The sequence below is a fragment of the Xyrauchen texanus genome, chromosome 27 (assembly GCF_025860055.1).
Source record: "Xyrauchen texanus isolate HMW12.3.18 chromosome 27, RBS_HiC_50CHRs, whole genome shotgun sequence".
In the NCBI taxonomy this organism is placed as follows: domain Eukaryota; kingdom Metazoa; phylum Chordata; class Actinopteri; order Cypriniformes; family Catostomidae; genus Xyrauchen; species Xyrauchen texanus.
Genome location: NC_068302.1, coordinates 40472397 through 40544485, shown reverse-complemented (window position 1 = coordinate 40544485; position 72089 = coordinate 40472397). Strand labels below are relative to the sequence as shown.

Genomic DNA, 72089 nt, shown 5'->3' with positions numbered 1-72089 from the left:
TGCTCGTGGGGAATATTCCCATCGTAAACAAAACTCAGCCACTGCGTCTTCAGCGGTTCAGATTTAGGAACATCAAAATGACTGCTGTGTTCGTTATTACACCGAAGAACAGAACACCACAATCGCTCAGGCGCCATTCTGCTCCAGTGTATCAACAATGATGACGGAATATGATTGACAGCTCGCTCACGAGCGAGGGCGGGTCTGTGTTGAAACACTGCTGTCAATCAACAATCCTGGGAGGGGCGTCCGACCGTGTGACGCCACACGGTCGAACGGCTCGATTTGAGGCAGGGGAAAATATATAAGGAGATTAAAACAAAAACACTGGATGGATTTTTATCATAATAAGATGGTTGTGTACAGGCACAGCCAACACACATTTCAGTACAATCAACTTGAAAAAGTGCATGTACCATTATATGACCCCTTTAATAAAAACGAGGTCAAACACAATATAATAATATCTGTGACTGACTGTCATTGACACGCTCTAATTCAAGCTGATTGACTGTTAATGCGTTTATTATAATGTCATTATGAGCAGCTCATTTAAACTCTTTCTGTTATCAAGCGTCACAGATTTAAGCTGCTTTCATCTTCTGACAAACTCTTGCATTAATATTAGCACGTTAATAAGATTTGTGCTCTTCGCTTGATTATGAAACACTTCAGAATTATTTAACCGGTCAGTGAATGAGACGGCTTCATATGTGTGTCCTGACACCAGACAACAACACGAGACTCAATCGCATTTAATGTTCATGTGAAACGGCCGAAACAGCATTTTGTGATTATTACAATTCATTTACATTTCTAAAAACATGTTCATTTGACTTTAAAGTGATCATGTGATCGTTGTGGGCCACATCATTACAAGAGTGGTGGCAGCGTAGTGGGCTAAAGCACATAACTGATACTCAGGAGGTTGCTGGTTCGATCCCCACAGAGCACTTATTACAGGGACAATCCCCCAGGAGCAACCTGGAGTTAAGTGTCTTACTCAAGGACACAATGGTGGTGACTGTGGGGATCAAACCAGCAACCTTCTGATTACCAATGTATTATATAGAGCACTTATTACAGGGACAATCCCCCCGGAGCAACCTGGAGTTAAGTGTCTTACTCAAGGACACAATGGTGGTGACTGTGGGGATCAAACCAGCAACCTTCTGAGTACCAATGTATTATACAGAGCACTTATTACAGGGACAATCCCCCCGGAGCAACCTGGAGTTAAGTGCCTTACTCAAGGACACAATGGTGGTGACTGTGGGGCTCAAACCAGCAACCTTCTGAGTACCAATGTATTATACAGAGCACTTATTACAGGGACAATCCCCCCGGAGCAACCTGGAGTTAAGTGTCTTACTCAAGGACACAATGGTGGTGACTGTGGGGATCAAACCAGCAACCTTCTGATTACCAGATTACCAGTTATGTGCTTTAGACCACTACACCACCACCACTCCAGTGGTGAAAAATATTCACCCCTTGCTATATTTAAAGCTTTACAACTTCACATTATATGATGTTTTACCTTGTGAATTTCATTGTTTTTTAATGTACAGTCATTTAAAATATGACTGTAACACACTCCATAAAAGTTGGGAGAGTCGAGTGTTTACCCTGTGAAACATCATCATTTCTTCTAATAACACTTAAGCATTTAGGCACTAAAGACACACACGTTTGTTAAGTTGAGAAAGTGGAATTGTCCCGTTCATCCATTACGCAGGTCTTTATTGCCATCTAATGCACCACACATTCTCAACTGGAGATGGGCAGGACTGGATGCCAATCTAGCGCCCGCACTCTCCGCTCACACAGCCATGCACTTGTAATCCGGGAAGTATGTGCTTTGAAGATGTCCTGCTGGAAATTCCGAAATCAATTTATGGTGCTGTTGTGCTTGAGATGAACAGTTTAATTCTGCAGAGGCAATGTGCTGCATGTGTGTAACACTGACATGTCATGAACTGATCTTCATCACATCTGGACCCGCTGAAGACCAAACCTGAGTTAAAGGTCAAATTAAGCGTTTAATAAAGTAAAACCCCCAGAGATCTGCATGAACACAAACTAACAGCCTTTATGTTCTGGAATACAAGTTGTGCCAAATACCAAAGTGAACATTAAACCACATAAAACATTCTTTATACCCCTCATAAACTACAGACATGTCACAGACTTGGCAAGAGGAAAATATTTTATACTTTATTTTTTGTTGCAAAAAGGAAAATACATGCACCAATTTAAAACCAAAGCAAAACTATTTGCATACGAAAAGAGAAATAATATATAAAATACTCTGAAAACATACAGTAAAAGATCAGCAATATAATTTAATCATATACAGCGTCATTGAGATATTTCCCTACTGGAATGTTTGATAAAGCACTATAAACACATGACCTCAGAATACTGTAGAGACACACACACGCGTGTGCGCACACGCACGCGCACACACACACACACACACACACACACACACACACACACAATGGAATAGATTCTTCATTTACAGTCGTCACACAGTACCTTCATTATCTATATTGGTTTGTATTAAACACAGTTGGATTGTGTGCAGCGTTCACTATTTGAATGACGGCAGGTTTGGCACTTTGATGCTGATGTCTCCGATGTTGATGTTCTTGGGCATCTCCGGGAGGTTCATGTTTTTTACGGCCGATACGGCGCGTGCCGGAGCTCCCGCGATACCAGCCTGTACGTGCAACAAACACACAGTTAAACACGGAGAAAGCGTCGCACACAGCACACACTGACTCGATACACAAACACACGTCACAGTCAGTCACGCTGAACGATGCAAAACACTCGTGACATCACAGCTGTGCGCATGCAGGACCTGCACCTGAAATCAATATGATGAATTCAGCGTTTCATTTGAAATAAAAGGGGCAGAATAATGAGGGCGCGAGAAAACGACAACAGCCATGAAGAGACAGAAAGCAGATCAGACTGAAGCAGAATGAGTTCAGATGAAGTGAAACAATGTTTCAGAAACCGTTATCTGATATGGCAAATCTTACTTCAATCATGAATATTAATTAATAAAATCTCTTGGTATGGGATTACAACTCGAGGGATTTATCATGTTAGATTTGGTATTTTAAATATCAATAATTGCAGAGTAAATAAAGATCTCTTAAAATGTTTTCTTATTAGTAACAACACTACAAATATATAAAATTAACTTTGAAACTAGTGAATACTAAATTACATTTTAACGGTGAAAGACTAAAATGCTACAGTAAACAACATTAATTGGTTAATGGATAAAAGGTAAAAAATTATAATACATTTAACAAGAAAATACATGTAATTTTACAGTAAAATGTTGTAAATTATTGTTTTTTTTAGATTTAAAAAGTATAATTGTTCTGTATAACTAACAGTATAAATTGTTTATTATGTTTAACAAGAGCACGTTCACATTTACTGTCAATTATTGTTAAAATTATGGTTAAAAACTACAATCGGTGTTCCCAGAATTCCCTGCGTGACCCATCACATTTAATTATATTTCATGGGAATAGTTCTAATATCAGTTCTGTACATTAGTATGTTCCGTGTTATATGGCATGTAGTTTAGTTCATGTTTATTGTATTATTTTAGGGTCACGTGTCCCCTGATGGTGTTTGTGTCTCTACGTGTGTATTAATTACTGGAGGGTCCCTCTTGATTAAGTTTCACATCAATCTACATTCCAAAATGACAAAGCAAAAACTAGATTTTTGATAACGTTGCAAATTTATTAAAAATAAAACACTGAAATATCACATTGGCATAAGTATTCACTTATGTACTCCGTTAAACTCAGTACTCCGTTGAAGCAGCTTTGGCAGCGATTACAGCCTCGAGTCTTTTGGGGTATGATGGGATAAGCTTTGCACACCTGGATTTGGGGATTTTCTGTCATTCTTCTCTGCAGATCCTCTCAAGCTCTGTCAGGTTGGATGGGGACCGTCAGTAAAACGTCATTTTCAGGTCTCTCCAGAGATGTTCGATTCAAGTCCGGACTCTGGCTGGGACACACAAGGACATTCACAGAGTTCTCCCTAAACCACTCGTGTTGTCTTGGCTGTGTTTAGGGTCATTGTCCTGTTAGAAGGTGAACCCTAGGCCCAGTCTGAGGTCCTTAGTGCTCTGGACCAGGTTTCATTAAGGATATCCCTGTATTTTGCTGCGTTCATCTTTCCTTCATCCCTGACCAGTCCCCAGTCCCTGCCACTGTAACACACCCCCACAGATCGATGCTGCCACCACCATGCTTCACCGTTGGGATTATATTGCGCTGGTGATGAGGGGTGCCTGGTTTCCTCCAGATATGATGCTGCCACCACCATGCTTCACCGTTGGGATTATATTGCGCTGGTGATGAGGGGTGCCTGGTTTCCTCCAGACATGATGCTGCCACCACCATGCTTCACCGTTGGGATGGTGTTGCGCTGGTGATGAGGGGTGCCTGGTTTTCTCCAGACATGATGCTGCCACCACCATGCTTCACCGTTGGGATGGTATTGTGCTGGTGATGAGGGGTGCCTGGTTTCCTCCAGACATGATGCTGCCACCACCATGCTTCACCGTTGGGATGGTATTGTGCTGGTGATGAGGGGTGCCTGGTTACCTCCAGACATGATGCTGCCACCACCATGCTTCACCGTTGGGATGGTGTTGCGCTGGTGATGAGGGGTGCCTGGTTACCTCCAGACATGATGCTGCCACCACCATGCTTCACCGTTGGGATGGTATTGCGCTGGTGATGAGGGGTGCCTGGTTTCCTCCAGATATGATGCTGCCACCACCATGCTTCACCGTTGGGATGGTATTGCGCTGGTGATGAGGGGTGCCTGGTTTTCTCCGGACATGACGCTTGGAATTGAGGCCAAACAGTTCAATCTTCATTTCATAAGACCAAACAATCTTGTTTCTCACCATCTGAGAGTCCTTTAGGTGTTTTATTATGTGTCTTGCACTGAGGAGAGGCGTCCGTCGGGCCACTCTGCCATAAAGCTCAGATCGGTGGAGTGTTGCAGTGATGGTCGTCCTTCTGCAAGTTTCTCCCGTCTCCACACATGATCTCTGGGGCTCAACCAGAGTGACCATCGGGTTCTTGGTCACCTCTCTTACCAAGGCCCTTCTCCCCGATAGCTCAGTTTGGCCGGGTGGCCTGCTCTAGGAAGAGTCCTGGTGGTTCCAAACTTCTTAATTTAAGAATTATGGAGGTCACTGTGCTCTTGGGATCCTTCAAAATGTGTTTGTATTCTTCCCCAGATCCTCGACACAATCCTGTCTCTGAGCTCTGCAGACAGTTCCTTTGATCTCATGGTTTGGTTTTTGCTCTGATATGCATTTTCAGCTATAATACCAACAGGTGTGTGCCTTTCCAAATCATGTCCAACCAATTGAAGTTGCCACAGGTGACTCCAATCAAAGTGTAGAAACATCTCAAAGATGATCCAGAGAAATGGGATGCACCGCAGCTAAACCTCAAAGGGTCTGAATACTTATGCTATGATTTTTCAGATTTTCTTTTTCTATAAATTTGCACGTTATCAAAAATGTGCTTTGTCATTATAGGATATGCAGTGTAGATTGATGGGGTCTGAATACATCCCGAATATTCTGTATATGTGAGAAGTGGCTTCAGTTTAAAACAAATATGACATTAAGAAATCTTGCACAAGTGACGTCCAACGCAGGTGGAAATGTTGTAAACAGACGAGTGTAAATTAATCCACAGCATGTCAGTTGAGTCTCATGTGATGATGCAGATCTACTAGAATAATCTGATATTCACAGACATCAGAATTAATCTAGTACAAGCATCTTCTCAAGGTTTGTGTCGCATCAGTCAGAACTCAAGTAGACCGCATCTACTCACTAAACTAGAGGATTACACGGTTAATCCAAACGGGTCAGTCCTGCTGATACAAATCCAATTAATCTCAGATTAAGATCCATTTAGTTGATTTGTTTTCAAGCAGTACAGAAGGTGTCATGTTGAGTTCATAAACCCATTATTTTCAGGTTGAATGAAGTTTATGAACTATGCAAATCTTCAGTACGTAATTAGTATGTGACGTCTGTTTTACAGCCAACAGTGATGTTTAAACATGAATACACAAATGAAGATTTATTCAAATGAAACTACAAGTAACTAGTGCACACAACAGAGTAAAGACTGACTAACCAAGAGCAATCTGATCAGATGTACTTTATTAATCAGTTATTAATAATCAAATGCTCTTCAATCAGTCTTTACCGTCATCTGTTCAGCTGTAGCAATGCATTATGGGACAGTGTTCAGACAAAGAACAGAATCTTGTACTCACCAGATGGGATCGCTCATATTTAACCCAACAACACTTCTGTGATCTACACTGGTGAAAACTATCTGCACGTGCTACACGTCTACTGGATTAATTCTAGAGAATTCCACAAAATATTGACATAATCCTGCTTTATTCCCTCCTGTGATCCTGAGGACCAACATTCACACCAATTCACAGCTCCAACATTATATTACAATAAACTACAGATGAGCAGGACAAAAATATTTCTAAATGATTAACATCAGACGAGTGACTTTTAATCGACAATTCTGATCATATGTGTGTTATTATATATTATATGTCTCTAGTAAACACCAGAGACTCGTCATGTGTGAGTGTTTTAATGGAGGATTGGAATGTTGTTCCAGAGGATGACACTGTGTGACAGTCATTAAGTGGAATTCAGCAGTACCTGTATCTACCTGTCCTGTCTGGGACACTGAGAGATAAACGTCTGTAAAGAGAGAAACGCACAGAGCTGCAGACAGTCAGGAGAGAGTGAAGAGACAGTTACGGCAGATTTAATACAGTTTATATTAGAGAGACCCACTGAAGACAACACAGATCATTTACACAGAAGATGATTCACCATTGTTCTGTTTGAGTGGACAGACATGTCAACGTTCACTCAACCACGCCGTTAGTTTGGGACTACTGTATATATTTGAATGAATCCCAATATTTAATCTTAAGCCCTTAGATCACTCTTTTAACCCTTTATAATGCAAGTCAATCCCTCACATATGTGACTATAAATGTCTGTGATTGTCCACCGGCTGGTAAATGTTGATATTTCACTCAGCAGTGATTGAGTCGTATAATGGAGAAGTTTAGCTCTGTGTTTAGCGTAAACGTTTGATTATAATGTGTCCACATAACACATTATTCATTGAATGATTACTTGTTATATTGTTTCAGTTCTTTACAATCCGCTGTTGATCAAAAACAACAAAAATAAAAACATTTCATTCTAATAAAGAAGTCGTTCAACCCCACTCTCATTAATATGCACTCAAACGAAACACTTCTGCGAGACGCTCGTCAAACTGACACTGCTCTTAAAGTGACAGTTCACCCAAAAATGAAAATGATCCCACAATTGACTCATCCTCAAGCCATCCTAGGTGTATATTACCTTCTTTCAGCCAATCACAATCAGAGTTATATTAAAAATATCTTTATAATGGGAGTGAATGGTACCTTAGATTTTGAAGCCAAACAAACATATCCATCCATCATAGAAGTAATCCATACGGCTCCAGGGGGTTAATAAAGGCCTTCTGAAGCGACGCGTAAGAACAATATCCATATTTATAACTTTATAAACTATAATCACTGGCTTCCGGTAACGGACAGGATATTTTTTTAATATAACTCCGATTGTGATTGGCTGAAAGAAGAAAGTTATATACAGCTAGGATGGCTAGAGGGTGAGTACATTATGGGCTAATTTCAATTTTTGGATGAACAGTCCCTTTAAAGAGACAGTCCTATTTAAACACTCGTTCTACGAATTAATGTAAATACTTTTATAGCACAAATTATGAATTTAAACAATAAACTTGTTACTATATACACAGTATATATAGGCTATCCCATTTAAAAGAAAAGGTAAATGTGACTCAAATGATGATTATATCTTCACTGCGAAAAATTATGAAGCAATTCGTACATTTCATATTCTACCTCGATGGAAGGTCCCCTGTGTAATTAACTGCATTATTTAAAACACAAACCACAGGACAAACAGAACAAATGAAAGAATTAAATGTCATCAAAAGGTCAGAGGTCACTCTGTGGTCAGTGCCAGTCTACAGTGGGTCTTTAAATGAGGAAACAGAGAGAGAGAGAGAGAGAGAGAGAGAGAGACACATTCATACACTGAAATGATTCAGCGGTCAATCAAATCTACTGTATTAGTTCATCTGTCACCGTTAACAATTAGAACATTTAAAAACAATCGGGTCATATTTCTGTTCAACACTGTCCTACAAACATCATATTATACATGACGGCCAATCAGAAAAGATTGAAGATGAGCTAAAAGTGCAATTAAACTCTGAAGTGTTACTAGAAACATTCAATTCAGAGAGTGAATCTGTGAAACGTCAGAATAAACTCACATCACAAATACACGTCCTGATGACGTCACAGGGCTGAGAGGTTGCAGAGGTGACTTTATTTTGAATTTTAACTTGACTAACAGTTATTTTCACTTCAACCTGACATTTAAAAGCAGTGTAAGTCCATGTCTAGCAAGGAGGGTGTAGCCATTGCTGCCGAAAAAAGCCCTCAAGATCAAAGAAATTTACGAAGTTGACATGCTGACACGGAGACAGATCCTGTCTGAAAAGTTGGATGATTTGGAGAATAGGTCAAGGCGGGACAACATAAGGATTGTAGGGCCATCAGCCCATTGCCTTTTTAGATTCCTGGCTACCAAAAGTTCTGGAACTAGATACAAAGAGCCTGTTGTTGTTGAGGGTAGAGTGCATACCCAGCATGACTTCTCAATTGTCAAAGAAAAATGACAAAGCTTTAATAAATCATGCTAACAGCTGATTCAGCGTGGCAAACACCGTGTGTTTCCTGTAGCACTCTTTCACGCATTACGATGAGAAACATTCAAACAAACAGCCCAGACCGTCCTACATGGAGTGGCCTGAACATGGGACACTAGAGCTCTACATACAGCACCTGAAGATTATCTGTATGTTCGGTCTAAATCATGTGACTTAGAATCATGTGGTGAGATATTATCAGTTATAATTTGTCTATCGATTATAACTAGCGTTACAGTTGACATATGAGGGTTAAATTAGGCTTCAACACCACATTTGGTGAAGACCGTATATATATATATATATATATAGGACTATAATTGACTACAATGCAGACCAATTTTATTTGGGGTCTGTTCTAGACCTTTTCATTTGCTTATTTTTTCCACTGAGTTGAAGATAAGGGAGGAAGATAAGGGAGGTAGGGGCGTTGATAAAGATGCCAGTTTGTGGTTTTAGTTTGTTGTTTTCCAAAATTTGTTTTCGCTGTCCTTTTCTGCATATTGCGGCGGCACATTTTAGCTTATCACGGCACATTGGGCAAGTTTCGCGGCCGAACTACTGGCCCGCTCAGTTCTCCCGATGGCCAGTCCACCCCTGATCGGCCCCAAAGTGCGTCGGCCCACTGGGAAAATGTCCTGTACGCCAGATTACCAGTCCAGCCCTGATTGCTGACATATCATTAACTACTAGTCACTTAATTATTGGGGGAGACCTCAATTGTGTAATTGACTCAAAGAATGGACCTTAATCCGCCCAGAACTACAGCTGCAACAGGCGAGACTACTAAATTAAATCAACTTTGTGAAGATTTGGGCCTGCTTGATGTATGGAGAACCCTAAAGTGAAAGATTTGACATTTTATTCACACCCCCATAAGTCATCCTCTAGACGAGACTTTATGTTTGCTTCCAGACAGATTGTGGACAGAGTAAAAATCGGCATATGTGCTTTTTCTGATTATAATTGAGTCTGGGTAGTGTTTTCCCCACCTCGCTATGACCACATGACACGCCACTGGCGATTACATCCAGCATTGCTGAGTAATCCAAAGTTTCTAGGCTATTTAGAAAAAGAATGGGTGCTATTCATGGACTTTAACAAGCAGCCAGACATAGATCATCCACTATTATGGGAGACAGCAAAAGCTTACATGAGGAGGTCAATAATATCTTACAATGCAGCACAGAAAAACAGCCTCCAGAAAAAATAGCTAGAGCTGGAACGTCCTATCAGGGAGCTGGAGAACAAATTTAATATGGCCCCTTCTCGGATTTTGTGGATTAGATGCAGCACGTTCAGCCTTGAATCAAATCTGTGTTCTTCGCTAGACAGAGGCTATACATGGCAACATACCAGGCCCATTTACTTGCTCGGTTGGCCGTTGAGGAAGAAATTATCTCTGGTATCATCTCATCACTTAAAGATGACAGTGGCAAATCAGTTCATGAGTGGATCCTCAAGATGATTTAAGACAATAATTTCTAGTCCAAATTGAACTTGCATGCCTTTCTGAAGAACAGCAGGAGGACTTGTATAGACCAGTTACAGTGAAAGAAGTGTTGGAGGCAATCAAATCCTGACAGGGTGGTAAGGCTCAAGCCGTGATGGTATGGCCCAGAGTTCTACAAGAAAATGAGCAAGGGTATTGTGGCACCTCTAACACAAATGTGCATCGACTCATAACAAAGGTTGCCTTTCTGCCCCTCTAAACATGGCATATATACCCCTGATAAGAAAACAAATAAACCACCTGATGAATGTGGCTCCTACAGACCAGTGAGTCTTATAAATGCAGACCGTAAAATAATGTCTAAGCTGTTAGCAAAGATACTGGATTAATTCAGATTAGACAGGCTTTATTCAACATAAACTGTCATACTCCAATGTCAGAAGACTGCTTGATGTAGTACAGTTTGCCCAAATATCCAAAACACGGGTCCTTGCCATTTTAGATGCCGAAAAGGCCTTTGACTGTGTCGAGTGGGGGATACATGTTTGACGTTTTGGACAAATCTAAATTTGGAGAAGACTATTTACTGCTCTCCAGCTGCTTGTGTCGTAACTAATGGCCTCTGTTCTTCAACGTATTCATTGGGACGAGGTACGAGACAAGCGTGTCCTCTTCCCCTCACGCAGCCCTTGGTGGATGAGTGGGCGGTACTTGCATATCCTTTACAGTTGCTCTCAAGCAGGAGAGGACTAAAAGTTTCACCAGAGATAACAAAATAACACTATACTAACAATACTGTTCAAGTTTGGAAAGAGTTGATGAAGTTTGCAGCTTACCATCAGCTCTGATGCCATTAACACAAAATAAAGACTCAATCTATATTTCATACATGGCATGAAAAGGGGGCTAAAGTGATTGCCCACCTATACAAGGACAATATATTGACGTCATTTAACCAGTATAAAATACTACTTAGACTCCACGAATTCTTAGCAAAATGGATAAGGATCATTCTCCTATATGCATTAAATGTCAAGGTGCAATCGGCACTTATATGCATTGTTTTTGGCTCTGTCCTGCCATTGCAAAGTTCTAGGATAATGTGGCATGAAAAATGGGAAAAGAAAGATCAGGGTTCTTCTTACACGGTCTTCCCCCAAAACAGATCACGGACACAGCTAGACAGTTTTAACTCCGTGACGAGCGATTGCTTCTAGCTAGAAAACGAATCTTAAACCAGTGGATTCAAGTTAGGCCCCCGTGGTCTCTGGTATCAAGACATCATTAAAGTGTTGCCTCTGGAAAATAAACAGCCATTATAAGAGGAGATCCCCAGGATATAATTCCTGTTGTTTCACAAGAGGAGCATGAGAGGGACTTGTCGGATATAGAATTGTCCCATCTTGTCTATTACACTGAACGAAGCCCGTCTGTCAGAAACTCACTTGCATCAATGCTTATAAATGTGCTAATAATAATATTATTGAATCCGTTTTATGAGAATAAATAACACAATATTAATTTGATTGAATCAGGATCATTTATCAGTGTGTGAACTGAAAATCTGCATCAGATAAAATAAATCACAACAGTATAAATGATCGACCTCCTGCTCTGGTGAAAACGAATCAGTTGTGTTTGGAGTCACAGCGACTCTCGAGTGAATGATTCACTGTGAAAATGAAGCTTCATTCAAATGATGCAGAGCGACTCGACTGTTCATCTCACAGGCACAAGCCATTAACTCCACACGCATGTGAGTTTACTCTTTAATTTCATCACAGACGAACAGCCGCAGTGCACACACACACACACACACACAACACAGACATCTCACAATGTCCTTCTGTGACACACACACACTGACCTCTGACTTCTCCATCTTGCTTTGAGCATCCACCTGTGTGATGATTTCACTCATGTTCGTTTCCAGCACCATCCCGCCCATCACCATCTCTGCCAGAATATTATGAACCTGCACACACACACGCGTACACACACACACAGACACAAAACACGCGCACACACGCATGTAAACACACGCGCACACAAACACGGGCACACAAAACACACACACACGCACGGACACAAACACACGCATAAATACACGCACACAAACACACACACGCATAAACACACACAAACACACACACGCATAAACACACACAAACACACACACACACGCATAAACACACACGCACGCAGACACAAACACACACAAATGTAAACAGAGTGAACAGACGTAAATATAAAGTCCAGAATCTGGAGAGTTCATATATATTTAATCTTCTGTGTGTATTAAAGAGGCCCTGTTATGCTTTTTGGGATTTTTCCTTTAGTGTGTAATATATCTGTTATATATATCTGGTCTGCAAAGCAGCAAAGCCACTAGTTACTCTCTCCCACAGTCAACACTGCTGAAGAACTACAAGTAACTAGAGTATCTACCCGCCTAAGGCCAACTTTGGCCCGCCCTCAAACAAAGGTAGTTACAGCCAATGCCAGGATGAGTTGGGTTAGAGTTGTCGCTATGTCGAGTAGACGCCGTTTTCTTCACTGCGAAAGCAAGACCTCGATGTTTGTACTTCCAAACAGAATCAGTGGATAAAATGTATTTTTAGCACCAATCCTCAACAGTACAACCGATGCCGGTTTTTCAGACGGTTACTCCTGAAAGATGGTGCAGTTCCCACTTTGTTGGGACAGTCTGGTGCTTCAGGATCACAGCCTGCGAGTATGCTTGATTATTTGTGTTGTAGTTATGGTGTACACCGAGTGCACAGCTGTATCTGCTAACCTGCTAGCTAATGTTATTGTGTTAAAATAGTTTTGCTAATCAGCTGCGAGCCCAATTTTACCTATAGTGAGTAGAATTATGCAGATTGTTTGTTGTTCTTACAGTCATGAATAGTGATCAAGTGTGGAGATGGATTCATTTATTCAAAAATGGTCATTTTACATCTGAAATCTACGCTAGTGCTCGGCTAACCGGGAGTTAGCATCTGTTCTCCGTTCATATCTCTGGTGACAAAAGTTTGGCTGCACCCATTCCAGAAACAGATGACTAACTTAGATGCACGACCTGTCTTTTACTTGAAGCTTTGTCAGGTTCACAATCATCTACAGTGTACTCGTAAGAAAGCTCCAAAATTAAAACGTACCACTGTGAAACGTTCTGCTCAAGTCGCGCTTGCGAAGGTGGTTCGGGTCGATCTGCTTGTTCCTCTAAACTTTCATTATTTCATTCATTATCGGACTCGGGTTCGAACTGGAACGGCAAAACCCGACGGCACCGTTACCATAGTTACAGTAGTGTTTACAGCTGCTCAGGAAACTCTAAAGGTAAGGGGCGTTACATTTCCAACACACGCTCTACACGGTCAACCAATCACAACAGACTAGGCCAGCTGACCAATCAGAGCAGACCGGGCTTTTCGGGATTTAAAGAGACAGGAGGTAAATCAGAGCGTTTGAGCCAGAGGAGGAAGAGAAGGGAAAATAACTGTCCAGTAGGAGAAAAAATTGATTTTTTGAACATTAAAGCATGTAAACCTATTCTAGTAGACCCAAAATAAAATGTGGACCCTGTAAATCAGCATAATATGGGCTCTTTAAGAGTTTTGGGACAGAATAAAAGTGAGCAGTGTGTAATTCAGTGGCAGTCAATAACAGGAAGCAGTAAAGACACCTTTACCTTATCCATATGAAAGATCAGGTCGAGTTCACACACATTCTCAAAGCATTTGTCCAGTGTCTCCACTAACACCTGCGGAGATCAACAAGCATTTCAACAATAGTTCTGTGATCTACAGCCGTGGACAAACGTATCGGCAGTGTGTAAACGGAACAAGGGACAGGAGGCGAGAACCGGCTTGACAATATAAATAATATTGTACAACTGAAACCAAAAGACACAAACACACACATGACAGACAGCTGCCCATAAACACTCCCTCTCGGTCACACCACCGTCCGCAGTCGGCCTTTATCCCTCCCAGAGGCTCGATTAGCCTGATAAGGGACCGGCCTCCGCCCGTAGCACTAGTCAGGTGACATCACTCCATCATTCTGATTGGATTATAAGAGCAGACTGATTGCTATAAAAGGAGGGAAGAAGTGCTTCCAATCATTGTGTTCTTGTTAGCGACGGTTACCTCTAAAGAAAGACGTGCAGCCAACATCGCTTTGCATCAAAATGGCCTCACATGCAAGGAAATTGCTGCAAGGAATATTGCACCTGAAAGAACCATTTACTGGATCATCAAGAACTTCAAGGAGAGAGGTTCAACTGCAGTGAAGAAGTCTTCAGGACGTCCCAGAGTGTCCAGAAAGCGCCTGAGGAGTCCGCTACAGAATCGTGTCAGCACCAGTGCAGAGGACATTGGCAGCAGGTTGGTTTGAGGGCATCTGCACACACAGTGAGGCGAAGACTTTTGGGCAATGGCCTGGTGTCAAGAAGGGCAGCACAGAAGCCACTTCTCTCCAAGAAAACATCAAGGACTGACTGAAATTCTGCAGGACGTACAAGGATTGGACAGCAGAAGACTGGTGCCAAGTTATTTCCCCTTCCGACTGTTTGGGACATCTGGAAAACCGATAGTTCGGAGAAGAGAAGATGAATGCTATCATGAGTCCTGTGCCAACAGTGAAGCATCCTGAGACCATCCATGTGTGGGGTTGCTCTTCATCACAGGGAGTGGGCTCGCTCACAATCCTGCACAAAAACACGGCCATGAATAAAGAACGTCCTGCAAAAGCAACTTCTCCCAAAGATCCAGGAGCAATTTGGTGATGATCTGTGCATTTTCCAGCATGATGGAGCACCATGTCACAAGGCAAGAGTGATAATGAAGTGGCTCGAAGATCATTACAGGGACATTTTGGATCCGTGGCCAGACAACTCCCCAGATCTTAATCCCATAGAAAACCTGTGGTCAATCCTCAGAACGCGAGTGGACAAGCAGAAGCCCACAATCTGTGACCAACTCTGAGCACTAATAAGGCAAGAATGGATCTCCAACAGTCAGGATTTGGTCCAGAAGCTGATATCCAGCATGCCAGAGTGAATTGCAGAGGTGATGCAGAACAAGCGTCAACACTGAAATATTGACTCTTTGCATATATTGAGTGTTTTTGCCAATAAAAGCCTTTAAAACTTATGAAACGCTCATCATTGTTTTCCAGTATACCACAGAAACATGTGACAAAATAATCTACAAATGCTGAAGCATCAAACTGCAAAACACAACATGTACGTCACTGACAGTACTTCTGGCCACAGCTGTACACTTGCATAGACACAAGATGTAAACATTACATAAATTAATGATTTTAGTGTGATAAAATCACTTACTAAATACAAAGATTACAAGGATTTAATCACAGTAAAATCATGTTAAACAATCACAGAGCTTAACTTGCATTGCACCTGGAATATTCCATGACACCCATACGATCAGTGAGTTTCACCTGAATGAGATCCAGAATGCCGAGTTCACTCTCTGATGAATCCACACAGAACACAAAATACAGTGTGGCGTAATGTCTGTAGATCAGCTTATTGTCTGACCCGCCGATTAACCTAAACACACAAAAAAGACACAAATGAGACACGATGAGCTGTGTGACATTATTAAATATAATTTCATAAACATTCATGTGTGTCTTACATTCCCCCCTCGAGGAAATTACAAATGTTCTCGTCTCTTTTGGACACCAGATGAAAAGTTTCTCTAATAATCTGCTGTTCTGTGTCTTCAGTCTGTTGGAGAGAGAAAAAAACACATTATAATGAATTAATATCGAAATGAACGTCAATGGATACATGTGACCCATTCTACAGTTCCTCCATCTGACCAGCAGATGTCGCTGTTTCACTCGGAACATTAATGCCACGCTGGCAAATCTCATGCGACATCATGAGCGCTTATAAACACACAAGAGCGCTTATAACAGACTTTACACGTCATGAAAGTTTATGATTGAGAGAGAATGTGACAAGAACAAAACTTTATTCAGTTCTAAAAGCTGTAAAGAGAGAAAGTTCAAGATCTGATGCGAGTTTCACCAGCTTTCTCACACACATTCTCTCTCACACACACTCAGTCAGATCTTTTATTGCAGTGTCAAATGTTCCAGAAGCTGAGATTGTCAGACCCAAATAATTATAACAGGTGACATGATTAAGAATTGTTCCCCCAAGTGTAAATTTGTATTTCTTGTCAGTACGGCGAGGTTTTTTCTGAAAGATCATGATTTTAGACTTGTCCATGTTGATGGGTAAGGCCCAGTCGCTGCTGTACTGGTCCAGAAGCGAGAGGCTGTGGTGCAGACCCTCTTCATGAGGAGACAGCATCAGAAGATCGTCAGCGTACAGGAGGCTTCTGATCTCTCTGTCCTCGAGGGTCAGACCGGGACAAGAGGACTTCTCCAGTGTTGATGCCAGTTCATTAATATAGATATTAAATAGAGTCGGGCTGAGGCTGCAGCCTTGACGGACTCCTTTAGTTTGGCTGAAATAATCAGTACGTTTGTCATTAATCTTAACCCCGCATTGGTTCCCATTGTACATGTCCTTTATGATGTCATATGTCCTTCCTCCTATTCCACTTTGGATTAGTTTTAGGAAAAGTCCATTATGCCATACCGAATCAAAGGCTTTTTAAAATCAATGAAGCAGCCAAATATTTTCCCTTGTTTTGTTTTGTTGGACGTGTTTTTGTATGAGTGTGTGGAGTGTGTAAATGTGATTTGATGTTCTCTGTTTAGGCATAAATCCAATTTGACAATTGTTAAGGATCTTGTGTTCTTGAATGAACTGAACTGATCTGTCATTGATGATGGAGCAGAAGAGTTTGCCCAGGTTGCTGCTCACTGTGATGCCCCTATAGTTATTTGGGTCGTACTTCTCACCCTGTTTAAAGATTGGTGTAATCAAATTTTCTTTCCATATCTCAGGAAAGTGTCCTGCTTTTAATAAAAGATTGAATAATTTGAGAATTGCATCTTTCAGTTTGGGGCTGCTGTGTTTCAGCATCTCATTTGATATTAAATCCACGCTACAGGATTTTTGAGTTTTTAGGGATTTCATCTTGTCTGTCAGTTCATTTAGTAATATGGGCTGGTCTAGATGGTTTAGCTGGTCTTTTACAGTGCGCTCCAGGGTATATAGTTGGGAGGTCAGATGTTTTTGGGTGAGGGTTAGTTCGTTTTGTGAATAGAGTTTTCCAAAATGTTCGGTCCAGATGTTTGGGTCATAGATGGGAATGTGTTTAGGTTCTTTTGATTGATCTAATTTACTCCATAATTCCCAAAAAGAATTCTGATCTACTGCCTCCTCAATCTTATTAAGCTTTGCTTTCATGTGATCAGCTTTTTTCTGTATTAGAAGTGACTTGTATGTTTTGAGGGTTTGCTGATATTTGTCTCGTGTTTGTTGGTTTGCAGGGTCTCTGTGTTTTAGATTTGATAATGATCTTAATTCTTTTCTTAATTTTTGGCACTCTTTATCAAACCAACCAACTTTAGCAATTTCTTTCTTACATCTATAATTTTGTTCTTTTTCTCAGGGCTTTTCTGACCACTGTAGAAAATATTTCGTTTAATTGATGAGTTGCTAAATTGATAGTTTTCTTCTCTTCACTAAATGAAGTAGACAGAAATGAATCTATCATGTTCTGGACCTGAGTGCTGTGGAGCTGGGCTTCATACTGGGCAGGACTGTCTTTACCCCATATAAACGTGGAGGGGAGGGGGTGCAGTTTAACCTTGGGGCAGTTTAACTCTCTCTCTCTCTCTCTCTCTCTCTCTCTCTCTCTCACACACACACTCTCTCTCTCACTCTCTCTCACACACACACACACACACACTCTCTCTCTCTCTCTCACACACACACACACACTCTCTCTCTCTCACACTCTCTCTCACACACACACACACACACACACACACACACACACACACACACACACACACACACACACACACACACACACACACACACACACACACACACACACGGTTTGTGTTATTATATGGTCTTTGACAACTCAAATATGTGTCCAGGAATATTAAATTCAAATAAAAATGTATATCTCTAATAAAATCTCTTAAAATGTCTTAATAAATTTAAAAAAGAACTGTTAAATACTTCACAGATCAATTCTTCGCACTAACTTACAATGATTAATGCACAATAACGTTTTTTATATCAGTATTAATATTTAATATAACAATACTATTATTAATAATTAAGAGTAGATTGTTTACTTACGTAATGCTCGTAGAATTTGGATAGTCGTGGTTTTCCATGATTGTTAAAAATGAGAATGGCTTTTATCATGTTTACCGAGTATGGTCAGGTCCAGCTGCGGCTGAACTCGTCTATTTATTGATAATATTCAAATAATCAATAACCAGAAGCTGACACTCCCGGAAGAGCGCGTGCCATCAGTGTGACTTCTGCTACAGTGAGAACATCGCAACGACGCAGCGGCTTTTCAAAATAAAAGCGGACTTCACAGATTTATACAGATCTTCAAAATAAAAGTCACCAAAAACGGACTTAACATGTTTATACAGATCTTCAAAATAAAAGTCACCAAGAACGGACATAACATGTTTATACAGATCTTCAAAATAAAAGTCACCAAGCGTGGACTATACAGATTTATACAGATCTTCAAAATAAAAATCATCAAGAGTGGACTATACGGATTTATACAGATCTTCAAAATAAAAATCATCAAGAGTGGACTATACGGATTTATACAGATCTTCAAAATAAAAGTCACCAAGAACGGACATAACATGTTTATACAGATCTTCAAAATAAAAGTCACCAAGCGTGGACTATACAGATTTATACAGATCTTCAAAATAAAAGTCATCAAGAGTGGACTATACGGATTTATACAGATCTTCAAAATAAAAATCATCAAGAGTGGACTATACGGATTTATACAGATCTTCAAAATAAAAGTCACCAAGAACGGAATTAACATGTTTATACAGATCTTCAAAATAAAAGTAACCAAGAGTGGACTATACAGATTTATACAGATCTTCAAAATAAAAGTCACCAAGAACAGACTTAACATGTTTATACAGATCTTCAAAATAAAAGTCATCAAGAGCGGATTTTACATGTTTATACATATCTTCAAAATAAAAGTCATCAAGAGCGGATTTTACATGTTTATACAGATCTTCAAAATAAAAGCCACCAAGTGCTGACTTCACAGATTTATACAGATCTTCAAAATAAAAGTCACCAAGAACGGACTTCACAGATTTATACAGATCTTCAAAATAAAAATCATCAAGAGTGGACTATACAGATTTATACAGATCTTCAAAATAAAAGTCACCAAGAACAGACTTAACATGTTTATACAGATCTTCAAAATAAAAGTCATCAAGAGCGGATTTTACATGTTTATACAGATCTTCAAAATAAAAGCCACCAAGTGCTGACTTCACAGATTTATACAGATCTTCAAAATAAAAGTCATCAAGAACGGACTTAACATGTTTATACAGATCTTCAAAATAAAAGTCACCAAGAGCAGACTTCACAGATTTATACAGATTTTAAAAATAAAAGTCATCAAGAACGGACTTCACAGATTTATACAGATCTTCAAAATAAAAGTCACCAAGAGCAGACTTCACAGATTTATACAGATTTTAAAAATAAAAGTCATCAAGAACGGACTTCACAGATTTATACAGATCTTAAAAATAAAAGTCACCAAGAGTGGACTATACAGATTTATACAGATCTTCAAAATAAAAGTCATCAAGAGTGGACTTCACAGATTTATACAGATCTTCAAAATAAAAGTCACCAAGAGCTGACTTCACAGATTTATACAGATCTTCAAAATAAAAGTCACCAAGAACAGACTTAACATGTTTATACAGATCTTCAAAATAAAAGTCATCAAGAGCTGACGTCACAGATTTATACAGATCTTCAAAATAAAAGCCACCAAGTGCTGACTTCACAGATTTATACAGATCTTCAAAATAAAAGTCATCAAGAACGGACTTAACATGTTTTTACAGATCTTCAAAATAAAAGCCACCAAGTGCTGACTTCACAGATTTATACAGATCTTCAAAATAAAAGTCATCAAGAACGGACTTCACAGATTTATACAGATCTTCAAAATAAAAGTCATCAAGAGTGGACTATACAGATTTATACAGATCTTCAAAATAAAAGTCAACAAGAGCAGACTTCACAGATTTATACAGATCTTCAAAATAAAAGTCATCAGAGTGGATTTTACATGTTTATACAGATCTTCAAAATAAAAGCCACCAAGTGCTGACTTCACAGATTTATACAGATCTTCAAAATAAAAGTCATCAAGAACGGACTTCACAGATTTATACAGATCTTCAAAATAAAAGTCACCAAGAGCAGACTTCACAGATTTATACAGATTTGAAAAATAAAAGTCATCAAGAACGGACTTCACAGATTTATACAGATCTTAAAAATAAAAGTCACCAAGAGTGGACTATACAGATTTATACAGATCTTCAAAATAAAAGTCATCAAGAGTGGACTTCACAGATTTATACAGATCTTCAAAATAAAAGTCACCAAGAGCTGACTTCACAGATTTATACAGATCTTCAAAATAAAAGTCACCAAGAACAGACTTAACATGTTTATACAGATCTTCAAAATAAAAGTCATCAAGAGCTGACTTCACAGATTTATACAGATCTTCAAAATAAAAGTCATCAAGAGTGGATTTTACATGTTTATACAGATCTTCAAAATAAAAGCCACCAAGTGCTGACTTCACAGATTTATACAGATCTTCAAAATAAAAGTCATCAAGAACGGACTTAACATGTTTTTACAGATCTTCAAAATAAAAGCCACCAAGTGCTGACTTCACAGATTTATACAGATCTTCAAAATAAAAGTCATCAAGAACGGACTTAACATGTTTATACAGATCTTCAAAATAAAAGACACCAAGAGCAGACTTCACAGATTTATACAGATTTTAAAAATAAAAGTCATCAAGAACGGACTTCACAGATTTATACAGATCTTAAAAATAAAAGTCACCAAGAGTGGACTATACAGATTTATACAGATCTTCAAAATAAAAGTCATCAAGAGTGGACTATACAGATTTATACAGATCTTCAAAATAAAAGTCATCATGAGTGGACTATACAGATTTATACAGATCTTCAAAATAAAAGTCACCAAGAGCTGACTTCACAGATTTATACAGATCTTCAAAATAAAAGTCAACAAGAACGGACTTAACATGTTTTTACAGATCTTCAAAATAAAAGTCATCAAGAACGGACTTCACAGATTTATACAGATCTTCAAAATAAAAGTCATCAAGAGTGGACTATACAGATTTATACAGATCTTCAAAATAAAAGTCATCAAGAGTGGACTATACAGATTTATACAGATCTTCAAAATAAAAGTCACCAAGAGCTGACTTCACAGATTTATACAGATCTTCAAAATAAAAGTCATCAAGAACGGACTTAACATGTTTTTACAGATCTTCAAAATAAAAGTCATCAAGAGTGGACTATACAGATTTATACAGATCTTCAAAATAAAAGTCATCAAGAGTGGACTATACAGATTTATACAGATCTTCAAAATAAAAGTCACCAAGAGCTGACTTCACAGATTTATACAGATCTTCAAAATAAAAGTCATCAAGAACGGACTTAACATGTTTTTACAGATCTTCAAAATAAAAGTCATCAAGAGTGGACTATACAGATTTATACAGATCTTCAAAATAAAAGTCACCAAGAGCAGACTTCACAGATTTATACAGATCTTCAAAATAAAAGTCACCAAGAGCAGACTTCACAGATTTATACAGATTTTAAAAATAAAAGTCATCAAGAACGGACTTAACATGTTTTTACAGATCTTCAAAATAAAAGTCATCAAGAGTGGACTATACAGATTTATACAAATCTTCAAAATAAAAGTCATCAAGAGTGGACTATACAGATTTATACAGATCTTCAAAACAAAAGTCACCAAGAGCTGACTTCACAGATTTATACAGATCTTCAAAATAAAAGTCATCAAGAACGGACTTAACGTGTTTTTACAGATCTTCAAAATAAAAGTCATCAAGAGTGGACTATACAGATTTATACAGATCTTCAAAATAAAAGTCACCAAGAGCAGACTTCACAGATTTATACAGATCTTCAAAATAAAAGTCACCAAGAGCAGACTTCACAGATTTATACAGATTTTAAAAATAAAAGTCATCAAGAACGGACTTCACAGATTTATACAGATCTTAAAAATAAAAGTCACCAAGAGTGGACTATACAGATTTATACAGATCTTCAAAATAAAAGTCATCAAGAGTGGACTTCACAGATTTATACAGATCTTCTAAATAAAAGTCACCAAGAGCTGACTTCACAGATTTATACAGATCTTCAAAATAAAAGTCATCAAGAACGGACTTAACATGTTTATACAGATCTTCAAAATAAAAGTCACCAAGAGCAGACTTCACAGATTTATACAGATTTTAAAAATAAAAGTCATCAAGAACGGACTTCACAGATTTATACAGATCTTAAAAATAAAAATCACCAAGAGTGGACTATACAGATTTATACATATCTTCAAAATAAAAGTCATCAAGAGTGGACTATACAGATTTATACAGATCTTCAAAATAAAAGTCATCATGAGTGGACTATACAGATTTATACAGATCTTCAAAATAAAAGTCACCAAGAGCTGACTTCACAGATTTATACAGATCTTCAAAATAAAAGTCAACAAGAACGGACTTAACATGTTTTTACAGATCTTCAAAGTAAAAGTCATCAAGAACGGACTTCACAGATTTATACAGATCTTCAAAATAAAAGTCATCAAGAGTGGACTATACAGATTTATACAGATCTTCAAAATAAAAGTCATCAAGAGTGGACTATACAGATTTATACAGATCTTCAAAATAAAAGTCATCAAGAACGGACTTAACATGTTTATACAGATCTTCAAAATAAAAGTAATCAAGAACGGACTTAACATGTTTATACAGATCTTCAAAATAAAAGTCACCAAGAGCAGACTTCACAGATTTATACAGATTTTAAAAATAAAAGTCATCAAGAACGGACTTCACAGATTTATACAGATCTTCAAAATAAAAGTCACCAAGAGCAGACTTCACAGATTTATACAGATTTTAAAAATAAAAGTCATCAAGAACGGACTTCACAGATTTATACAGATCTTAAAAATAAAAGTCACCAAGAGTGGACTATACAGATTTATACAGATCTTCAAAATAAAAGTCATCAAGAGTGGACTTCACAGATTTATACAGATCTTCAAAATAAAAGTCACCAAGAGCTGACTTCACAGATTTATACAGATCTTCAAAATAAAAGTCACCAAGAACAGACTTAACATGTTTATACAGATCTTCAAAATAAAAGTCATCAAGAGCTGACTTCACAGATTTATACAGATCTTCAAAATAAAAGTCACCAAGAGCTGACTTCACAGATTTATACAGATCTTCAAAATAAAAGTCACCAAGAACAGACTTAACATGTTTATACAGATCTTCAAAATAAAAGTCATCAAGAGCTGACGTCACAGATTTATACAGATCTTCAAAATAAAAGCCACCAAGTGCTGACTTCACAGATTTATACAGATCTTCAAAATAAAAGTCATCAAGAACGGACTTAACATGTTTTTACAGATCTTCAAAATAAAAGCCACCAAGTGCTGACTTCACAGATTTATACAGATCTTCAAAATAAAAGTCATCAAGAACGGACTTCACAGATTTATACAGATCTTCAAAATAAAAGTCATCAAGAGTGGACTATACAGATTTATACAGATCTTCAAAATAAAAGTCACCAAGAGCAGACTTCACAGATTTATACAGATCTTCAAAATAAAAGTCATCAGAGTGGATTTTACATGTTTATACAGATCTTCAAAATAAAAGCCACCAAGTGCTGACTTCACAGATTTATACAGATCTTCAAAATAAAAGTCATCAAGAACGGACTTCACAGATTTATACAGATCTTCAAAATAAAAGTCACCAAGAGCAGACTTCACAGATTTATACAGATTTGAAAAATAAAAGTCATCAAGAACGGACTTCACAGATTTATACAGATCTTAAAAATAAAAGTCACCAAGAGTGGACTATACAGATTTATACAGATCTTCAAAATAAAAGTCACCAAGAGCTGACTTCACAGATTTATACAGATCTTCAAAATAAAAGTCACCAAGAACAGACTTAACATGTTTATACAGATCTTCAAAATAAAAGTCATCAAGAGCTGACTTCACAGATTTATACAGATCTTCAAAATAAAAGTCATCAAGAGTGGATTTTACATGTTTATACAGATCTTCAAAATAAAAGCCACCAAGTGCTGACTTCACAGATTTATACAGATCTTCAAAATAAAAGTCATCAAGAACGGACTTAACATGTTTTTACAGATCTTCAAAATAAAAGCCACCAAGTGCTGACTTCACAGATTTATACAGATCTTCAAAATAAAAGTCATCAAGAACGGACTTAACATGTTTATACAGATCTTCAAAATAAAAGACACCAAGAGCAGACTTCACAGATTTATACAGATTTTAAAAATAAAAGTCATCAAGAACGGACTTCACAGATTTATACAGATCTTAAAAATAAAAGTCACCAAGAGTGGACTATACAGATTTATACAGATCTTCAAAATAAAAGTCATCAAGAGTGGACTATACAGATTTATACAGATCTTCAAAATAAAAGTCATCATGAGTGGACTATACAGATTTATACAGATCTTCAAAATAAAAGTCACCAAGAGCTGACTTCACAGATTTATACAGATCTTCAAAATAAAAGTCAACAAGAACGGACTTAACATGTTTTTACAGATCTTCAAAATAAAAGTCATCAAGAACGGACTTCACAGATTTATACAGATCTTCAAAATAAAAGTCATCAAGAGTGGACTATACAGATTTATACAGATCTTCAAAATAAAAGTCATCAAGAGTGGACTATACAGATTTATACAGATCTTCAAAATAAAAGTCACCAAGAGCTGACTTCACAGATTTATACAGATCTTCAAAATAAAAGTCATCAAGAACGGACTTAACATGTTTTTACAGATCTTCAAAATAAAAGTCAACAAGAACGGACTTAACATGTTTTTACAGATCTTCAAAATAAAAGTCATCAAGAACGGACTTCACAGATTTATACAGATCTTCAAAATAAAAGTCATCAAGAACGGACTTAACATGTTTTTACAGATCTTCAAAATAAAAGTCATCAAGAACGGACTTAACATGTTTTTACAGATCTTCAAAATAAAAGTCATCAAGAGTGGACTATACAGATTTATACAGATCTTCAAAATAAAAGTCATCAAGAGTGGACTATACAGATTTATACAGATCTTCAAAATAAAAGTCATCAAGAGTGGACTATACAGATTTATACAGATCTTCAAAATAAAAGTCACCAAGAGCTGACTTCACAGATTTATACAGATCTTCAAAATAAAAGTCATCAAGAACGGACTTAACATGTTTTTACAGATCTTCAAAATAAAAGTCATCAAGAGTGGACTATACAGATTTATACAGATCTTCAAAATAAAAGTCACCAAGAGCAGACTTCACAGATTTATACAGATCTTCAAAATAAAAGTCACCAAGAGCAGACTTCACAGATTTATACAGATTTTAAAAATAAAAGTCATCAAGAACGGACTTAACATGTTTTTACAGATCTTCAAAATAAAAGTCATCAAGAGTGGACTATACAGATTTATACAAATCTTCAAAATAAAAGTCATCAAGAGTGGACTATACAGATTTATACAGATCTTCAAAACAAAAGTCACCAAGAGCTGACTTCACAGATTTATACAGATCTTCAAAATAAAAGTCATCAAGAACGGACTTAACGTGTTTTTACAGATCTTCAAAATAAAAGTCATCAAGAGTGGACTATACAGATTTATACAGATCTTCAAAATAAAAGTCACCAAGAGCAGACTTCACAGATTTATACAGATCTTCAAAATAAAAGTCACCAAGAGCAGACTTCACAGATTTATACAGATTTTAAAAATAAAAGTCATCAAGAACGGACTTCACAGATTTATACAGATCTTAAAAATAAAAGTCACCAAGAGTGGACTATACAGATTTATACAGATCTTCAAAATAAAAGTCATCAAGAGTGGACTTCACAGATTTATACAGATCTTCTAAATAAAAGTCACCAAGAGCTGACTTCACAGATTTATACAGATCTTCAAAATAAAAGTCATCAAGAACGGACTTAACATGTTTATACAGATCTTCAAAATAAAAGTCACCAAGAGCAGACTTCACAGATTTATACAGATTTTAAAAATAAAAGTCATCAAGAACGGACTTCACAGATTTATACAGATCTTAAAAATAAAAGTCACCAAGAGTGGACTATACAGATTTATACATATCTTCAAAATAAAAGTCATCAAGAGTGGACTATACAGATTTATACAGATCTTCAAAATAAAAGTCATCATGAGTGGACTATACAGATTTATACAGATCTTCAAAATAAAAGTCACCAAGAGCTGACTTCACAGATTTATACAGATCTTCAAAATAAAAGTCAACAAGAACGGACTTAACATGTTTTTACAGATCTTCAAAGTAAAAGTCATCAAGAACGGACTTCACAGATTTATACAGATCTTCAAAATAAAAGTCATCAAGAGTGGACTATACAGATTTATACAGATCTTCAAAATAAAAGTCATCAAGAGTGGACTATACAGATTTATACAGATCTTCAAAATAAAAGTCATCAAGAACGGACTTAACATGTTTATACAGATCTTCAAAATAAAAGTCACCAAGAGCAGACTTCACAGATTTATACAGATCTTCAAAATAAAAGTCATCAAGAGTGGACTATACAGATTTATACAGATCTTCAAAATAAAAGTCATCAAGAACGGACTTAACATGTTTTTACAGATCTTCAAAATAAAAGTCATCAAGAGTGGACTATACAGATTTATACAGATCTTCAAAATAAAAGTCATCAAGAGTGGACTATACAGATTTATACAGATCTTCAAAATAAAAGTCACCAAGAGCTGACTTCACAGATTTATACAGATCTTCAAAATAAAAGTCATCAAGAACGGACTTAACATGTTTTTACAGATCTTCAAAATAAAAGTCATCAAGAGTGGACTATACAGATTTATACAGATCTTCAAAATAAAAGTAATCAAGAGCGGACTTAACATGTTTTTTACAGATCTTCAAAATAAAAGTCACCAAGAGCAGACTTCACAGATTTATACAGATTTTAAAAATAAAAGTCATCAAGAACGGACTTCACAGATTTATACAGATCTTAAAAATAAAAGTCACCAAGAGTGGACTATACAGATTTATACAGATCTTCAAAATAAAAGTCATCAAGAGTGGACTATACAGATTTATACAGATCTTCAAAATAAAAGTCACCAAGAACAGGCTTAACATGTTTATACAGATCTTCAAAATAAAAGTCATCAAGAGCTGACTTCACAGATTTATACAGATCTTCAAAATAAAAGTCATCAAGAGCGGATTTTACATGTTTATACAGATTTTCAAAATAAAAGTCACCAAGAGCTGACTTCACAGATTTATACAGATCTTCAAAATAAAAGTCATCAAGAGCTGACTTTCACACAAACACAATCACACAATCATGTGCTTTAGAGTGTGAAGACAAACTTTTGTTTTACCTCATTCTCAAATAAATGTATTAACATTGCAGAATAATATTATCATTATAATAACTGTACATATTATATGTAAAATATGTTTAAACTATGTTTCATATTTTAATTGACTTCTTTTTTTTTCTCCTCCCTTCCTCATTGCTCTCTGTTTTTTTCCTTTTCGTTTGTATTTATTTTTATTTGTTTATTATTATCATTATTATTCATTTATTGTATATACATGTTGTTGTTTTTATGTTTGTAATGTGTTTATTACTGCTTTGGCAACATTGTACACTGAATACAGTCATGCCAATAAAGCTCATTTGAATTTGAATAATAAATCTGTGGCATGCACAAAGATCCAAATGAACACCGAATCTTATTGAAAAGTCAAATTTAATTTTAATAAGAGCGTCATGTGTATTACTGTTATCGCCCATATGTTGATATTCTATATAAAACTATCAAGAGAAATATAAATATATTCTGCTCTTCTTCAGAAAAATACTATGACACGTTCACTGTATTACTGTACAGTAAACTGTAGGGTTGTAATTATTAAAGATCTCTAATGACACATCGTAAATGAACAATATCGATTGAAGATCGTTATCTCGCCAGACTAAAGCAGGTGAATCCAAGCTGTGCAAAGGGGAGATCCGTTGGCCAATATCAAAAAATAAACAGAAATAATTTATTTAGCTATAATAAAAAAAATGTGTGGTGCAAATTATAAAATATAATACAATGAATGTCTGAAGTGCTACTTTACATTAAAGCTTGAGTAGTAAAGGGTTGATGTGAGTTGGTGCCTCCTCCTTTCACACTAGTGGTACAGTCCATTAAAGTTCTGCAGAATCTATAAAACACTGAACTCGCACAGACACCTCAAACATCATCAGCACAACGAGAGAAGATGGACCAAACCGAACTAGTCAAACCAGAAACTTTGGACGATTTGATTCAAACTCTGCACAAGATTTTTGAAAGTGACAATATTAATGTGGAGGAGGTGCAGAACATCATGGAAGCGTATGACAGTAATCCTCAGGAATGGATGAAGTTTGCCAAATTTGACCAGTACAGGTATTTGTATTTTATTTACGTATTTATTATTAATAATAATAATAATAATAATAATAATAATAATAATAAATAATAATTACAAAATATGTTTGTTATTTTATTATTATTATTTACGTTTTTGTTTACTTTCTCGTTTCTGCTTAAAATAACCAGCGACAAAACGCGCAGTTTTATGTTGTATATTTAAGCATCAAATGTAAACACAAAGAGACGCTTAAATTGAAATAGTTCATTTTTTCTTCATCATCCTCAAAAACAAACGTTAGTCTTTATTATCAGAGAGGACAGAATGGAGTCCTATCATCCCTGTTTTGTTGATTTGTCATTAAATCTGCTGTTTGTTCGGTGAAAATGCTTGTTGAACTCTTTTCCTCTCTGATGGAGAGTTTTTCCTCCGCTGATGTTGTGTGGGACTCTGGGGGGCGGAGCGTCACCGTTTGGGGGCGTGTCCGAACGGGACCAATCAGAGTTCAGGTCCTGACACACCCGCTGCTCTCAACCCGTCCTGCGGTTTCAAATATTCCCTGAGAAAACACAAACAGACCGCTTCATATTCCCAACACACGGAACATTCAGTTCTTTCTGGATTCTTCGACTGATGTCATTATTTCCCAAACACTTTCAGTTTCAGGAGGAAAGAGATTTTTCCCAGCATTTAACATGTTCTGGGGATGAATATTCAAAATGACCACAATTAAAACCATTTAATTAACAATGGTTAGCGTTCAGCGACGCACAATGTATGTGAGCATTTATCATGTTATTACATTTAACAACAATAATGCTTAAAATAACTCCAATTATATCCTAAAAGTTACTCCAATGTTCACTACGAGCTTCCCATTGATCTGAATCGGCCATTTCACTGTAAAACATGTTTTGTCTTGTCAAAAGTCTTTTATTGGTCAGATCAGGTGCGAATAACTCCCTAAACTTCACATTTGTCTCTTCATTTTGCTTAAGCATGATTCAAACTGTACTTCATGTCTTGATAGATACACCAGGAATCTTGTTGATGAGGGAAATGGAAAATTCAACCTGATGATTTTATGTTGGGGTGAAGGGCACGGCAGGTGAGCGCTCACTCCATATTCCACCGATAGATCAATAAGAATGTTTGGACATTGGAAAGATTCTGCCTCATTAATAATTAAACCAGCATGCACCAGTAAATCAGAGGTATTAACCCCCTGATAGTCTCCTGATAATAGAGTCCAATGGTCTTGTGATTAGTGGAGTCATAAAGAGAGATAATCTACTGAAAAGCATTAATAATGGAACAGAATAAGGACGTAACCTGTGATGTTACATTTGAGTGGTGATTTGTGAGTTTGTGTGTTTGTGCATCATTGCAGCAGTATCCACGATCACACGGACTCGCACTGTTTCCTGAAGCTGCTACAGGGACAGTTGAAGGAAACTTTATTCGACTGGCCGGATCGCAAACTCGCGGGCGGGATGGTCCAGAAATCACAGCAGGTCTTACAGGAAAACCAGTGCGCTTACATTAACGGTATGTGCATCAACCGTAGGGTTATTGTACGTTCACATGTTGTTTCTCTTGATGGTGTTCTTGCTTAAATATTCTTTGAGGTAATTATCTTCACATTCACTAAACTCTTATGATTTACTCTCTTCAATCCGTCCCAGATGTGTTTGACTTTCCTTCTTCAGAACCAAAATGAAGATTTTTATAAGCACATTTCAGCTCTTTTTGTTCATATAATGCAAGTGAACAGCTGCCATCAGTCTGCTGCCTATCTGACGCTCAACGTCATATTCCACACGCCTCCAGAAGACATTAACTGAAACGTAAACGTAACGTAAATGTGGGGGGGGGTCTGTGTATCTCAGCGAGTATTGACGCTGGCTATCACACCTGGAGTCGTGAGTTTGAATTCAGGGCGTGCTGAGTAACTCCAGTCATATCTCCTTAGCAACCAGATTGGCCCGGTTGCTAGGGAGGGTAGAGTCACATGGGGTAACCAAATTGGCCTGGTTGCTAGGGAGGGTAGAGTCACATGGGGTAACCAAATTGGCCCGGTTGCTAGGGAGGGTAGAGTCACATGGGGTAACCAAATTGGCCCGGTTGCTAGGGAGCGTAGAGTCACATGGGGTAACCAAATTGGCCCGGTTGCTAGGGAGGGTAGAGTCACATGGGGTAACCAATTTGGCCCGGTTGCTAGGGAGGGTAGAGTCACATGGGGTAACCAAATTGGCCCGGTTGCTAGGGAGGGTAGAGTCACATGGGGTAACCAAATTGGGCCAGTTGCTAGGGAGAGTAGAGTCACATGGGGTAACCAAATTGGGCCGGTTGCTAGGGAGGGTAGAGTCACATGGGTTAACCAAATTGGGCCGGTTGCTAGGGAGGGTAAAGTCGCATGGGGTAACCAAATTGGGCCAGTTGCTAGGAAGGGTAGAGTCACATGGGGTAACCAAATTGGGCCGGTTGCTAGGGAGGGTAGAGTCACATGGGTTAATCAAATTGGGCCGGTTGCTAGGGAGGGTAGAGTCACATGGGGTAACCAAATTGGCCCGGTTGCTAGGGAGGGTAGAGTCACATGGGGTAACCAAATTGGGCCGGTTGCTAGGGAGGGTAGAGTCACATGGGGTAACCAATTTGGCCTGGTTGCTAGGGAGGGTAGAGTCACATGGGGTAACCAAATTGGCCCGGTTGCTAGGGAGGGTAGAGTCACATGGGGTAACCAAATTGGGCCGGTTGCTAGGGAGGGTAGAGTCACATGGGTTAACCAAATTGGGCCGGTTGCTAGGGAGGGTAGAGTCACATGTGGTAACCAAATTGGCCCGGTTGCTAGGGAGGGTAGAGTCACATGGGGTAACCAAATTGGGCCGGTTGCTAGGGAGGGTAGAGTCACATGGGGTAACCAAATTGGGCCGGTTGCTAGGGAGGGTAGAGTCACATGGGGTAACCAATTTGGCCTGGTTGCTAGGGAGGGTAGAGTCACATGGGGTAACCAAATTGGCCCGGTTGCTAGGGAGGGTAGAGTCACATGGGGTAACCAAATTGGGCCGGTTGCTAGGGAGGGTAGAGTCACATGGGTTAACCAAATTGGGCCGGTTGCTAGGGAGGGTAGAGTCACATGTGGTAACCAAATTGGCCCGGTTGCTAGGGAGGGTAGAGTCACATGGGGTAACCAAATTGGGCGGTTGCTAGGGAGGGTAGAGTCACATGGGGTAACCAAATTGGGCGGTTGCTAGGGAGGGTAGAGTCACATGGGGTAACCAATTTGGCCTGGTTGCTAGGGAGGGTAGAGTCACATGGGGTAACCAAATTGGCCCGGTTGCTAGGGAGGGTAGAGTCACATGGGGTAACCAAATTGGGCCGGTTGCTAGGGAGGGTAGAGTCACATGGGTTAACCAAATTGGGCCGGTTGCTAGGGAGGGTAGAGTCACATGGGGTAACCAAATTGGCCCGGTTGCTAGGGAGGGTAGAGTCACATGGGGTAACCAAATTGGGCCGGTTGCTAGGGAGGGTAGAGTCACATGGGGTAACCTCCTTGTGGTCACTATAATGCGGTTCTCGCTCTCGGTGGGGCGTGTGGTGAGTTGTGCGTGAAGCCTCCACACGCACTACGTCTCCACGGTAACGCACTCAACAAGTCACGTGATAAGATGCGCGGATTGCGGAAGCAACTGAGATTCATCCTCCAACACCTGGATTGAGGCGAGTCGCTACACCACTACGAGGACTTTGTTGGGAATTGGGCGTTCCAGATTGGGAGAAAAAACAAACGTAAGCGCTATGGCATCAAACGGCAATCCAGCGCTGGCCGGAAGCAACGATTTAAAGTGAATAACGTTTTCCTTCTCGATTTATTGGTTTGCTTCAGTGGATCAGTTAATGTCTTCTGGAGGCGTGTGGAATATGACGTTGAGCGTCAGATAGGCAGCAGACTGATGGCAGCTGTTTACTTGCATTATATGAACAAAAAGAGCTGAAATGTGCTTATAAAAATCTTCATTTTGGTTCTGAAGAAGGAAAGTCAAACACATCTGGGATGGATTGAAGGCGAGTAAATCGTGAGAGGAGTTTAATGTTTGGGTGAACTATCCCTTTAATCAATAATCTGTGACATCCAAACAACTTTAATGTGACTGGCAATAATGAAACTGTGTGGAATTATCTCTGTTTATAATCAATGAGAATATGGTATTGATTGAGCAGAACTTCAGAATTACAGGTTTTATGGTTATTAATTATATTCTAGAGTTTGATCAGAGAAGGATAATAAAGTCTTTGAAAACGTATATTTGTCATGTTTACGTGGCTCGTTGAACACTAGAGGCGCTACAACAACAACGACTTTATTCACTTTCACACACATCACCAGTAAAACGGCAGATTATCAGTTCATAAACGCATATTGTGTGCCCTGTGGACCCCCCACACACACACACACAAATTGCCTCACACGATGCTCTCTTATGACATCTAAACCCTTTTACTATAGTGCATGACTTGTTTTAATGTTTGCATTACATAATCAACTACATTTACTAGCTCAATGTAAAGGAGCAGGTGCGAGTCCCAAAGAGCACATGGGTCGGCACGTGAGACGAAAGTGACATAGAACTGCCAAAAAATGGCGTGTTTGTGTTTGTGTTAGGTTTAAGGTTTAGGGTTTAGTGTAGGGAGGTCAGTTTTGCTGATTTTAAAAAAATTACCAAAAAAAAAAAGACTACAATCGTAATTGTGAGTGGGGTGGCCAATGAGGTGGCCAGGCTTCAGTCCATGGTGGCCACGCCCCCCCCAGCTCCGCCTCTGTTTTAAGCTCATTAGAGCATCATCCTTAAACCCTCATCTGTTTGAGAGAACATTAGCGCATCTTTTAGCGCCACACAGTGGCCATTTAACTGCTTAACCGCTGCGATACGTGTCATTAACCATGAAATACCATTTCACCACACTCGCGTTATTTATATTATACTCTCGTTTCAGACTCCATCGGACTCCATCGGGTGGAGAACGTCAGTCACACGGAGAGCGCCGTGAGTTTGCACCTGTACAGCCCGCCGTTCCAGGCGTGTCGGACGTTTGACCAGCGCACCGGACACCACAACACCGTCAAAATGACCTTCTGGAGTAAATATGGCGAGAGGACGCCGTATGTAAGTGTGCATGTTGTGTTTCAGTCGCTAGATTCAGCACTCTGTAGAAGTCAAAGAGCAGAATTGAATATTCAAATGAAAAGTGTGACGGACTTTCCTGAACATGAATGAATATGAGGTCTGAAACACCGGAGTGTGCACCTCAGTTTTGGGCTTCGAAGTTAATATTTATTCTTGGACAGATAATGAGGGAACAGTCTTATCAGTGTATTATTCATTGCAGTGATGTTTGTGAGTTTGTGATGTTGTTGTCTTCAGTCAGTATCAGTCACCAGTAAAGAACGGTGTGTTCTGTGAACACATCCAACGATTGAGCGCTGTAACGTCTCTATTGCACATCACGCAGGAATTCTGCCATTCAATGGCTTTTCCAGATGGAGATGGAGGTTGGGAGTAATTTGCACTCCCGCTTCAGTTACCAGCGAATGAAAGCGGCATCGGTGCTCCAGTTTGGCCAAACACAACGCACATATCTTTCATTCTCTAGTTGCATAAGTTTACCTTGACCAAACTGCTGTCTGGACAAAATGGTTTCAACATCAAGCCTGAACTTTGATAAGATACGGACGTATCAATGAGCCCGTCATGATGTCATTAACTCGTGCTTTTAAGTATGTGCTCTAATCTTAATCTGTGTTTCTCTCTTCTCACAGGAAACGACCATTTCACAAGAAAACAACTGAGACGTTCAGCGACGCTCATCACAACTCACAGACCAAAATCGCAACCGCAGTGACTTTTAAAACTTACGCAATGATCCAACAACACTTTTAAAGATTTGCAGAGGACGGTGGAAAAATGGAGCTTGTGGTAATTAACGATGTTTAATCACGGCCTAGTTTAACGTTGGCAGACGCTGCTGAAGAGAGACTGGAGGTCTGAATGGTCGTATTCAGGCGCGCTGTGAAGTTGCTCTTTGTTGTTTGAGAACCCCATCCCAGCATTCCTGTGTGTCTGTGAGCGTGTAATCACTCTTTTGTACTGTTACGGGACGTGAGCGCTTTGGCTGAAGTATGTAATTTATGAGAAACTATTTGTCTTTCCTTTTGTTCCACTCAAATGAAAATAGTGCCTTGATCAACACAATATTTTAGCGTAAAATGCAGCACTTCCTGTTGAACTGTATTGATTTGGCATGCCTGAATCTCTGTAACAACACATGCTTTTATATTCAATGTAGAGATTTTGCAACTATCGCAGTTTATTCTTATGAATCTTGCTGTCAGTAATTAACATATCGGGAACAATAATACTTGGTCTCTGCATTTTTGCACCTCAAAGTTTTATTTAAAATTGAACTGAATCTTACATTGTGGATTTTTTTTTTTTTTTTGTGTTAGCATTGAAGTAAATAAAATGGTTACACAAATGTCGTTTGTGTTACTGTTGTATTTATAGTTTCTGCCAGATGTCTTTATTGTCATTGAGCAATGGTGGGCTTATATGATTTGTGTAAAGTGCTTCTTCTGATGTGCTTTAATGTATTAAATGTGTGAAAGAGCATTTGCTCTAATATTAACAACTAGCCTAAAATCTATTTATTTGAAAGACAATGTCTGTTTAAACTACTTGTTTAACAAGAAGTCACTTTCTCCATATAATAGAATATTTAAAATATTTTTTAACCCTTTAAGCTCTGAAGGTGTTTGAAAAGATTTCCTGTTTCAGTGGTATACCCAAAAATTATAGACTTATAGCTCAACAAAAAAAATACAATAAAAAATAAGGAGAGTCAAGTGTTTGGTCTCATTATAAAGAAAACATTTAAAAATTTAATTATACAGATTATGATGTATTATGAGACTATCAACCTAAGAAACTGCTGAAAAATCCCACAGCCAAATTTGTTTTCATATTTTTCTGATTTGACTATTTATCTCTGGGCATAAATGAGGTGGCTCCGAAAAACTGCTTTTGTTTTAAGGTTTGCATGCAGACATGATTTTAGTCATGAGATTTCACAGAATGAGTTTCATTCTGTGTCATTTGAGTCATCATTGAGTCTGTGTCGTGTATTTGGCGCCATCTCCTGGTGGTCATATGTAACATTGTGCTTCATGTGGATTATCTAATGATCTATACATCTGATTATCTTGTGTGTGGACTCGATTGAAAGATAATCACAGACTCTAAATAATCATATGTCATATTTTATGTTCTGTTTGTTTTGTGAAGTTATAAATGAAAACGCAGCATATAAGCATCACCAACATAATTGTCAAAGACATATACTCTGCAATTACTCGCTATATTTTTCACTGTAAGTAAAACAAACAGTCTGGTTGTATTTTACTCTTTGAGATCTTTCCAACAACATATGACACATGACTTTGAGTTTAATGTTTTCACCGATTGCAACAATATGTACATTGTATTTTCTTCTTTATAAATGATCAAAATGTAACACTTCTGATTTATCTGATAATTTAAAAGCACTTCTTCAGTTTTGATCATAATATCTACATGCATTGTAAAGTCAAGATCTAAACTTTCTAACGATTCATATTTTGTGTTGGTCAAGACTGGAGTTATTAATATTTGTACAATAATTGTTTTATCTTGTAAACCAATCTGAGGTTGAAGGGTGAAAGAAATATTCACAGTTTAATACAAGTTCATCTCATTCGACAGTATTCGTGTCATAATGTTGATACAACAAATTAATTTCCTTTAAATGTGTGTTCCAGTGAGACACTTCCAATGCAAGTCAATGGGGTTTAATCTGTACACATTAAAATACTGTTTCACAAGTATAAACACAAGACATAAACAATATGTGTGTTAACATGATTTTACTGACATTAAATCACTTACTGACCACATCTGTGGAAAATATAGACAATATTACAACTTGGTTGCCATGACGACGTAATGTCAACAAACCCTAAAACCCTGAAACGACTGTAAAAATGACGTTTTAAACAACTTTACAGCTCCAATAATACACAGAAGAATTAATCTAAGTGCTTTTATGTGCTTTTAAGGTTTGTTAGAGCCGTTGCGTATCGGGCTGCGCTTGTGACATGTAGTGCTAATGCATCGTGGGTTATCTGAGTCCTCATCCCATTCCCACTCTTTACCCCTGTCATTTCCTGTCTCCTCTCCACAAACTCTGTCAATAAAAAGCCTATAAAAGGCCAAAAATAAAAACAATTATAAGCTTCACATTTCAGCCTATAACCCCTCCAAAAACCCCATTGACTTCCTTTGGAAGTGTCTCACTGGAACACACATTTAAAGAAAAGGAGGAAAGAGGTCATAATGGGAGTCTTGAGTCCAAATCAGCCTTGACATTGAGACCTTTATGCAGAACAATAATGATACTCTTGTTTTATCAATGTCCTGTTATCAATGTTTTACAACATCATTCACAAATCAAGTGTTTCCTGTTCAGCTTTTCATTGAGTGAAAACCTGGAAGTTCTGATCAATTTGATAAAATATGGTCCATTGAGTGATACTGAGATTAAATGTTTCATGCATGTAAGCTGTAAATGGTGTTTATAGTGTGTCAGTGATTTCATCAGACGCAGCATCGAATCCAGAGTTGCGTAACGTGCAGGAGGGCATTCATTACTCTGGCGAGTTTCCATTGGACTGTTATATTAATAATGTGCCAGCAAAATCAATACAACAAGAACCTTGAGCCACTCAGAACGCGAATACAGTCACGTATCAATGTAAAACATTATCAGAAGAAAAACATTGAAAGCCATCAAACGGCACAGACACATGAGAGTCACAATAAAGACGAGTTTCTGGCCGTGTTGTTCACAGTGTCAGTGATGTGACCGATGAAGGTCAAGAGACAAACACTTCTGTCATGTACTGTTATTATCAATGCCCATAAAACACAACTGCCATGTTTATCTGCTCTATCTCTCACTGACTCACTGCCATTACCATAACAGACATTTACGATTATTAATGAATACCTGCACTTAATAACTCTTGATTCAAGAGGACGATCGTCTGCATATTTACTGATCAATATCTTCTTTATCTGTCTGATATCTCAAACCTCAAAAGGATTACAAAACATTTACCATCCTTGGGAGAAAAATCCCTTTTATTAACTCTGAGTTTCATAATGGTTTAATGAAACCTCTGGTTACTCTGAATGACCTCAGATGACCTGTTAGTGATCTTTTCTCATCTTTTTTCAATTTTGTGTTGTCTGTTGGTGGAGAGGAGAGTGTTATAGAGACAATTCATGGATGGGGATTATTAGGACCATAACTGTTAAGTGCGATTGGGAGGATTTGGCCAGGACACAGGGATTAAACCCCTACTCTTTACGAGAAGTTTCCTGGGATTTTCCACTGAGAGTCAGGACCTCGGTTTAACGTCTCATCTGAAGGACGGTGCCTTTTTTCAGTATGGTGTCCCCATCCCTATAGTGGGACGTTAGGACCCACACAGGCTGAACACCCCCTGCTGGCCTCACTAACACCACTTCCTGTCCCACCACCTTTGTTATCGTACCGGTCGACCTCTAATTGACATGTCTAATTTTGTTGGGTTTACCCATGTAACGGGATTAAATGGAAAGGAGGAGGCGAGAACCGGCTTAAATAATAGTTTAATAAAATCAAAATCAAAAGACACAAACACAAAAGGCCAACGTGGAGCGGCAGTGAGAGAGAGAGAGAGAGGAGAGAGAGATAAAAAAAAACACTTACTCGCCGGTTCTCCGATACACCGTAGCTTGGTCCTCAGCCACTTTTCCACCCTCTAGGGGACGACAGTGGCGCCTCTCCGGGCGGATCAGAGGCAGTCCTCCAGACCGTGGCAGACAGAACGCCCCATAGCATTCTCGGGGAACAGAAGGGGTCTCCCCCGCCCCTGTCAGCGGCTCTCCCGCTCCTGGCGGTCGGTTAGGAGCCCCTTCTCCCCTCGCGGTCGGCGGCAGTTCCTCCACTTCCAGGCGGCCGAGCTCCTCCGTCCCCCGACAGACGGCCATGGCTGCTCCATTGGGGTGGATGATAGTGGCGAGAACTCTACTACGCCGTATCCCTCTTCCTTACCGGGTCTTCGGCACCAGTGTAAAGGGATTAAATGGAAAAGAGGAGGCGAGAACCGGCTTGATGATATAAATAATAGTTTAATAAACAACTAAATCAAAAGACATTAACACACATAGAACGGACAGCTGCCCGTAAACGATCTCTCTCGTCGCACCACCGTCCGCAGTCGTCCTTTATTCCTCTCAGAGGCTTAATTAGCCTGATAAGGGAACGGGTGTGCAAGTAGTCCAAGGCCATATTTTCATTTTTGTCATGGACTCGTGAGAAATTTGACTCAGTCTTGACTCAAACTTGAAGTGAGGACTCGGACTTAAACTTGAATCCAGTCGAGTCCATTTTAAAACAATATACAGTGAAAGCTTCGACTTACCTGACAAAAATCTTAGACTGATAATATCAGAGACGTCATGTCCCGAATTTCAGTCTGTGGAGCAGAATCAGAACTAGTGATGCCCAGTTCACAAATAAATCATCTGGAGTTTTTCTCTACATTACATGGTAGTGTATTGATTTGATTTGATTTGATTAATCTCTAATAACTCAAATTGACCAAAAGTATTGTTCAAATCAATCGAATCTGTTTTAAACCCAATTAGAAATGCTTTTCTGGTGCCTCCCAAGAGACCTGTGAAACATTTTGAAACTTCTTTACTTACAAAATTGAGCAGATTAAAGGTTCTGTTTGATCAACCATTAATACCTTCCCCGTCCAGCTCCTTGACCCACTTTCAACCAGTTTCATTTAGCAGATGTAGTCTCTAAGATGAAGGGTTCCAGTTACAAGCTGGATATTCTTTCTCCACGCCTTCTTAAAGACGTTTTCATAACTACCAGTTCCAGTGTGACAGCTATAATTAACAGTTCCTTACGCTGTTCCAAGTACTTTTAAACATGCAATTCTACATCCTTTGTTCAAGAAACTTTTTTTGGATCTGGCAATACACAGTAATTACAGAGCAATCTCCAAACAACCTTTATTTCCAAGATTGTTTAGAGAGTTGTGTATTCGCAGCGCTACTCCTATCTAAATACACTTTAGATACATTTCAGTCTGGTTTCAGACCCTTGCACAGCACTGAGGTCACTAATTATATTTTACTCTCCATGGATTCAGGTTCACCTGTCGTCTTAGTTTTATTAGATCTCAGTGCCGCGTTCGACACCAACGACCATAATATTCTCCTCAATCGTCTTGAGTGAAGGGTTGGCATCCAGGGTATTTACATCCTATCTTAAAGAAAGGACGTTCTCTGTTAATTTAGGTCATTTTTATTCTACTTCGGCTCCATTACAGTGTGGTGTCCCTCAAGGGTCAATCTTAGGACCCTTGTTATTTTCACTGTATATGCTTCCTCTGAGCTCTATGTTTTATTTCCCAGTGAGCTTAGACGAGAAGTGTTCATTTGATACCTTCCAAAATTGCTTCAAAGATATTAAACATTGGCTGGAAAACAATTTTTTATAATTAAAGCAAAACCGAGTTCTGATTTTAAGTTCCTCCATGTCCTCTTTACATGGCCTGGTTGCCCAGATAGGCCCTCTGTCGCCGAATGTACAAGATCATGTGAGGAGTCTTTCTTGTTACTTTTCAATAAGCAGATCAGTGCTGTTGTCAAGGGTCGCTTTCTCCACCTGAGATCTATCGCTAAAATAAAACATTTTCTTTCCCATAAAGACTTGAAAATTGTGATTCAGTCACTTATTTCATCAAGATTAGAATATTGCTACTCATTGTACATTGGTCTGCCCCAAACTGCGTTATCCACTTACTTATTATTTATTTATTTGTTTGATCTGTAAATCACTTTGAGTCAACTTCTGTTGTTTTTTCTGATTAACTATTTTTTTATAATAGGCAATTATAATGGCAATCATGACACTGGTTAGGACCCAACACTTTATGTATCTATTCTCAACATCAATGACCGCCCCCATCGCCCAAAATACAGAGTCTGTGGCAAAATGAAACCCGATTTCCCAATACATTTGGCAGATGCTTTTATCCAAAGAGACTTACAGTGCCCTTATTACAGGGACAATCCCCCCGGAGCAACCTGGAGTTAAGTGCCTTACTCAAGGACACAATAGTGGTGGCCAAACCAGCGACCTTCTGATTACCAATGTATTATACAGAGCACTTATTACAGGGACAATCCCCCCGGAGCAACCTGGAGTTAAGTGCCTTACTCAAGGACACAATAGTGGTGGCCAAACCAGCAACCTTCTGATTACCAGTTCTGTGCTTTAGCCCACTACACCACCACCACTCCAATACATCACACACAACATTCTGATCCTTCAACCAAAATTCTTGGATCTTAACACCCCCCCCCCAAAAAACATGGGTTATGTCTCCATCCTCTGATTGGTATCACCAGCAGGTGGGCGTGTCTTTCAGACCAAGCCTATACAATCTAGAGGGGGTCCTTGTGTAAGGCACTTAACTCCAGGTTGCTCCGGGGGGATTGTCCCTGTAATAAGTGCACTGTATAATACATTGGTAATCAGAAGGTTGCTGGTTCGATCCCCACAGTCACCACCATTGTGTCCTTGAGTAAGACACTTAACTCCAGGTTGCTCCGGGGGGATTGTCCCTGTAATAAGTGCTCTGTATAATACATTGGTAATCAGAAGGTTGCTGGTTCGATCCCCACAGTCACCACCATTGTGTCCTTGAGTAAGACACTTAACTCCAGGTTGCTCCGGGGGGAGATTGTCCCTGTAATAAGTGCTCTGTATAATACATTGGTACTCAGAAGGTTGCTGGTTTGATCCCCACAGTCACCACCATTGTGTCCTTGAGTAAGACACTTAACTCCAGGTTGTTCCGGGGGGATTGTCCCTGTAATAAGTGCACTGTAAGTCACTTTGGATAAAAGCGTCTGCCAAATGCATAAATGTAAATGTAAATAAAATGTATGTAAAATCTTTTAATTGCATAAAGCACACCCTTACATCTTTAGATGCAGACTTGATGTTTTTTAGAATTCGAGTCCACACCCCCTCCTCCAATACCAAGTTTAAATCTTTCTCCCATAAGCTCTTGAGAGAAGTTGAAGCTCCGCCCCCAGACTCTGAATTATCAGGGAGTAAATACACTGATGCCTCATGACCTTTCCCATAAGCAGGAATCACCTCTCCCAGAGTATCTGCTGCTTTAGGGGGGTGTATGCTACTCCCAAAAATATTACAGAGCAGGTGGCACAGCTGTAAATACCTAAAGAACTGAGATCTGGGAATCCCAAAATGATGACCCAGATTCTCAAAGGATCTCAACAGTCTCATACAGGTTACTGACTGTAGTAACCCCCTCACAATCCACTCTGACCAGCAAAAAGGGGACGTATCAATACATAATTTAGGGTTCAGCCATATGCTCGAGGCAACATTTAAATAAATGTCCGAATGAAACACTCTGGACACTTTTGTCCACACCGAGTGCAAATATGAGATAACGGGGTGTAACTTAATGTCTCCAGCTAGTTTGATAGAAAGGCTTTGCAGTGGTGAAATTGGGGCAAGAACTTCCTGTTCAATACAAAATAAGGGAGGGCTCTCTCAGGGGGAAACGACCAATGAGACAAATGTCTGAGACCGAATGCATAATAATAAAACAAATCTTGGGTAGATCTAACCAACCTTTATCAATCGGCCTGTGTAACTTACTGAAATGTAACTTACTGAAATGTAATCTGGGATGTTTCCCATTCCAAATGAAGGACTTTACTATACTATGAAATTGCTTGAAATAAGAGAGGGGGACGTCTACAGGGAGAGATTGTAGCAGGTAGTTACATTTTGGAATATAATTCATTTTAATAACATTTAACCATCTCAATCATCGATAAATGCAATGAAGCCCACCTGCCCACATCACTCGAAACCTTTTTATTAAGGGATTAAAATTAACTTTAACAAAATCACACAAATTTGCTGGGAATAAAATGCCCAAATATTTAATGCCCTATTTGGGCCACTGGAAGGCGCCGGCTGGGAAGCCGTTACTGGTCAGAACACTGTCAGAGCCAAAGCTTCAGATTTAGACCAATTGAATTTAGAAATTGAATTTGGGGTTATTAACCCTTTCCCCGCCAGCGTTTTAAAAAAAAAAAAAAGTTGCCAGCCACCGCCAGGGTTTTTGACGATTTTCGCAAAACTTTAATGGCCCGCAGAATATTTAATTCCATGAATATATGAAGATGCTATATATCAAAATAAAGATCTGAGCCTCTGCTTTTAGGCAAATAAAAAACGATTTTATTTTATCTTCATTTGTTATTTTTAATGCCATTAAGGCATTAAAGGTAGGCTTTGTCAAAAACAACATTTCGGACAAAAAGCTGAGAAAAAGGCATTTCTATCTACATTTTGAGCTACATTCTCAAAACTCCACTTACGTTTAAGACGATTGCAGTCTGTTTCTTTGATCAAAGAGTTGCGTACTCTTTCAAAACATGCGTATGGGTCTTTCTACCAGTATTCCACCTAAAACACGGATACCAGGGAAATTCCGTGTTTGGCGGAAGCTTTTTCATAAAACCCGGAAAATTCCGTGTTTGGAAGGGAAAGAGTTAATATAATTATCATTTAATTATTTTTAAACCATTAAAATCAAATTTTGTCTAAATTACACAATGATGATTAATCGACTTTATGGACGTTGCAGTTTTTGTCGTCTGTTAATGCTGATGTTCTGTGAAGCTGCTTTGAAACGATGTGTGTTGTGAAAGGCGCTATACAAATAAAATTGAATTGAATTGAATTGAATTGAGAAAAGGAATGAATAATTCTGTGGAGGAATAGATCTAATGGGGTCAGAGACGAATAATAAAATATCATCTGTGTAAAGCAGAAGTTTATGTGCCACACCTCCTGCCACCACTCCTGGACAATCATCCTCCTTTCTTATCAAAGCTGTTAATGGTTCCAAGGCAAGACAAAACAATAATGGGGAAAGAGGGCAACCCTGCAAGCAATATATCATATTTCTTACGCTTAAGAAGCGAAATAACCTTCCTTCTTTTTATGAGGTGCCCAACCCATTCACATTCCACATGGAGAGAGACAATCCACTCATATTAACATTTGACATTTGATTGTGTGTCAAAAATACAATTATAAAGACCACATTCCAAAGTTGGAGCAACAAACAAACCCCAAACTTCCCAAAAACAGAAAACAGAAAAAATAAATAAGTGTGCATAAACCCGCGCATGAAAGCTCAACTGGCGTCCATCCCTCTAAACTCAAACAGTCCATGTACGCCTACGAGAGTCCACGCGACAACTTTTCCATCGGATTGCTCAAGTCCGGTGTTTCTATACAAATTTCGTGAGACAGAATTACACAACAGAAAATAATCTATAAAGCAAACTCCAGCCAATATGAGGCATAGGCACCAAGAGCATGTAGATTCATCCACATAACTGTCTCCAAGGAGTGTTCCTCCACAAATCAAACTCCAGCCACTAGGCGGAACCAACACTAAAATAAACAAAGAAGTTTTTCTCGGACAGTCAAGTGAATGTTCATTGAGTCAAGCCCAAGAATCACACCATGGCTTACTCGTTCCATTGACTTTATGAAGGACATCGCTTGCTGTGGGCATATACATATTTTGTGGCCATCTTTAGTATCTATTCTCATATTTGAGCAGGAACATCAGAGCAAAAGCGACCTTCTTTTGATTTAAGAGTTTTTTGCATTCCTTGAATCGATCGCGTTTCTCTCTTGTCGAATTCGCAAAGTCTGGGAACAAGAAAATGCTGTGGTTCTTCCAAGAAAGCTTTCCTTTACTCCTCGCCTCGCGTAACACCAGAGCTAGGATGATCTCAGAAATTTGGCCAGGGGGAAGGAGCCGTGGAAGGGTTGGAGGAAGGAGCCGTGAAAATGATGGACACCCGGGGGCCATTCACTGTAGGGGGACAATTCATGACCTCTTCCTAAAGTAAAAAATGAGCCACATAATCTGAGAGTCAAATCCACAAACTCACATAAAGACCAGTGAGGATGACCCTGGGGCATCTGTGCCCTTAATGCTTCATTTAGGCCGGCTCTGAAATTTGACATCAGAGCGCGGTCATCATAGTGCACCACATTTGATCCTCTAATAGACGGTCCTTTTGAGTGAGAAGGAGTATTTGGACAGCCGCTAAAGTTATTTGTAGGTCAGTTGTTCTGTAACGTTTGCAGGAAGAGTCAAGAGAGCAGGATCTGTGGGCAGTTTTGATTTCATCAAAAAATTTGTCCAGATACAAAACTTGGAAAATACAGGAATAAAACTAAACTAAAACACGGGAACAGAACAAACGTCACATCCATGGGGGCAAGACATGGACATATTAACACTGGGGCAAACGAGATACAGCTGGGAACAATCAGGGCAGGATAAAGGAACAGAGACACAAGAAGGTAAACACAAACTTCAAACTAAAAGTCCCTCAACTCCTAGAGACCTCTGGTGGCCGCTAGGGCAAACGCTCAAGTGTGACCATAGTTCCATATTTAGTTTGCGCACATTTGAGGGTCTCATTGCAAGATTAGACCATTCATTTTGTCCTCTTTATAAGTCGAGATATTTCCCAAGAGAGTTTTATGTTTTATGTACAAATCCATTTAAATTTGACAAGCATTCATTCATCAGATGGTTTTATCCGAAGTGACTTTAAAATGTGGAAAACGACAACAAAAGCGGTTCATCCTGAGTAACATGAGAAGTGCTGCGATTCAACGATCTAGATCAGGGGTGCCCAATACGTCGATCGCGATCTACCAGTGGATCGCAAAGGCAATGCTGATAGATCGCACACAATTTAAATGTACTTTCGTAAAATTTTTATAAAAATCAATATAATGTCTTTCCTGCTTTTAGTTTCTGTCTGACTTGCACTTGACGAGTAAATATTGACCAGGCGAGGTTTTGTTTATTCAGTTGCCATGACAACTAGGTTTAAGCATACAGGCCTTCCAAGGACTTCTGAGAACAGAGCGTGAAATTGCGACGCTACTGCCCAGATTAGACAAAACTGAATGGAATCAGACAGTAGCTAATCCGGGCAGTAGCATCGCAATTTCGCGCTCTTTTTCAGAAGTCCTTGGAAGGCGCGAATGCGCAAACCTAGTTGTCATGGCAACTGAATAAACAAAACCTGGCCTGGTCAATATTTACTCGTCATCAGAATAAGGTAAGATCTTACTGAGTTGGTCATTTAAAAGTAGATCATCACACAAAAAAGTGTGGGCACCCCTGGACTAGAAAGCAATTTGAGCTTAAAGAGAGATGTAGCTGAGACACTGTGAGAAAACAGAAAGAGAGCTGAGCCTGGGGGTCTAAATACCATTATAATTTAATTTGTTTTTCTTACACAATTTACAATTACACAATGATCACTCTAAGAGACAGATATACAGTTTAATAAAGCTGCTTTGGGACGATGCGTGTTGATAAACACAAGAAGACACACTTTGTAATAATTTGGTTCTCTCTTTTTGCCCCTTTCAAACAGTTTTTTCATCAGATCTGTAGGTAACATACAAGTAGGTCAATTTAAATCTGAGAAATGGCTTGTAGAAAACAAACTCGAACTAAACTAAAGAATGCCGAGTATTTCATGGACACATATCAATGGACTTTGGACGGACTATCTTGTGGACAAACAGCAGAATCAACAGTTGTGATATATCATGTTTATCACTTACATAAGGTGAGTTGTTCAATTTACACATGCCATTCATCCATTATTTAAAGGACAAATGAACAAACAGTGTAATTAATATTGATAGGATGTCCTGATGCCCTTTATAATAGTGCTATAATAATGCACATCCCTCACTGAAGCCTGAAGTACATTTCTGTAGATCAGCGTTTCTGAAACGTTGGCTCGAATAAACACACATGTATATTAGTGTCATTATATCCTTGGTAAAAGTTACTGTAATTGTTTAGAGCTGTAAACGTGTGGCCGTGACGGTTTGAAATGTTTCATATCAGGTGACGTTGATAATCACTCAGAATGACCATCACGTTGTTTGTTTGTTTGTTTGGCTGTATGCTCGAAACTCACCTCTGCTTGAAGATGAACACTGAAATACTAAACATTTACAACAAAAGGTTTTTCCCATCAGTGTGTGAGAATGAGTTATACATGTGTGAATGCTTTTGTCACTTGAAAGTCCACATCTGCTTATGTCTCTTCACTCGGGTATTATTAAGAGAATTTAAGGTCAGTTCAAAATCAGTGTAATCGGGCAACTCTTGTACTGATATTTGTCAGATAAGACCATGTTTTAAGTACTAAGGCACACGAGTCCATGTGAAGGACACATTTGTGGTGTTTCTCCATTTGAGAGTTTGGGAAGTATTTGCATGATGTTGCAGAAACGATGACTCTGGGGTCTGGGTGAAGGATGGTGTAATGGTGTGAGTTATAAACACCAATAACACACATATAAATACACTTTTCATAATCTAGATCAGGGATGCACACACTTTTTTGTGTGATGATCTACTTTTAAATGAGCAACTCAATAAGATCTACTAACTAAAAAAACACAGTTTCATTTAAAATAAGAAAATGCTTGTTGGGACTACTGCATGTATCCCTACATGAAATTCATCCTCTAATTAATAAAACAAATATATAACAATGTTCAATGTTGATATCGTTCAGTTTTAACACTAAACCCAAAACACCTACAGCACAATAGATTACAATATTCGGGGCATTTATTCTGATGACGAGTAAATACTGACCAGGCGAGGTTTTGTTTATTCAGTTGCCATGACAACTAGGTTTGCGCATACGCGCCTTCCAAGGACTTCTGAGAACAGAGCGCGAAATTGCGACGCTACTGCCCGGATTAGCTACTGTCTGATTCCATTCACTTAATCCGGACAGTAGCGTCGCAATTTCGTGCTCTGTTCTCAGAAGTCCTTGGAAGGCCTGTATGCTTAAACCTAGTTGTCATGGCAACTGAATAAACAAAACCTCACCTGGTCAATATTTACTCGTCAAGTGAAAGTCAGACAGAAACTAAAAGCAGGAAAGACATTATATTTATTTTTATTAAAATTTAACGAAAGTACATTTAAATTTTGTGCGATCTATCAGCACTGCCTTTGCGATGGACTGGTAGATCGTGATCAACGTTATGGGCACCCCTGATCTGGTGATTTACTAAACTGTGGAGCGGAGGGGGTAGGCTTTTTCTGCATATCGCGGTTCCATTTTGTGGTCCATTCTGATTAACGGGCAGCTCATTTTAGCTTATCGCAGCCCATTCGGCCCGATAAGTCTCTCCCAATGATCGGCCCCAAAGTGCGTCGGCCCACTGGAAGAAATGCCCGGTATGCCACATTACCAGTCCAGCCCTGTATGTAGGGTAAATCAGGGATGCTTACCAACTCAAGGCTGTGATGATCTGTCTGCTCTGCAGATTACTGTAGATGTGTTGTGTTATTATTCCTAAACTGGAAAATAAACACTAAAGTGGCATAATATTGCAGTAATGATCATAACATGAATATGAACTTGTTTGAGTTTGACCACCAACGAGAAAAACTGCTGAATCATTGATTTTTCATAAGAACATCAAGATCTCCATGTTTTAATAAAATAATGCAAAGTACACTTCTAGCCAGTGCCACATCATCATCATCATCATCATCATCATCATCATCAGAAGCTGTGAAAGAAGAGCTCCAGCAGCACATGAACACAATGATGACAATATAGGACATTATTACTGTGACTCTTTACACGAGTGTTTGGATATATAAACTGTACACACAGCTCATGATGATGTCCTATTTGAAGTCCAAAAGGAGGTACAACACTCACTCTTTTAGTCAAATTAAAACTACAACTTTATTTTGATTACAAATACATCCTCAGTGCCGTCATCATCAGACATCAAGAACTTGAACAAAACTTCCCCAATAACAAACAGGTGTGTCTTTGAAATAATTCAGTCTCCCACTCCATCTAGTGACCAACAAACACACAGTTATTAGTACAATCAATAAAACATACCATAATCTACTTCTTGATTCATCCCCATTGGAAACAATTTATCCAAGTAGAATATCCAAAAGGTTTTGGAGAGGTGTGATGTCAATGTACAACATAGTATATGCCCCAATACATGGTAATTCATTAAGAGTATTATTATAAATATAGTTTAATATAGTTTATTATGTCACATCATTACAATGTTAAATAAATTCTTTGTGAATTTTCACATATTCGATCATCTTCTTATTTGTATGGGAATATATAGTATTTTAAGGACAAATTATAATGAATCTTTCTTGGATAAAATAAGTAGGAAATAACTTTCTAAGGACAAGTTACAGTTATAAAACAAAATATTCCTCATTTTCACCACAAGACTGAAATTTGTTCTTAACATCCACGTCATTCTAAATAAAGCTGCTTTTCGTGGATATATTTTGTTTATTAGGTCACTTTAAAGTGCACTTCTTTTACATTGTTAGACATACAGAAGTCAGAAAGATGTAACCGCTCCGAGAACTCTTATACCTCAACTGAAATATTAATATTATTCTTGTTTTGTTATTGATATGTGGAGGAGCGCAATAGTTGTCACACGTTATCTACGGTATCTGTGACGTAATTACGCATGTACGTAAACTGTCACGTGGCTAAGACCTTCCTGCTTCCGGTTGGGATTTGAGGTAAACTGCATTCATCGATTAATCTGCAATATTTGGATTAAAGTCGATCATTTAGCGCATCAGATGTATTGATCTAATGACACTTGTACACATGATTGTATTTAAAGCGTCTGCACGAGCTGTTGAGTCGCGTGCTTTAATCGTCAGTTATATCCGGGTTCGTGTAAATTTGAGACTCGCGAGTTTATTGATCTGGTTTTTATATAATATAATAAATTACATTAGCACATTACTCACAGACGTCATCAGTGACATGTACAATAACGAACCCGATTAATTAATTCTGTTAATATCGCACTGACTGATATGATCAGTTTGATTGATTATTGATTGTGATAAAGTCTGTCTGTGTTTGTGTGTGTGTCTGTCTGTCTGTCTGTCTGTGTGTGTGTGTGTGTCTATCTGTCTGTGTGTGTGTGTGTCTATCTGTCTGTGTGTGTGTGTGTGTGTCTGTCTGTGTGTGGGTGTGTGTCTATCTGTCTGTGTGTGTGTGTGTCTGTGTGTCTGTGTGTCTGTGTGTGTCTATCTGTCTGTGTGTGTGTGTGTGTGTCTATCTGTCTGTGTGTGGGTGTGTGTGTCTATCTGTCTGTGTGTCTGTGTGTGTCTATCTGTCTGTCTGTGTGTGTGCGTGTGTGTGTTCACAGGTGTCTTCATCGATTGGTCAGTGCTGTAGGAGATGATGATGATGATGATGATGATGATGATGATGATGATGTTGTCCTGGTTTCTGCTGCTGATGTTTGGGTGTGTTCGTGCTTCTGAACTCACGTTCGAGCTGCCGGATAACGCCAAACAGTGTTTCTATGAGGACATTATTATCGGCACTAAATGCACTCTTGAGTTCCAGGTAACGATCCATCAGAACTGTGATTGTGGTCAGGTCATTAACCTGTGGTTTGATGACGTGACTGTTTGTGCAGGTGGTGACTGGAGGTCATTATGATGTGGACTGTCGTCTGGAGGATGCTGATGGAACAGTTCTGTATAAAGAGATGAAGAAACAGTACGACAGCTTTACGTTCACCGCAGCGAGAAACGGCACTTATAAGTTCTGCTTCAGCAACGAGTTCTCCACCTTTACACACAAGACCGTGTATTTTGACTTTCAAGTCGGTGACGACCCTCCACTTTTCCCCAATGAGAACAGAGTTACTGCTTTAACACAGGTGATTCATTCTTACACTCATTCCGATCTCAAACACATGTAGTGTGGGTCAGATGTGTTCCGCTTTTATTCGACTGTTTAAAGGAATGTGATGCCAGAGTAAATGTATCATTTGTGTGACGTTCAATGCAGCTCATCAGTCAGTGAGACGTTTACTGATGCCATGAAACTATTACCACATAACAACTGACACGGCATAAAATATTCCGGGTCAATACAAATTAAAGACAAGTATAAGTAACCATTAAAAGTTTAACCCTTTAAGTTCTGAGGGTGTTTTTCAAGATGTCCTGTTTCAGTGGCATACCCCAAATTAAAGGCTTATAACTCGACAAAAAGTGTTCAAGGGTCAGGTGTGTGATGATCTGGGGTGCTTCAGCAATGCTGCAATCGGGCAGATTCGTCTTTGTTTTCTTTGCAGTATTCCATGCAAATAAATCCTCTAAATGACAATATTTTTATTTGGGAGAAATGTTGCCTGTACTTTATAGAGAAACGTTCATTTTGTATATGTTAAAATGATTTTAATGTGATAAAATCACTTATTAACCACATATGTGTAACGTTATATTTAATATCACAACTTCACATGTCAATATCTTCACACAGATGTGGTCAGTGAGTGATTTAATGACAGTAAAATCATGTTAACACACATATTATTTATGTCTTGTGTCTATACCTTTGAAACAGTATTTTAATGTTTACAGATGAAACCCCATTGACTTGCATTGGAAGTGTCATCTGACCTTTAAGAGAAGCATCATAACTTGTTTGTAGGAGCTCATTAATGGTGTGAACCAAAGCTGCTGACACCGTTTCCTGTGTTAAACTGATCTCACCGTTTCAGATGGAATCCGCATGCGTCTCCATTCATGAGGCTTTGAAATCCGTCATCGACTATCAGACGCATTTCCGCCTGCGAGAAGCTCAAGGCCGCAGTCGAGCAGAAGATCTGAACACTAGAGTGGCGTTCTGGTCCATCGGGGAGGCCCTCATCCTGTTAGTGGTCAGTATTAGTCAGGTGGTGCTTCTGAGGAGCTTCTTCTCAGACAAGAAAACCACCACGACTCGTGTTGGGTCGTAACGCTTGCAGGTTCATCGCTCATCACGCACGATGACCTCAGACACGGTCACATCTCAAAGGGGTTTTTAAAGTCATTTAAACTAAACACCTTGAGCTGGTTTCCTTTAGTCCTGTTGTGTGAACTGAGGTTTCATATCCAGCCAATCATATTATCAGTTCTGTGAGTCAAACATTTTAATTTATTTTGTGGGTTTGTGCAGGATTGTTTCACAGAAATATAAGTGAAGATTACCGGATATATTGACCGAACAGATGTACAGACACTACAGACACACAGTTGCTGTATGTACATTGTGTTATCATCATCACTCGTAATAATAATAATAATAAAAACAATATGTATAGACTTTAAACAGTAGTTTGGTATAAATAGAGCCACTTTCTGTTTTGAATGCTTTATTTGTGTTGTGGAAAAGTGTTTCTCATGGTCATGATGTTGGTGTTTTATATTAGCTGTTTTTTGTTTTTAAATAGTGGTGCATTGATTTTTTTTACCTTGTTTGTTTGGGAGTAATAAATGTCTTGAATGCCTCATAGCTTCTTTATAGAACATTACAGAGACTGAAAACTGACACACTTTCAGAAAATATCATTGAATATATTATTCTGAATTATGTTAGAGGTGCAGTTCTGTCTTCAGAAACATCTAATACAAAAACTGCACTGATGAATCTTCACAATGACCCTTAGAACATCCGTGTGATATGATTCAGCATATCTGAGTGCACTTAGAAGTGTACTTCACACTGTACATGTTCACTTGGAAGGGCACTTGGGAAGAAGTGTACATCTGTAGATCACTTTACAAGAAGTGGAGAGGGACATTTCTGAGTAAAATAATACAAACTGAAAGTAAAATAGTGAATAAAAAAAAGTGTTACAATATTATCATTTATTTGGTCATATACACGCATATAAAATAAACAAATTACATGTATTTTATATTAAACAGCAGTCATGTAATTTACGGTTTTGGAGTCTACGAAAATATATATTTCATAAGAATTAAAGTGGATATATTATATAAATGTATATATGTGGAATGAGGTTATTTGTATTAATGTATATGTTTTTACACGAGTATATTATCCGAGATCTATACTGTTAAGACAATCTCCTCGTTTTTACTATATGAGAGCGTAACGGTCAACTCGCGCGTTACGACAGTAAGTCACCGTTTGCGGATACCATACATATAAATGGGGAGAGACGGAAACTGACACCTCCCTGTCGCAAAATAGTTCGTGACTTTTTCGTTTAATCGTTGTAAACTCCACACATAGTTCGCTCAAAAAGGATTATTTTGTGTAAAACGTGATGAAAATGTGTGGAAAAGCTTTACATTTATTAAGTGATGAGCTGTTTCCTCACAAACGTTCTTTATTCGGCACACTGAAGCATCTCCTCCATAGACATCCATTGAAAAAGAACGACCTCATGTCTCCTCGCGAGTGTGCCGCTGCGTTATGCTATTCTATACGAACCTTGTAGCCTCCCCTGAAGACAGGCTTTTTTAAAAAAAATATTTAATAACAGTAATTGCAACAAAAACAGTATATAAAACACAACAACAATATTAATACAAAATATTACAATAAAATAAATTAACAACCAAATAAAATAATTAAGAACATAGGGGTATTACAATCAAAAACATATCACTAATTACAAAATAAATACAAAAATGCTTAAATAGGATAATATTTCAAGGCTTTACAACAATCTATAGTCTTTTTAGCTTTAGTGTTCCTTACACCCTCCAATGCTTTAAGATACTGAAAAAGCTCAAACTTAAATTGTACAAAACTAGGTGTACTTTTTGACCAATGACATTTATGAATGTGATATTTCCCTAAAATAATAAACAAATTAAGAACAAAACAAACCTTCTTTTCTAAAGGCCTATTGTAAAAAAAATTACACATTTTTGTCCTCCAAAGTAATATCAGATCCAGAAATGTCCTTAAAAAAGACCTTAAAATCACACCAGAATAATCTAGAGCAAATGCATTAAAAAAAACATGACAAATACTCTCTTCATTCAAATTACAAAACACCCATTTCAAATCAATATCTTTCTTAAATCTTTTCATAACCTGATTTACTGGATAAATACAATGAATAATTTTAAATGAAATCTCTAATCTTATTGATGACACAGTATCTCCTGGAAACCATAAAAGCCTCCTCCCACTCAATGTCCTGGAAGCCAGAATTCCAGAAACTTTTAGCTGGGGGTACCCTAAAGGACCGACAGATCTGTCTAATGAAGTTATTGTTGCATTTTTTATCAACAATATTTATACCATCCAATTTTAAGTTAAAATGAATGGTTACATTCAAATCAACAACACCAGCAACACGCAACAATTGAAGGAGTCCAGAAGGTTTGGCATCAAAAACAATTGCGTAATCCTTTGCCGATATTGGAAGTTTGAATCTATCTAGAAATTCTCCACATGAAATTAAGTGACCATCATGGCGAAGCAACTGTGTCACCAATACAATATCATTTCTAAACCAATAATCAAAGAAAAGTGTTTTATTCTTATATTTAATATCTTTATTATTCCAAATCAAACATTTGTGGGGAGAGAAATTGTGTTTGTACACCAGCAACCAGGATAAGAGCTTGTCTATGAAAGTTAGATAGTTTAATTGGGATTTTATTAATATCAATATTGCAACTGAGGAGAAACTTAATACTGCCAATTTTGTTAAAAACTAAATTTGGGATATAATACCACAGTTTGTTATTAGATTTGATACAATTCTGAATCCATTTCATTTTAAAAATAGTATTAGAAACTTCAAAGTCAATTGCATTTAAACCACCTTGATGAAGTAAATTACCTAATACGTCTGTATTAAGTAATGTGGCCTATTCTTCCAAATAAAATAATACATTTTCTTATTAACTTGCTTAATAATTAACTTTGGAGCATCTAAAACCATTGCTGTATAAGCTAATCTTGACAACCCTTCAGCTTTTGATAGCAATATTCTACCAGTCAAAGATAAATCTCTTATTAACCAAGCATTACATTTCTTTTGTACTTTATCAATTAATGGAAGATCATTTCAATAAATTCTTTCCATTTGATTTTTACATATTTTGATCCCCAAATAAGAAACTTGTTTTTTAACTGGTATGCTGAAGACAGGCTTTGCTATTATGTCATTTTACTTGAATCCCGTAATCAGCTGTGCGACTCAAGCCTTGTCTCTGTTTGATGACGTTGACAAGTGGAGTGAACTTCAGATAAATACTATCCTGTGCTCACTAAGTAGGGAACACTTAAATTAGGTGTAAATGCAGCATCACTGACCTGCCACTGTCTGAACTCTCATCGAATAACTTTAGTAACTTCAGGTATTCATATATTGTTTACTTGAATGTCCTGTATAACTTGACACTGCTGTTAGACACCTGAAAGACTTGAAAAACTTTGAATTCTTTTGCTTGTGTTTATTTCTTTGTTCTCATTGTATTAATTACCGTTTGTGTTACACAACTGCTTGAGAATTTGAAAGCGTGTTTACTTAAGACATTTTTGAAAGCTAAATGCCATTGTTTTGATGTAATATGTACGTGTATACAGTAACATAGGCTATTACTTTTGGTATCAAAGTTGCTATTGAGAAGCTTGTAATTTCACTGGCATATGTATAAAATGCTGAAAGTTTACTATAATGCTAAAATGTTGGTTTAAATGTGAAGACTTCTTAAGATAGCTGATGATCAGCTGTTATATAACAAGTTAAACATCAAATCATTATAAGTGATTTAGATTTAGCAAAAAGGTCCAGCATTTGGATTTTGGTTCAGCACAGGTGTAATGTTGAGGTAACTTAATTATGAATACTGAAATGATGTGAAACATATGCATAACCTATTATATTACAGTGTTTTCTATCTAACAGTAGAGAGTGCTACACAAGTAAAGTTATGTATCAAAGGTCAAGGGTTCAAATTAGTCTGAAAAAGCTCAATAACTATGGCACTCTTATTACATTAAAAGGCTTTATTGTTCCATAGATGTAGACAAATTCAGGAGTATTAACCTCTTAAACTCTATAGATCATCTGACTTGTCAGAGATAAGCATCACTTATGCATTTATTTCACTTAAAATAACATTAAAAAAGCCTCAAAACATTCACCTTGAAAATGAAAAATTCTTTGAAAAATAAACCAAATTTTTTAAATTATTCCACAGTATGATGAATGGTGAGTTTTTATAACTGTTGTGAAAAATTGCGTGCAATGTGATATTTTTATTTTATAAGAATGCCATAGTTATTCTGCTTATTTTATTTTTATTTTTTTTTATAGAGCAATCTTCACAGTTCAAGAAATACTTTTTTTCTTTTTATATTTTATATAGGCTATTTTAATTTTTGAACCAATATCTTTATTATTTTGATCAATATATATATATATATATATATATATATATATATATATATATATATATATATATATATACTGTCCTACCTGAATTCCTATGAACTAGTTTCCATAGTTTCATTATTAAACAGCTGTTATTATAATAATTGATCCTTGAAAAAAAAAACGCTCATTATAATAATCTCGTGTCGTGACTGTTTTCGTTTCCCTTTAAATGGGAATAATTCCGGAAAGACTGTGATTGGATCGTCATGCTGTCAATCATCCAGAATGGGCGGATCATTTCTGCCGCTGATACAGTCTGTAGAAGATCAGCAGCAGAACAACAGTCGAACGAAAGATTACTGACAGAAATAGACATAAAACATTATAATAATACGTGTTTCTTGAGTGTGTAGAGGAACATTGAGTCGGACTGATCGACTGTTTAATGAGAAGAATCTCACTCGATGTAACAGGAAGTGGGTCGCGCGGGGGAGGGAAGACTCTATTTTTACTCTTTTTATGTTGAGTCGGACATGAGTTAAAGTATCATTACAGTCGTGGATTACTCTCCGTCGAATAATAAGAATAAACGAGTCGTTAAACGATGAAATCAAGACAGTGAAATTGAAAACGCCGTGGATGATCAGCGCGTGAGAGGTAAGTGTAGCGCGCGGCCTCCAACCTATCACATCAACACCGATGTTATCATTAAAACACAATTACACACAGACATCAATCACATCGACACTGTTATACCCGATGTTATCATTAAAACACAATTACACACAGATATCACATCAACACCGATGTTATCATTAAAACACAATTACACACAGACACATCGACACTGTTATACCCGATGTTACCATTAAAACACAATTACACACAGATATCACATTGACACCGTTATACCCGATGTTACCATTAAAACACAATTACACACAGACATCACATCGACACCGTTATACACGATGTTACCATTAAAACACAATTACACACAGATATCACATTGACACCGTTATACCCGATGTTACCATTAAAACACAATTACACACAGATATCATCACATCGACACCGTTATACCCGATGTTACCATTAAAACACAATTACACACAGATATCAATCACATCGACACCGTTATACCCGATGTTACCATTAAAACACAATTGCACACAGACATCACATCGACACCGTTATACCCGATGTTACCATTAAAACACAATTACACACAGATATCACATCAACACCGTTATACCCGATGTTACCATTAAAACACAATTACACACAGACATCACATCGACACCGTTATACCCGATGTTACCATTAAAACACAATTACACACAGATATCACATCAACACCGTTATACCCGATGTTACCATTAAAACACAATTACACACAGATATCACATCAACACCGATGTTATCATTAAAACACAATTACACACAGACACATCGACACTGTTATACCCGATGTTACCATTAAAACACAATTACACACAGATATCACATCAACACCGATGTTATCATTAAAACACAATTACACACAGACACATCGACACTGTTATACCCGATGTTACCATTAAAACACAATTGCACACAGATATCACATCGACACCGTTATACCCGATGTTACCATTAAAACACAATTACACACAGATATCACATCAACACCGATGTTATCATTAAAACACAATTGCACACAGACATCACATCGACACCGTTATACCCGATGTTACCATTAAAACACAATTACACACAGATATCACATCAACACCGATGTTATCATTAAAACACAATTACACACAGACACATCGACACTGTTATACCCGATGTTACCATTAAAACACAATTACACACAGACACATCGACACTGTTATACCCGATGTTACCATTAAAACACAATTACACACAGATATCACATCGACACTGTTATACACGATGTTACCATTAAAACACAATTACACACAGATATCACATCAACACCGATGTTATCATTAAAACACAATTACACACAGATATCACATCGACACTGTTATACCCGATGTTACCATTAAAACACAATTACACACAGACACATCGACACTGTTATACCCGATGTTACCATTAAAACACAATTACACACAGACATCACATCGACACCGATGTTACCATTAAAACACAATTACACACAGATATCACATCGACACTGTTATACCCGATGTTACCATTAAAACACAATTACACACAGACATCACATCGACACCGTTATACCCGATGTTACCATTAAAACACAATTACACACAGATATCACATCAACACCGATTTTATCATTAAAACACAATTACACACAGACATCACATCGACACCGATGTTACCATTAAAACACAATTACACACAGATATCACATTGACACCGTTATACCCGATGTTACCATTAAAACACAATTGCACACAGATATCACATCGACACCGTTATACCCGATGTTACCATTAAAACACAATTGCACACAGACATCACATCGACACCGTTATACCCGATGTTACCATTAAAACACAATTGCACACAGACATCACATCGACACCGTTATACCCGATGTTACCATTAAAACACAATTGCACACAGACATCACATCGACACCGTTATACCCGATGTTACCATTAAAACACAATTACACACAGATATCACATCGACACCGTTATACCCGATGTTACCATTAAAACACAATTACACACAGATATCACATCGACACCGTTATACCCGATGTTACCATTAAAACACAATTACACACAGATATCACATCGACAACCGTTATACCCGATGTTACCATTAAAACACAATTACACACAGATATCACATTGACACCGTTATACCCGATGTTACCATTAAAACACAATTACACACAGATATCACATCGACACCGTTATACCCGATGTTACCATTAAAACACAATTACACACAGATATCACATCGACACCGTTATACCCGATGTTACCATTAAAACACAATTACACACAGATATCACATCGACACCGTTATACCCGATGTTACCATTAAAACACAATTACACACAGATATCACATCGACAACCGTTATACCCGATGTTACCATTAAAACACAATTACACACAGATATCACATTGACACCGTTATACCCGATGTTACCATTAAAACACAATTACACACAGATATCACATCGACACCGTTATACCCGATGTTACCATTAAAACACAATTACACACAGATATCACATCGACACCGTTATACCCGATGTTACCATTAAAACACAATTACACACAGATATCACATCGACACCGTTATACCCGATGTTACCATTAAAACACAATTACACACAGATATCACATCGACACCGTTATACCCGATGTTACCATTAAAACACAATTACACACAGATATCACATCGACAACCGTTATACCCGATGTTACCATTAAAACACAATTACACACAGATATCACATCGACACCATTATACCCGATGTTACCATTAAAACACAATTACACACAGATATCACATTGATGTTACCATTAAAACACAATTACACACAGATATCACATTGACACCGTTATACCCGATGTTACCATTAAAACACAATTACACACAGATATCACATCGACACCGTTATACACGATGTTACCATTAAAACACAATTACACACAGATATCACATCGACACCGTTATACCCGATGTTACCATTAAAACACAATTGCACACAGATATCACATCGACACCGATGTTACCATTAAAACACAATTACACACAGATATCACATCGACACTGTTATACCCGATGTTACCATTAAAACACAATTACACACAGATATCACATTGACACCGTTATACCCGATGTTACCATTAAAACACAATTACACACAGATATCACATCGACAATCGTTATACCCGATGTTACCATTAAAACACAATTGCACACAGACATCACATCGACACCGTTATACCCGATGTTATCATTAAAACACAATTACACACAGATATCACATCGACACCGTTATACCCGATGTTATCATTAAAACACAATTACACACAGATATCACATCGACACCGTTATACCCGATGTTACCATTAAAACACAACTGCACACAGACATCACATCGACAATCGTTATACACGATGTTACCATTAAAACACAATTACACACAGATATCACATCAACACCGATGTTATCATTAAAACACAATTACACACAGATATCACATCGACAACCGTTATACCCGATGTTACCATTAAAACACAACTGCACACAGACATCACATCGACACCGTTATACACGATGTTACCATTAAAACACAATTACACACAGATATCACATCAACACCGATGTTATCATTAAAACACAATTACACACAGATATCACATCGACACCGTTATACCCGATGTTACCATTAAAACACAACTGCACACAGACATCACATCGACACCGTTATACACGATGTTACCATTAAAACACAATTACACACAGATATCACATCAACACCGATGTTATCATTAAAACACAATTACACACAGATATCACATCGACACCGTTATACACGATGTTACCATTAAAACACAATTACACACAGATATCACATCGACACCGTTATACACGATGTTACCATTAAAACACAATTACACACAGATATCACATCAACACCGATGTTATCATTAAAACACAATTACACACAGATATCACATCGACACCGTTATACACGATGTTACCATTAAAACACAATTACACACAGATATCACATCAACACCGATGTTATCATTAAAACACAATTACACACAGATATCACATCGACATTGTTATACCCGATGTTACCATTAAAACACAATTACACACAGATATCACATTGACACTGTTATACCCGATGTTACCATTAAAACACAATTACACACAGATATCACATCAACACCGATGTTATCATTAAAACACAATTACACACAGACACATCGACACCGTTATACACGATGTTACCATTAAAACACAATTGCACACAGACATCACATCGACACCGTTATACCCGATGTTACCATTAAAACACAATTACACACAGATATCACATCGACACTGTTATACCCGATGTTACCATTAAAACACAATTACACACAGACATCACATCGACACCGTTATACACGATGTTACCATTAAAACACAATTACACACAGATATCACATCGACACTGTTATACCCGATGTTACCATTAAAACACAATTACACACAGATATCACATCGACACCGTTATACCCGATGTTACCATTAAAACACAATTGCACACAGATATCACATCGACACCGTTATACACGATGTTACCATTAAAACACAATTACACACAGACATCACATCGACACTGTTATACACGATGTTACCATTAAAACACAATTACACACAGACATCACATCGACACCGATGTTACCATTAAAACACAATTACACACAGATATCACATCGACACCGTTATACCCGATGTTACCATTAAAACACAATTGCACACAGATATCACATCGACACCGATGTTACCATTAAAACACAATTACACACAGATATCACATCGACAATCGTATACCCGATGTTACCATTAAAACACAATTGCACACAGATATCACATCGACAATCGTTATACCCGATGTTACCATTAAAACACAATTACACACAGATATCACATTGACAACCGTTATACCCGATGTTACCATTAAAACACAATTACACACAGATATCACATCGACAATCGTTATACCCGATGTTATCATTAAAACACAATTACACACAGATATCACATCGACACCGTTATACCCGATGTTACCATTAAAACACAATTACACACAGATATCACATCGACACCGTTATACCCGATGTTATCATTAAAACACAATTACACACAGATATCACATTGACACCGTTATACCCGATGTTACCATTAAAACACAATTGCACACAGATATCACATCGACACCGTTATACCCGATGTTACCATTAAAACACAATTGCACACAGATATCACATCGACACCGTTATACCCGATGTTACCATTAAAACACAATTGCACACAGACATCACATCGACACCGTTATACCCGATGTTACCATTAAAACACAATTGCACACAGACATCACATCGACACCGTTATACCCGATGTTACCATTAAAACACAATTGCACACAGACATCACATCGACATTCTTGCTCTCAATGGGGCGTGTGGTGAGTTGTGTGTGGATCGTGGAGAGTAGCATGAGTCTCCACATGCTGTGCGTCTCCGCGGTGTCACGCACAACGAGTCACATGATCAGATGCGCGGATTGAAGATCATTTAATCTCAAATCAGTATTTTATAAACTAATAGTCATCGGGTTGTTTTGCCATATTGACCACATAGTTGTATATTATAATCTCTTACATGTTTAGTCTCGAAACCATGAGTGTGTCACTACATCAAACATTTGTTTTAGTGTCTAAGAAATGTAAACCTTTAGTTTTCTGTCGTGTATTGAATGCTGTTATTGTGAATTCTGTTTTACGAGAATTGCAGAAAATTACAACCAACAATTAATAATGTGTATATACACTCACCTAAAGGATTATTAGGAACACATACTAATACTGTGTTTGACCCCCTTTCGCCTTCAGAACTGCCTTAATTCTACGTGGCATTGATTCAACAAGGTGCTGAAAGCATTCTTTAGAAATGTTGGCCCATATTGATAGGATAGCATCTTGCAGTTGATGGAGATTTGTGGGATGCACATCCAGGGCACGAAGCTCCCGTTCCACCACATCCCAAAGATGCTCTATTGGGTTGAGATCTGGTGACTGTGGGGGCCATTTTAGTACAGTGAACTCATTGTCATGTTCAAGAAACCAATTTGAAATGATTCGAGCTTTGTGACATGGTGCATTATCCTGCTGGAAGTAGCCATCAGAGGATGGGTACATGGTGGCCATAAAGGGATGGACATGGTCAGAAACAATGCTCAGGTAGGCCGTGGCATTTAAACGATGCCCAACTGGCACTAAGGGGCCTAAAGTGTGCCAAGAAAACATCCCCCACACCATTACACCACCACCACCAGCCTGCACAGTGGTAACAAGGCATGATGGATCCATGTTCTCATTCTGTTTACGCCAAATTCTGACTCTACCATCTGAATGTCTCAACAGAAATCGAGACTCATCAGACCAGGCAACATTTTTCCAGTCTTCAACTGTCCAATTTTGGTGAGCTCTTGCAAATTGTAGCCTCTTTTTCCTATTTGTAGTGGAGATGAGTGGTACCGGTGGGGTCTTCTGCTGTTGTAGCCCATCCGCCTCAAGGTTGTGCGTGTTGTGGCTTCACAAATGCTTTGCTGCATACCTCGGTTGTAACGAGTGGTTATTTCAGGCAAAGTTGCTCTTCTATCAGCTTGAATCAGTCGGCCCATTCTCCTCTGACCTCTAGCATCAACAAGGCATTTTCAGCCCACAGGACTGCCGCATACTGGATGTTTTTCCTTTTCACACCATTCTTTGTAAACCCTAGAAATGGTTGTGTGTGAAAATCCCAGTAACTGAGCAGATTGTGAAATACTCAGACCGGCCCGTCTGGCACCAACAACCATGCCACGCTCAAAATTGCTTAAATCACCTTTCTTTCCCATTCTGACATTCAGTTTGGAGTTCAGGAGATTGTCTTGACCAGGACCACACCCCTAAATGCACTGAAGCATCTGCCATGTGATTGGTTGATTAGATAATTGCATTAATGAGAAATTGAACAGGTGTTCCTAATAATGCTTTAGGTGAGTGTATATATATGAATATAGTTTATTTGGCACTTCTAAAACATTATAATTCACTGATGTGTGATTGGACTTTTACACCACCTTTTACCATAGTACTCCATAAAAACTGAAATTGTAAAACTAAACCAGTTCAATGTCCCTGATTCATTTGTGTTGGCAGGACTGAGCCCGTGGGCAAACCCGATGCCATGGATTTAAAAACTGCTGCTTTCAACGCTGCCAGAGATGGCAAACTCCGACTTCTGCAGAAACTTTTAGAGAACAAGAGCGATCACGAAGTGATGGAGCTCATGGCGGAGAAAACCAACGGAGCGACACCGTTACTAATGGCTGCCCGTTACGGCCACCTGGAGCTGGTGGAATACCTCATCGAATGCTGCTGTGCTTCCGTGGAGATCGGAGGATCCGTCAATTTCGATGGTGAGATCATTGAGGGAGCGCCGCCACTCTGGGCCGCGTCTGCGGCGGGACATTTGAAAGTCGTCCAGTCTTTACTGGGTCACGGTGCCTCCGTGAACAACACAACACTTACTAACTCCACTCCTCTGAGAGCCGCGTGTTTCGATGGACATTTACATATTGTCAGATATTTGGTGGAGCACAAAGCAGATCTGGAGGTGGCCAACAGACACGGTCACACGTGTCTCATGATATCGTGTTATAAAGGCCACAAGGAGATCGCGCAGTATTTGCTGGAGAAAGGGGCCGACGTCAACAGGAAAAGTGTGAAAGGTAAAGCAGCACAAATGTTTATTTGAATGACTATGATGTTTACGTGGCATTCACAAATGATTCTGTGAACAATTCTTTAAATGTAGAATGAGACAAGTTCATCTTCTGAAGTCTTAAAATACCAACATAAAAAGTGTGGTTTTCTGCGACTTAATTGAGCGATTATTTGGCTAGTTTGTAGTCCATGTGTATTCAATGGTATTTCATAATGTTATTTATTTATTGAATTGTTTTGAACCTTATAAAAAGACTTTCGCGGTTCCTCAACGTGAGTTCTTATGTGTTCTCACGTCCTCGTGGACTCGCTTGACACCATCATTCATTGCCGAAGTCCAGGCAAGTACGGAGTATACATACAATTGTGCTGTATGTGTTCTTGATCAGACCGAATATTGATGATGCATCGGATCGTGACTGAGCAAAAACTACAGATGTTTCTTTCGTGAATGAATTGTTCTCGTTCACCTCCATACACTGACTCATGTTTTTCATTCACTGAAGACTCTCCCTTTTGAAGCCAATGGACTCTGCTGCTTTTCATGGCTGTAAAGTCTGACTATAGCATGAGCCAATAGAGCGCAACAGTCCCCGCCCACTTTTTCAGCTGTCTGTGTTCAGGAAGCATTTTCCCCCATTCATTTCTTCCATAGACTTTTAATAAGCCAACAAGTTTAGTATAAAACATCCCATAGGCATTCTATGAGCGGTACTGTGATAGCACGCTAGTTAACGGTTACGCTCTCTCTAATGATAGAGCCGCGGAGGTTATCTCAGTAAATAAAAGAATCTCTGACAGCGCTTCCCTGTCTGTGATTAAATGATGGAGAAAGGAGCTCTTAGCGCTATTTAATGTCCAAAATAAGCCCAGATGCGACTTCAGCCTATGTAAGGTGCATTTTAATGACCACAGAAGCACGTCAAGTCAAAACGCAGAATGAGATGTTTTTGTTTGCAAGCGCTTTTCATGGTGAGTTCACAGAGGTGCTCAACGCTGGTGTTGACACTCTGACGTGAATCATGAACGCAGCTTCACGATTGCTGTAGGATAGTGTATAGCCACAGTCTACCGGCAGATTAACATTGTGGAGGATGAGAGTTTAAGAGATTTAAAGCCCATTGCAATGAATATGCAACCTATGTGGTGACTACTACTTTCAATAAGTCAAACTCCCACTTAGATTTTGGGAAACGTTTAATTTGACTTGAATTGGTGCTATTTTAGTGCATTTCTGTCTTAATTCTGTGGAAGGGTTTTTTTGGAAATTTTTAATGAAGCATTATATTATTGCATATTATTTTTTTAGTTTTTCTTAAGATGGAAATAAATGCATTTTGGCTGGAAAAGAAGTATATACAGTATGGTGTCAAATTTCAGCACTTTCAAAATCTGTCATTATTCGATTAACTACAAATAATTAAGCGATTTAATTGTGATTAAAAATTGTTATTGACTCACAGCACTAGTATGATATTATAATAATAGATTTGACTGTCGGGGGGGGAGAACGAAAATGAACACCGTAATAAAGAAATGAAAAAGAATATATTGTAATTTTTCTTGTTTTCACCTAGAAAGAAAGTAGATAGATAGTAGATTAGTCTACATGTTTTGTTGAAATGATGGTTCCTCTGATTTAAATTAAAATAATCTTAAGTAATTTCAGAGCAAATACATAATTATTGAGATGCATATCAAATAAAATATTGAAATGTAGTTTTTACTGTCTTATTGCCCAGCCAAATTCATGACATCACTGATCCGTTTCTATGATTTGGGTTTGTGTGCGGAGCCCAAAACCTTTTACTGTGTTGAAGCGCTCAAGGAAACGGGACCTTTTACAAAGCGTTCCAGTCCCTCTGAGCAGTGTGATGTGTTTCATGTTCATTAATGGAACTTGTTTTCTGTGTGTTTTAAAGGTAACACGGCTTTACATGATTGTGCTGAATCTGGCAGTTTAGAGATCTTGAAGATGCTGCTGAAGTTTGGAGCCACCATGGAGAAGGACGGTTACGGCATGACTCCGTTACTCTCCGCTAGCGTGACGGGACACACCAATATTGTGGATTTCCTCACACAACATCCTCAAACAAATAAAAAGGAGCGCATTAATGCTCTGGAGCTGCTGGGAGCCACTTTTGTGGATAAGAAGAGAGATCTTTTAGGAGCGCTGAAGTACTGGAAGAGAGCCATGGATCTGCGATACAGCGATTCTAACGATATACTGTTGAAAGAAGAACCCAAGCAGCTCACCATGGCCTACGATTACACCAAAGAGGTGAACACGTTTGAGGAGCTGGACGGCTTGATCGCGGACCCCGATGACATGAGAATGCAGGCCCTGCTGATTCGGGAGCGCATTCTCGGCCCGGCGCACCCAGACACATCCTACTACATCCGCTACCGGGGTGCCGTGTACGCAGACTCTGGGAATTTCAATAAGTGCATCAAATTGTGGAGGTACGCTCTTGACATGCAGCAGAGAAACTTGGACCCTCTCAGTCCCATGACGGCCAGCAGTCTGTTGTCTTTCGCCGAACTTTTCTCCTTCATGCTGCAGGACCGAGCCAAAGGCCTGCTGGGAACCTCGGTGTCCTTCGACGACCTGATGGAGATCCTTGGGAAGAGCGTTCTGGAGATCGAGCGCGCCGTCAAGCAGACGCAGCCCGGTCCGGATCCGGTTCAACTCAGCAAAGTTCTGTCCATCATCCTGCACCTCATCTGTCTGCTGGAGAAGGTCCAGTGTACGCTGGAGCAGGAACACTTCATGAAAGAGACCATTTACAAGTTCCTGAAGCTGCAGCCCTGCGGGAAGAACGGCTACAGTCCTCTGCATCTGGCCGTGGACCGGAACACCACGTGCGTGGGCCGCTATCCTGTCTGCAAGTTCCCCTCCTTCCAGGTGACGTCCATCCTGTTGGAGTGCGGCGCTGACGTGAACAGTCGAGATGAAGACAACAACAGCCCGCTGCACGTCGCCGCGTCCAACAACCACCCCGACATCATGAACCTGCTGATTTCCCGCGGCACTCACTTCGACAGCACCAACTCCCTCAAACAGACGCCGTGTGACCTGCTGGACGAGAAGGAGCTGGCCAAGAACCTCATCCAGCCCATCAATCACACCACGCTGCAGTGTCTGGCTGCTCGAGTCATCATCAAACACAGTCTGATGTTCAGAGGAAACATCCCAGAGAAACTGGAGGCCTTTGTGCTGCTGCACAGATAGTGATGAACTTCCTGTGCTGGAGAAGATGGCATGCACAACAGGGTCCTACCATCTTTGCTTGGATTACTGTTACACTTCCTCTTGTGTCTTGACCGGTTTCTGCTTTGCTTTGAATGAAGATCTGTATGCAGAGACGGTAGGACACGCCTGGTTTTGTTATGACCGTACGGTTGTGTATGTTTACGGTTCTGCCCTCACTGGATCATTGTGTTGAGTGGAACGGGTCGCCGTCATTACTCTCCTCAAACATTGTGATGTGCTTCATGTTTGCAGATACCATAAGTGCTTTTATTCTTCTATGCACAGGCTGTGATATCGGGACTGTTCTGTCTTACTGCATTCTGTGCCTGCCTGTTTTTTACGTTCATCTTTCTCCTCATTTCTTACACTGAACTGATCATGACGTGGTTAAACGCATCAGTAATCGAGATCTTTGAACTCATCTGCATTGAGAAATGTCAAAAGTAAACACACATTGACCCGCCTCAATGTTTTATCGCACAGCATGTATTGAAGTTTTATGGTTTACCCATCGAAGTCGATCAGAGGCGATATGAACTCTGCTTCAAGTTTATTTTTAGTTGATCTGGCTCGTGTGAGATGATGATGACGATTATATTTCCTCTCTGGAATCTGCAGCTCTGTGTGGTTCAGTTTGAACTCAAGGGCTCTGGATTGTTTTACTCAATGAAACATGTACAGTCAAATGACTTTATTGCAGTTAAAATTAATATTCATATTACACTATAATGCTTGTTGGTGTCCTTGGATCATAACTGACAATAAACCATGTTGCACTTCTCTGATTGGCACTGTTTGTTTTTTCCTGGTCTCAAATAGAGTTTGGACACTTAAAGTGTGAGTTTAATTAATCAAGTGTGATCTCTACATGTCTTAAATGCTTTACGTGCATCAGCCTTGTGTAAGTTGCAGTCTTGACTAGTTATAGTGTAAATGTCAACTAATGGCACTTTTCCGCTGCACGTTACGGTTCGACTCGCCTCGACTCTCTTTGCTGTTCTGAGCTTGCATTTCCACTGCAGTTTAGTGCCGGCTCATCGTGGATGGGGTTATAGGCTGATCGTCATAGCTACGCCACCTCTACTGCCGTGACATCATCTAAAATACGACACAAACTGACCGCTAGCTGTTATAAACAATAACACGAGCGCTAGCTGTTAGCGACTAGCTCATTGTGCTGCATAAAGCAGTTGTTGATGGTGATTTTACACAAGTGGTTGTTTTAGAAGCTTCCAGTAGCTGCTCAACTAAATAAAGTGAAGCTTATATAGAGCAGAATATAGAGTTAGCGTAACAAAACGTCCCATCCTCCATCGTGGATCAGTCCAGCGCACTCTCCCTCCCATTGCTCGTCCATTTGGTCAAACCACTTCCTCTTTTCCTTGATGGTTCTGTCATCACTTAAGTTGAACTTTTCCCTGCACTGTTGGGAGGTCCGTGGTATCCGTATGCGGGCAACAGCTGAGACACTTCCTGAGAGACTTTTTCATTCCGGCTCATCGCTAATCGAGAGGACCGCCTGCACCTCGTTTATTGACTACGGCACAGCCGTTTCTTTTTTCACAATTCGAAAGTGGCGTGAACAAATGATACTGCTAGCGCTGTTGCTAACTTTAAAACTAGCGGGTTGATGTCGCATGTTGGAAATCCAGTGACGCTGGTAGAGACGATTCTCTCTGACCAATCAGTGATCTGCAGGGTTATGACATCACATTTAGTGTCGGCTCGGCCCGCTTGCAACCTCAACCGAGGTGGTACTAAAAAAGTATCAGGTACCAGGTGCAATCCACAGAGGAAAACCCCCAAAAAAGTGAGCGGAGTCGAGCTGTACCGCGCAGTGGAGAAGCCCCTTTAGTTACAGTTTACGCACCACTAATTTGAGTGTTGCATCATTAAACTAAAGGTGACACTTAACCCTGTGTGTAAAGTAAGTATTTACGGAAGTGCCCGACCAGGAGTAATTAAATGAGCTCATGATTTGCATGACAGACTTCAATCCTTTAGACAAACTGTATATGATGATGATATGGACATTTACATTTATGAGAGAGAACATTCTGGGTCTCTTCTATAAACTAGTGAGCTTCCACCGGAGGCAGCATTTAAGACATCGCACTCCCGACGTGAGGATGTTCCAAAACGTGTGTGTGTGTGTGTGTGTGTGTGTGTGTGTGTGTGTGTATATATTACAATTATTTAATTTTGTTTTTGTGATTTTATTTTATTACATTTATTTGTTTTCCTGTGAGATTAAATTAAAATAAAAACACACTAAACTACAAATATATGCTTGCAATATCTGGTGGGAGTGATTATGTGGAGTGGTGGTGGCGTAGTGGGCTAAAGCACATAACTGGTAATCAGAAGGTTGCTGGTTTGATCCCCACAGTCACCACCATTGTGTCCTTGAGTAAGACACTTAACTCCAGGTTGCTCCGGGGGGATTGTCCCTGTAATAAGTGCTCTGTATAATACATTGGTACTCAGAAGGTTGCTGGTTTGATCCCCACAGTCACCACCATTGTGTCCTTGAGTAAGACACTTAACTCCAGGTTGCTCCGGGGGGATTGTCCCTGTAATAAGTGCACTGTAAGTCACTTTGGATAAAAGTGTCTGCCAAATGTAAATGTAAATGTAAATATCTACTTTGTATCACTCTTCATGATGTCCATCAACAGTGTCTCTTTAATTCAGCATCAATGCCAAAACTCCCGCTGCAGTGCAGCTCACGCGCTGCTTCTGTCCTGGTTCAGCGGCGTACAGTCATTCTGCAGCAGCCTCCCACAGGTCCTGGTACACGCCCGGTATGAAGTTGAAGGTGCGAGGGAATGTTTGATGGAAAAATAAATCACATTGACTGATATTTTGATTTGGGGATTTGAGGGCTAAAGCCTCCCTAAAATAGGCCTAGCCATGTCCCTGGTGAAAACAATATTGCCCTAACACGGATATTGTGAACGCCACAATATATTGCTGAAGAGGACATCTCGTCTCCAACAGACACTACAAATGTCCTATTTGTCAAGTAGGAAACAAACCAGTCTAAATCCACCCCAGTTAAAGGGACTTTGCCCAAAAATGACAATTCTGTCATCATTTACTCACCCTCATGACGTCCCAGATGTGTGACTGACTTTCTTCTGCAGAACAGAATTGAAGATTTTTAGAAGAATATTTCAGCTCTGTAGGTCCATACAATGCAAGTGAATGGTGACCAGAACTTTGAAGCTCCAAAAAGCACATAAAGGCAGCATAAAAGTAATCCATAAGTAATCTGTAGGTCCATACAATGCAAGTGAATGGTGACCAGAACTTTGAAGCTCCATAAAGCACATAAAGGCAGCATAAAAGTAATCCATAAGTACTCTGTAGGTCCATTCAATTCAAGTGAATGGTGACCAGAACTTTGAAGCTCCAAAAAGCACATAAAGGCAGCATAAAATTAATCCATAAGTAATCTGTAGGTCCATACAATGCAAGTGAATGGTGACCAGAACTTTGAAGCTCCAAAAAGCACAAAGGCAGCATAAAAGTAATCCATAAGTAATCTGTAGGTCTATACAA

The 72089-nt window shown here is 38.8% G+C and overlaps 4 protein-coding genes across 5 annotated transcripts; 3 read left to right on the top strand and 1 right to left on the bottom strand.

The window, feature by feature from the left end:
• Positions 1–2197: 2197 nt before the first annotated feature.
• Positions 2198–18832, bottom strand: LOC127620746 (AP-3 complex subunit sigma-1-like). Of its 2 annotated transcripts, XM_052093957.1 has the most exons (7): positions 18647–18832; positions 16044–16135; positions 15844–15955; positions 14069–14140; positions 12242–12349; positions 6773–6814; positions 2586–2725 (listed from the first exon to the last, which is right to left on the bottom strand). In XM_052093957.1, exons 1-6 carry the CDS (start codon positions 18713–18715, stop codon positions 6779–6781), a joined length of 489 nt encoding a protein of 162 aa, XP_051949917.1. In that variant the 5' UTR covers positions 18716–18832; the 3' UTR covers positions 2586–2725; positions 6773–6778. The 2 variants fall into 2 exon arrangements, with proteins under 2 accessions (XP_051949916.1, XP_051949917.1); XM_052093956.1 differs by lacking the exon at positions 6773–6814 and having other exon boundaries at positions 2198–2725.
• Positions 18833–29088: 10256 nt separating this feature from the next.
• On the top strand, positions 29089–35681 carry LOC127620744 (cysteine dioxygenase type 1). The gene is made up of 5 exons (XM_052093955.1): positions 29089–29280; positions 30276–30353; positions 30636–30793; positions 34241–34410; positions 35064–35681. Exons 1-5 carry the CDS (start codon positions 29111–29113, stop codon positions 35091–35093), a joined length of 606 nt encoding a protein of 201 aa, XP_051949915.1. The 5' UTR covers positions 29089–29110; the 3' UTR covers positions 35094–35681.
• A 14406-nt stretch (positions 35682–50087) lies between these two features.
• On the top strand, positions 50088–53343 carry LOC127620743 (transmembrane emp24 domain-containing protein 7-like). The gene is made up of 4 exons (XM_052093954.1): positions 50088–50132; positions 50777–50979; positions 51053–51298; positions 52148–53343. Exons 2-4 carry the CDS (start codon positions 50809–50811, stop codon positions 52382–52384), a joined length of 654 nt encoding a protein of 217 aa, XP_051949914.1. The 5' UTR covers positions 50088–50132; positions 50777–50808; the 3' UTR covers positions 52385–53343.
• Positions 53344–57083: 3740 nt separating this feature from the next.
• Positions 57084–69322, top strand: fem1c (fem-1 homolog c). The gene is made up of 3 exons (XM_052093950.1): positions 57084–57436; positions 64706–65277; positions 67195–69322. Exons 2-3 carry the CDS (start codon positions 64734–64736, stop codon positions 68502–68504), a joined length of 1854 nt encoding a protein of 617 aa, XP_051949910.1. The 5' UTR covers positions 57084–57436; positions 64706–64733; the 3' UTR covers positions 68505–69322.
• Positions 69323–72089: the final 2767 nt, after the last annotated feature.

Coding starts and splice junctions, on each gene's coding strand:
- LOC127620746 (XM_052093956.1), bottom strand. CDS start 18,715: ATGATAAAAGCCATTCTCATTTTTAACAATCATGGAAAACCACGACTA. Junction 16,136..18,646: donor CCAAATTCTACGAGCATTAC/GTAAGTAAACAA, acceptor TCTCTCCAACAG/ACTGAAGACACAGAACAGCA. Junction 15,956..16,043: donor AATTTCCTCGAGGGGGGAAT/GTAAGACACACA, acceptor TTGTGTGTTTAG/GTTAATCGGCGGGTCAGACA.
- LOC127620744 (XM_052093955.1), top strand. CDS start 29,111: ATGGACCAAACCGAACTAGTCAAACCAGAAACTTTGGACGATTTGATT. Junction 29,281..30,275: donor GCCAAATTTGACCAGTACAG/GTATTTGTATTT, acceptor ATGTCTTGATAG/ATACACCAGGAATCTTGTTG. Junction 30,794..34,240: donor CCAGTGCGCTTACATTAACG/GTATGTGCATCA, acceptor CTCTCGTTTCAG/ACTCCATCGGACTCCATCGG.
- LOC127620743 (XM_052093954.1), top strand. CDS start 50,809: ATGATGATGATGATGATGATGATGATGATGATGATGATGTTGTCCTGG. Junction 50,980..51,052: donor AATGCACTCTTGAGTTCCAG/GTAACGATCCAT, acceptor CTGTTTGTGCAG/GTGGTGACTGGAGGTCATTA. Junction 51,299..52,147: donor GAGTTACTGCTTTAACACAG/GTGATTCATTCT, acceptor TCACCGTTTCAG/ATGGAATCCGCATGCGTCTC.
- fem1c (XM_052093950.1), top strand. CDS start 64,734: ATGGATTTAAAAACTGCTGCTTTCAACGCTGCCAGAGATGGCAAACTC. Junction 65,278..67,194: donor CAACAGGAAAAGTGTGAAAG/GTAAAGCAGCAC, acceptor TGTGTTTTAAAG/GTAACACGGCTTTACATGAT.